This window comes from Vidua chalybeata, chromosome 8, assembly GCF_026979565.1.
Source record: "Vidua chalybeata isolate OUT-0048 chromosome 8, bVidCha1 merged haplotype, whole genome shotgun sequence".
Classification (NCBI taxonomy): Eukaryota; Metazoa; Chordata; class Aves; order Passeriformes; family Viduidae; genus Vidua; species Vidua chalybeata.
In genome coordinates, this window is record NC_071537.1 from 3,857,795 (window position 1) to 3,929,720 (window position 71,926).

A 71,926-nucleotide genomic window follows, 5' to 3' on the forward strand; every position below is an offset into this window, starting at 1 on the left:
GCACTCTGGCTTGTAAGGGAAGATTCCTGTCTTGAACTCCTCCAATCCTCCCCTTCCTTCACCAAAACCCAGCTTTGACCCCACTTGTTTGACAGAGGGCTTTCCTCTGGGGATGGTGGAGGACTCACAGCAGGTTCCAATCAGTGGGGCCACAGCAATGATGGATTATTTTTATTTCCTTGAAGGAATGGACAGAAATGGAGAATTTTATCACCTCCCACCCTCAATAGATGTGCAGGGAGTGCAGAGGGAGCTCACAACACCCTGGTGGCTGCTGAGAGTCTTCCCAAGTTCACTGGGCAATACTTTGTGTTATTTGCAGGCAGTAATTGACAGTGGCAGTTTAATTAAACAAAACCTGCAAGACAGTTTCTTGCTGAAAGGGCAGGCAACAATAATTTTCCAGAAATGGATCCTTCCAGCTTTCACTGAGGATAAACACCCAGAGCCTTTGCAAATTCTGATAAGTGACTTCAAGCCTGTGTTGTTATCTTTTTTTTTTTTTTTTTTTTTTTAATACTCTGAAGTTGTTGGGAGGAATAAAAAAAGACAGAAATCTTTATTATTCTTCCTAAGGGATTAATTGCATTCTACTTTGCATTGCTTCATCTTATTACCAGTTTTCACTGTACATGCTTTTAATAAATACTTATTGCTATAAAGATAATACATTCTTATCACATTAATGGCTTTGCAGTGGTGTAAATGAAAATGTATATTAATAACATTTACAGTAACCTTGATACAGTAGAGCACCAGTAACTGGGAAATATTTGAGTGTTTTACAGTACAAGAAACCTTTCTTTTCTGTTTTTTTTATGCCAACACTGGAAGGCAAAGTAGGAGAGACAGAAATTTAGATATTTGTGGAAAAGGCTTGGTGATTATTTCCCATTATAGATCACTGCAGTCTGGGTTATTAAAAATATCTTCTCATCCCCAATTCTTCCCTGAGGTATTTCTGCTGCCTACCAGCTCTGCAATGAATGAATGCAGACACCATATGGGCACTTGTCTTCCAGCCTGTGTGTGGGTCTTCTGGGGCTCTGCTCAGATTCCAGCAGATGGGTCAGACTGACATTTCTTCTCTGAACTAGAAGAGAGGAAAAAAATAAAAAAAAAAGCAATGGGTCCACACTGCCATTCTAAGCAGTTCTGCCTCTTCTCATCCAAAAAGCTGAATGAATCAACCACAGGGAATTTTGCTCTCTTTTAAATTGCATACCTTTGCATGAAAGAAAAACTCACCTGCGAGCAAGTCATCAAATATGGTGATTTTTGCAAGCCTGTACATTTCCCAAATGTTCTCCTTTGTTCATATGTAGGCTGAATTTGAGATTGGGAGGACATGGAGCTGAGCACCAAAGCTTTTCTGCATGATTTTTTTTTCACCTGTGTTGGCCTAAAAACTCCAACAGGAGCCACTGATGCCAGTGGTTGTATGCTCTGCAGCAGAGAGAAGAATCAATTCTGAGCACAGAGCTCTGTGTTAGTACAACACAGAGGAAATTCCAGTGTGCTGGGAGTGCAGTCAGAGGGAATGAGCATTGCAAGATTTCCAGTAGTAAGCAGAGATTTCAAACTGTAAAACCAAGGGTTTACGTGAAATTAAGCCTTGAGATTTTCAAGTCTGAAAAATTTGATAACGTCGAAGTTACTGTCTTCACTGGGATGAGCCCTGTCACACTGCTCATTTGCTTTTGTAGTTTGGGGACATTTTTACACACTAAGGCATAAATTTAACAGAACAAACAGCAATGTAAATAACTACAGATGGTAACTGCAGAGCAACCAAGCATTGGCTCCAATGGTGAATTTAACTTTAGGGTTCCCTGCTTTAGCAGATGGCAGATTTCAGGCCTGACTTTGCATTGATTTAACTTTCTTAAGTACAATCTTTTAGTAGGGGGGTGTCAAACTCACCGAGATTTTGCTTTAGCTGAAGTTGCCTCAAACATCAAATGTGTGTTTGGGTATAGAACTCATCTCATCTCAGGTGTTTGTGTTTGGGTTTGCAGTTTGGGGAAGGCAACTGGATTTTACAACAGGATGGAGAGTGTCAGCCAACACCTGGTGACAGAAGTTACAAGACACGAAATGAATTCCTTTAATATGATCACGTAGAATAACGGATTGCCCTGCTTCTAACTGGAGATGGAAATAAGAAAAGGTGGCTGTAGCACTACAGGAACCTGCACTAACTCCTGCAATGACTCCTGAAGAGCCTGATGAACTGTGCAAGAGCCTGACCTTGTTGTCAACATATCCTTCTTTTCCACAACATTATGACAGTGCTCCTATCAATGGCTATAAAAGGAAAGTAGATGCATTTTACAGCAATATGTAGATCCCAGCAGGCACATTCACCTCTCTACACTGGCACCACTAATCTGTCTCTCTCCATCACTCTGATTTACAGCAGTCCTCAAAATGCAGACTAAGACCTCTCAGTAGTGTTTATCTCACTGTCACTTTGTCACTTTTTCTCGCTCCTATGCCTCTGAGCAGGCAGAAGCTGGCAGCCACAGCCTCCAGCACAAAAGTGGGTTGAATAGATAAAAAGTGGCCAAAGGGTGTTGTGGAAACCAGAGGTGTGAAGGAAGGTGGCCAGCTCTCCAAACAGAATGTTTACAGATGGCAATGCAGCCTTGGCGGGTTAATGCAGCATCCACTGCCCACAAATAACACCATAATTTCACCATCCAGAAATACTCCAGGGAAATAAACATTTCTCATCATTGCCAGGAAAGAGGAATCATTAAGGAACAGAATGATGATGAAATGCAGAAAGTCTTGCTTCTTGAGCACAACACATTAGTTTCTGGGACATGAGGCTCATTTGTAATGGGGATCTAATTCATATAATCAACATCAAGGCTAAACACTGAAGAGAAGATTTTCTGAAATAAAGATTGATTTCTGTGCCAGTCTTTCCATGCTAAACACAGTCCTAAATTGCATCTCTGTGTCCAGGAGCGGGTGTTTAGAAGCCTAAATATCCATTTGTGCATACCAACGGGCAGCTTGCCTGTGCAACCCGAAGAAAAGCAAGAGAGGGCTGGGTTTTCCAAATCTCAACTCCCTGGTGGTGCTTCTTGGCTCTGACTGAGGGCAGAACTGGCTCGGTGTGCCTCTCTGTCCTCAGTGTTCCTGGGCAGGATCCACAAGGCATTGAAGTGCTCCATGGCACCGCTCCGAGCCCTTTGGATCGGGTCGAGGTTCCTGCTCCGTCTCATCTGCTGTTGCAGCAATGCTTGACATTAATATTTCCCTCTTCACCACAAGTTCTCAAAGCCCTTTTCAAGCCTTATTAAGGTTCACATCACACTCAGGGATGATGCAGAGCTCCTAATGACAAGGAAAAACGAGGACAAGAGAAGTGACTTGCTCAATATCACACGATTGCAACCCAGACACCGCAAAGGGAAGATTTGAGTCTCAGTAGTTTGCTCTGAGCCCTAATGAATACTAATGACTGGCCATATTGATAATTCATAGTGCTTCCACTGGGTTCAAAGTGCTGTTGAAATGCTCATTTTTCCAGTGATCACTGGGGCTCTGCATGGTGTTCATCCCACAGCCCACTCCACTTTGCAGATGTGGAAAACCACTGAGTTAATCAGGTATTGCTCCACCAGTGGGAAGCTGAGCGTGGAAGTGGTTGCAGGATGAGCCATGAAAGAGGATGTTCACAGTGTCTGGCTTCTGGCATGTCACCCAGTGCCTGATGGAGGGGTGCTGGAGCTGAGAACTTGGTCTCCCTGACTGCCAGAAGAGAAGCAAGCTCCATTAGAAGCCCATTCAAAGCATCTGAATTAGAAGCTGTTTCTCTCTGCTGAGCCTCTGGAGAGATGAACATTAAAGGTCTCAAGCTAGACATGTGAATACTCTCCCTTAAGTGCTTATTATTATTCCCATTTTGCAGGTGGGTGAACTGGAAAGGACAGGACTGTGCTAAATTAAGCGAGCTGCCCGCGCTGGTTGGGCTCCCTCTCTGCTCCCTCATAAAACTCCTGGAAATGTCTATGGAGAGAAAAGAATGTAAAGCTGCATAAATCTCCAGGGGAATATGTTTAGGTTGTAAAAATACAGAGACAGCATGGAAATACCTCCAAGTGCTCTGGGAATATATGGTGAGTCATGAGCACTGTATATTAAATGGTCAACGCTTCTCCAGCAGAAGCAATTCCTCATGCGAGACCACAGGAGTCACAGGAGCTGGCTTTGCCCCAGACTGCCTGATTCAGCAAGATAGCAGCAGTGTGCAGAAACCCTGCTCTTATGTTTCAGCTTTTAGGCACTGGGAAAAAGGAGAAACTGAGAGGTTTTTGGTGGATTTGAGCGTGGCAGTGTTTTAACTGTACGAGTAGGAAGTTACCAGAAAAATAAAATGCAGTGAGAAGAGATAATCACAAAACCACAGAATGTTTTGAGTTGGAAGGGATCTTAAAGCTCATCTCATCCAACCCCCAACACCTTCCACTAGACCAAATTGCTCAATATAATCATTGTATGAAGTGCATCCCTCCCATGCTATTTCTTCTGTCTCTCATTTTTCTGGCATTCTTCCTAAAGCCAGAATTCAGTTTGCAGTCGTGGCAGTCATTAAAAATTATCATCTAAGAAAGTGTTTATCAGCTGTATCATTGCAGGTGCACTGGAAGAATGATTGCAAATTAAAATGGCTTTGTAACAAGGCCTGAGCTAGCAAGAAAGGAAAAAAAAAAGGCAGAAAAAAGGTATATTAATTTTTCTGAAATTAGAAGATAGAATAACACTCGCAGGAAACATTTATCATTATGTCAGCAAGGAGGTTATGTGATAGATCTTTTTAATAATGGTTTTCATAACTTTGAAGGTAAAGACAGTAGGTCTATCTTGGTACTTTTCATAGAACATCTAACAAGTTAAATTACTTTATTTGTGTATGTAAAATGAAGGCTAATACAGCAAAAGCAGGCTTGTAAATTAATCTATTTGCAGTTGTACAGGGGCAGGGCCCATCTTTTGCTCCTGAGGGAAAAGTCAGGATGGCACAGGCTATGTCTATACGAGTAGACCCCACAAACTGAGCATTAACAAATCAGACTTGGTACTTGAAATATTTATAAATTATGGCTAAAAGAAGCATTTTTTTTCCTCCACCACTATGAGATGTTTGTCCAGAATGTAAATAATTTTTACGGAAAGATTTGTGTGTGCACGCACAGGACTTGTATGTAAATGTGCTTCATGCCACAAGCTGTTTTATTAATTCCTGAGCCACTGTTGAATGCTGGGGCTTGCAAGGAACTTCATGAATGAAGAGCAACAGATGGGAAAGGGGAAAGACTGGAGTATGTAGGGAAAAGAGCCTATAAAATGCAGTTAATTTTTTTTTTTTTTTTTCTGAAGGTAGACAGAAAGGTAAAAATCACTGAAGAAAACAAGGCACACATATAACCCAAGCACTCATTAGAACACATCCCTGATCAAATTTTAAACGCTTCATTTTGAATTCAGAGGTTGGAGGAGGAGTAATAAATGACATGAAAGTGAAAACTCAGGGCGTTGGAGTGTGCATGTAAAGGCCCAATGACCTTAAATTCCCTTCCAGTGGCTCAGGGACCAAATGTGAGAACACAAAATACATCTGGAGAGCCACAGTTTGTGTATGGGACAGAAAAGGAAAATGTTCTGTAAGAACTAAACAGCCCCAGGAGTAACAGCCTTCCCTCCTTATCCAATGTGAAACCACGGGGCAGTTCAGATGGGAAAAGAGGAACCAGGAGCAGAGATCCTCTTGACTCCAGTGTGTGCCTTGAATCAAACCCAGACATGGTGGGGACACAGAAGCCACCTGATCATTTTAGCAGATCTGAGAAGTCTTAGAGCATCTTTCATCATTTAATCTGCTGCTCAGCTATCTCAAGCTCTTCATTATTCAAAGCTCAAAAGCAGTGCAGATTTCTAAGGGCTTTTTTTTTTTTTTAAATGTTTTATTAAAGCAAACCATTTAAACAGAGCTTGAAGCAACCTGATGTCAAGCTCTGGGCTGCTGCCCCTCTCAGTTTTGCCACTGCTGGGATGAGCCCTTGGGTGCTGTCACCTCTCTGGGAGCTCCAGGAGGAGCGGCGTGGAGCTGTCACACGTGAGCTGTTCCTGGTGCCAACCTGAACCCATTCCCAGCTGTCTTCTGGATCATAACTCCTCCTTCATATCCCTTCAGAGGCTCACAGAGCTGTGCATGCAGCAGGTTTCAAAGCTTTGCCTGCCCTGGGAATCACAAACACGTGCTTCCAGAAGCAGCAGGTATTCACAGGCTCCAAGGCTTCTCGCTGCACGTGGTGCCACGAAAGAATTATAGTAATTCTGAGCACTGAACCTTTTCAATTATATTTTAATTGATTCCAGGCTACCTCACAACTCCAGCATATTGTTAAATCAGTGGTGGATGAAAGTAGCAGGAGGTAGCATCTTCTGCATTGCTGCAGGGAGAGCATATCTAAAACAAGGCAGTAAATCCTGGGTGCCTCATTGCCAGAGAGATGCAGACAAATTGGGAGAAATTCATAAGAAGAGTAATAAAAATGATTAAAGGTCGGAAGAGGCTGAGTTATGAGTGAAGATTAAAGGAACTTAATATGCATCACTTGGCTAAATGATGACTAAGAGGGGAATGATACCCTTCAACAAGTACTTGGAGGGCAAAAAGATCACCAATAAAAGGGAACTTGAGGGTGCTAAAGGACACACAGCTCAGGATGAAAAGATGGCATCAGGCAAAAGACAACTAAAAACTAAAAATCATTAAAATCTAACAGACCATTTGTGGGAAACCAGATTTTGCCACATTTACCTAATCAAGTTTCAGTTTTAATTTTTGCCTGTTCCAGGGACAAAGGCATTGACTTCAATTAAAGGCTGAGCATGAATTCCCAGAGGCATTCCAATGATGTGCATGCCAAGAGGAATAATTCCCAGCCCAAGTTGGGAAAACAGCAAAAAAAAAGGCTGATATACCCTTTACTCAGAGCTGAAGCATGAACAAGATATGAAATTAGTGATGTGAGTGTGCCTGTTGCCAGGATACCAGGGGCAAAATGAGAGTAATAATGCATTTCTTTAAAATATACACATTCCATTAATTCCAGTGAGAATTACACCAATATTTTAATGGGAGAGCAGACAACTAAGAATAGCAAAATCTCCCTGCAATTTTCTCACAGCGCCAACTCACAGCCTTGGAGTTGGGAGAAGAGCTGAAACAATCTCTGGGGGTGCTGGTGGGCTGTGGCTGCACATCCTAAGCCCAGCCTGCATCCATCGGGATGGGAAATCCGCCTGGAATTAGGCTGAGCTGCGGCTCTGCTCAGCGCTGAGCCCTCGAGCTGTTAAATACAACATCCGTAGCACCTGGTGGCTTTCCAGGCTCACTGCACGGAAACTCCCGGCTGGATTTACAGGGTTGGTTTTTTTTTTTTTAACCCAGGAAGTTGTTTGCTTCCAGCTCCACCACACCTCTGCCTTCCTTGAGAAAGGGGAGTCCTGCAGGTGTCCCCCCGGGAAGGTGGCAGGTCCCTTTGCTCCCGGCAGCTCGTGGCACAAAGGGGTTGGAGTTGTTTTGGGGAAGTTTTGGTCTTTTCCTGTCACTGCCCGCGTTCCTTCCTGGTGGAATTAGGATTTGACGTAAGGATATTACTTTGTGCTGGCACCCTGCAGCAGCATCCCTTGAGAAGGGCTTTGGGAAGCACTGCCTGGGGATGGAGGTCATGGGAAAAGGGCTCCCCAAAAGCAGCTGGAGTGGGAAGCAAAATCCTCTTCAGTCCTTGCGGGCAATGAACTCCTTCCTCTGCTTTATGAGTTTGGGAGAGAGGAAGCACAAAGCAGAAACATCTGCATTTCTAAGCCCTCTCTGTGAGAATAACCCAGAGATGCTGATGCTGGAAGAGGCACATGGAGGAAAAGCAGCCCTTTTCCCAGGATTAGCATCCCATCACAGATTGTGAGGACACAATCTGATTTATTTATCCCAGAGTTAAATCTGGCTATAAATGCACAGCTCTGCTACTGGCAAACACAGCCACTGGACCTGTCCACCAGATTTCTGCCCCAAAGCACAGCCAGCAGCAAGGAGAAAGTACACACACGGTTTAAAAGTCACCTTTTAAATTCACAGGTTTTCACCACTAATTGCGGGCCTGCTTTTCAGGACTGCTAAAGGACTCGCCCATCTTTTTCACCACATAAGCCTGCTCAGAGCTAAGAAATATGTTCAAACTTGTTTTAAAAGTGGGATGATTCTTCATATGTTGCAGAGTAAGCATGGCAACCAGCAGAAATCAGATTTACAGAGGTGGAGGTCAGGACCTTTCTTTTTATGAAAACCAATCCAGTCAGAGATAGCTCTACTATAATTTCTATATTGAAACTTCTTCATTTCCCTCCTCTTTGAACTCTGAATCATGAGAATTAAAGGTCAGTCTCAGCTTTTAGATTTTTAGGCTGTTTATTCTGATTTTCCTTCCTCTGGCAATCATTACAAGAGCATGTAGTGACAGGACAAGGGATAATGGATTCAAACTGACAAAGGGCAGGGTTAGATGGGATATTAGAAAAAAAAAAATTCTTCCCTGTGTGGGTGGTGAGGCCTTGACACAGGGTGCCCAGAGAAACTGTGGCTGTCTCATCCCTGGAAGTGTTTAAGGATGGGTTGGATGGGGCTTGGAGCTGCCTGGGACAGTGGAAAGTGTCTTGCCCATGGCAGGGGCTGGGGCTGGATGAGCTTTAAAGTCCCTCCAGCCCAAACCATTCTTTGACTCTGTGATTTTTCCTGGTAACACTGTTCCTGGAGAGGGATTTATGATGCCATTAAAGTTAGTGTTTTCCTCCCCATCTCTCCAGGTGACACTGAAGACAGTCTGTAAGTGTGTGTGAGATGGGCAGACCCAGCCTTTATGGAGTGCCTGGAAGTTTGAGCTGCCACGTGTGGAAAACACCACCAAGATTTCTACTCCAGCTGCTGCTTGGTGAGGAATAATGTAAACAGAGACTTCCCCAGGGAATGAAGATCTTGTTTTCATGACAGCTTCTTTGATTTTTTTGTTATTTAAAAATACAGAAAAAGGAAGGGAGTGTAATTACACAGAAATCTGGCTAAGGATAATTGCTATTCAGAGCATCCCACGAGGCCAAAAAAGGCCTTGGAGGGCAGCATTTTTAACTCAGAACAGAAATGCTGAATATGTGTGAGTATTTTATAAATCACAGGTGTCACCTCGTCAGGCTCTTTATTCTTGGTGTTTTTTTCCCCTAGAAACCAGGTGAGATTCAGATGTGACCTGAACAGAGATCCATACGTGGTGCTGTAGGAAATGGGTGCATGTGTGACTTTTAAAAGCTTTTAGAATTTTTTATATGGTCTTACAGGTGTGCAATCACCTGCTTGAAGTCGTTAATTTGTTTGGCTCCCAGTCAGAGCTGTGTAATTTATAAACTCCTGCTTTGCATTTTACTATTAAGGTACATATGGTTTCACTGCAAAACAGATTCCCACAGAGCTGTGTGAGTTTTAGGTGCTTCTGAAAGTTAAAACCAAAGATGGGCTTGATCACAAAAGGAAGTACTAAAATAGAGAATTCACTGTTCTTTCATGTTCAGCTCGGCTTCATCACTTCAGACTCTTAGAAATATTATTGCTGACCATTAAACATGTGGATTCAAGCTTAACAGTGTAAGGAGGGAAATATGAAGAGTTTTTCTTTTGATAATATTGGCTTTGCAAGTGTTGCATTAAACCTTTGAGGGAAATGTCATGTCATCTCAGAAGGGATGTGTGTGTGTGTGTGTCACAGATTTAATAACCAGACTATACATTTAACCATATATTTATCATCATAGAACCATGGAACAGTCTAGGGTGGGAGAGACCTTAAAGACCTCTTGTTGCAATGCTCCTGCCATGGGCAGGGACATCTTCCATCATCCCAGGGTGCAACCTGGCCTTGGACACTCCCAGGGATCACGGGGCAGCCACAGCATCTCTGGGCACCCTGTGCCAGGGTCTCCCGACCCTCACAGGGAGGAATTCCTTCTTAAAATTTAATCTCAGCTTGCCCTCTGACAGTTTAACAGTTTGTAGGTATATTCACTTTACACATGAACAAACAAACAAATAAATAAATGTATAGGTAGGATCTCTTATTTGAGAACAAACTTTGCATTCAGCTGAGTAGAAGATTTTGGATCCTTAGCCACGTTTGTGCTGCTGCCATTCCAAGCCCGGAGCAGGGCAGAGGATGCTGCTGCAGCCAGCCAGGTGTGCAGCAGGGCAGGTCTGACTCTCCAGCCTCGGCAGCACCCGAGCCGTGCCGTGAGTCTCCTCGGGCTGACCTTTGCCTACACACCCGGATTCGGGATTCGGGACAGCCCGAATTCCCCTCGGACGGCTCAAGAGGGGCCCATCCCCTTCTCGGTTCTCTCGATCCATCCCCCGGTGCTGCCGCGGGCGGTTCTTGGGGCCCGGGATGCCCGGGGGATGCCCGGGGGATGCCCCGCATCCCACCCCGGGGGGTTCCGCGGCGCATCCCCCGCTCTGCTCGCACCCCATCCCCGCACCCCCATCGCCGGGGGGACCCCCACGCCCCGGGGAGCCGCGGGGCAGAGCCGAGCGGCTGCACTCCGCCTCCCGGGCTGCGCAGCGCGGCCGGGGAGCGGCGGGGCTGCTCCCTCCCCCTTCTTCCTCCTCCTCCTCCTCCTCCTCCTCTCCTCCTCCTCGTCCTCCGCCCCCCTCCCCCAGGGCAGAGCCGGCGGAGGCGGCGGGCGCGGGGCAGAGCAGAGCCGAGGCGGCGGAGGTAGGAGCGCGGGGATGGGATGGGATGGGATGGAATTCAATGGAATGGAATGGAATGGAATGGGATGGGACGGGATGGGACGGAATGGGTGCTGCGGGAAGGGGGGGGGTCCCCAGGCCGCGGCTCCCCAAGTTTGGAGGCAGCGGGACTTCGCGGGAAGTTGGGCAGCGGCAGCCGCGGGGGCAGCGCCGGGCACGGCTCGGCTCGGGGGACGCGGGGCTCCGGCCAGGGGACACAGGACTGTCCCCGCTCCCGGCGGGCTGCGGCACCCCGGGCGCTCCCGGGGCATCCCCCGCAGCCGCGGCAGGAGCGGGGGAAGGCGGCCCGGAGCGGGTCCGTGCTCCGCGGGACCCCGCGGGGACAGGGGTGGCGCGGACGCTGTCACTGCCCGCAGCCGCGGATGGCGCTGGGCTCGGGGCTCGGGGAGAGCAGACACTTGTACAGGGCTTTCCTGAGACAGCCGTGCAATCCCGGCAGCGCATCCCACCTAGGACCGAGCCGGGCGGGGATGCTGCCGTTCGCTGGGAATATTTTTGGGTGAAGAGGGGGATTTCTTAAACGCAAGCTGTTGGCTGTTAAAAATAGCCTCATAGCTGCTGAGAACGCCGGCAAGGTTCAGTGACGGGTTATTATGGTCAGAGTCATGTTAAGCAACAATTCACCAGCTGAACTTTGGCGGTCTCATAGATGGGCTTCTCTTTTTCTTCTTCTTCCTTTTTTTTTTTTTTTTTTTTTTTTTAAATTTTCCTCAGCTGCTTCATTGTAATACTACAGCCGTACTCTGCAGGGATCTGGCTGTCTTAGGCACAGACAGATTTGTAGGTTAATAGGATATGTGAGAGTATTGCTTGGAGGGTGCATCCAAACACCTACCGAACTCTCAGATTTGGAATTTTTTTTAAAAAATTATTTTATTTATTATCTCATTCTATGACCTGAAGTCCCCTTCACACTGACTTCCTTGCATATGACATCAAAATGGTTTCACTTCTTGAATTGTTAGCCGGACCAAAACCCCATCATCATCATCATCATCATCATCTCCTGTAGAACAAACACATTCTTTTGTGATTTGAGACTTAAAAGAAGGAGCAGAGTGGCCAGCTGGGCACATCACAGATTAAATCTCAAAGTTTGCTGCAACTGTTCATGAAAAATAAATATATTTAAGGTTTAACTGCAAATCATATGTGCTTGTTTGGATAAACAAACACCTGATTGAACAGCTCTGCACTTGATACTGACTGGGGACTGCTTGATCTTTGGCAGAGAGGGAAATTTCCACCAATAAAACATCCCCAAATGGACGTGAACCATACATATATATTTATATCTGTGCTATTATAGACATAGATATGTTTTTTTATGTACAGTCACTCACAAACAGTAAATCTCACCTAAAAGCAGCAAACACTAAAGGGGTAGCTGCCTTGAAGCCTCTTTTTGCCAGTGATTAAAATGTTGTCACACGTCTGCCCCGAGAGCTTCCCTGCTGCTGCTGCTGGTGCCATTTCACTCTTGGGCATTGAGTCAAAGGATTCATCTGGCTCTTCACGTGCCAAAAGAAAGAAAATCAATTTGAATGCAGAAAGAAGGAAACTACTTGTATGAAGATTTAGTAGTGAAACTACCTTCTTTCTTTCTTTCTTTTTTTTTTTTTTTTTCCTTTAATAGCACTTAGATCCTGTGTCTGTGCGTTGCAGCCACGGTGCAGTTCTGAAATCAATAGCAAAATAGTTTTATGGTTCAGATTTTGCCATAGGAGGACTCATCTCAAATTCAGAGTGTTTTATTTGGTGGTTTGTAACAGGAACATGATCAAACAGTGGAGATTTACATTGCAAAACACTTAATTCCACTAATGCAATGGAAGGCAGTAATGGATTTTTATCTTAATTGCTAAACTAAAAGCAGGTATCTGGAAATCACATAAATGAGAAGGGTGAAGCAGACTCTCATCTTTGAATTATTTCATGTGGTTGAAGGGGAAGGATGAAGGTGTGTAATCCAGCAGCAGCATGAACAAGGATAGGACTATGTAGGCATAATCACAGAGATGCAAATAAGGTACTGGTTATGTTCTATTTTAACATTATTTTAAGCAACCTGTGGCAAGAGTGCTGTGAGAATGGGAAGTTTCAGTGCTCAAAGCTTTTGTTGGCAGCCCAGGTGATCTCAGTGTTTCTGAATGTGGTTTTAAGGATGGGCTGGTACTAAAGCACCTCTCAAAGCATTGGTTTGTATTGAAGATCAAGTGGGATGGCAGCAAACTCTGCCAAGGATTTCTTGTGGAGTTCCTCTGCTGACTAGGGAGGGAATCCTTCCTGTTATAAACTACTTTTCCTACACTGATTTCTTCCTTATATGTCCACAGAGCAAAATCTCACTATTGTAACTCAGGGTTGTGTCACCACTGCGTGCTGGTACAATTTCTCCAGAGGTGAGCTGGCAGCAGAGGGCTGATCTCACCTAAATGACACGTGGATTTAGGAACTTGGAACACCCAAGTTCTCTTCCTGCTTCTCTTCCAGCACAGATGCATCACTTAGGTGAAGAAAAGCCATGACATAAACAGGCACTGATCTCCCCCTCTCCCTCCTAATTGCCCCTACAGTTAATGTATATCCCACAGCCATAAATTCCAATGAAATGTGCTCTTAAATCACTCAGTGCTGCTCTGGGTACTTGCCTGATGCGGAACACTGTTTCAAACATCTCAGAGGGTTTGCAGAAGATGCATCCAGATTTGAACTGGGCTCATTAATTGCTGGTTTTAGAGTCCCATTTTCCCCTTTAACCCACCTGTTTTCCTCCATACCTCCCCCAGGGAGGGGCAGTTCTAAATTCCCACCTTACTCCTTGGCTGGAGTTATGTTGCTCAGCTAGAAGAATCCAAAGTGCTGTGGAAAACCATGGTAGATTTCCAATAAGAGAGCATTTATTCCACCGCTTTCCCCCACAAATTAGCACTTCTTATTTATTTTTGTTTTTTAGTGAAGTGCCCAGTTTTGCTTGCTGACCAAGTGAGGTGTCAGATCTGGAGTCTATTCAGGGGAAGGGATCTGTAACCTCCTGCAAGTTCTTGTTTTGAAGCAGCCTGAATTGCACCCATCTCTCCACTTACACTGCAATTTCACTAAAATCCCAGATCATCTAGAGCTTTGCTGACCTGTTCTCTTAAAAATTTGTGTGGCTGCCTGTGTATGTGACAGAAAATGTGTTGTGTTTGTCCCCACGGCCTGCTGGGTTGTGTTTCCTGGGCTCAAAGACATTATTACAATTCTGTCCTGGTGCCTGGGTTGGGTTTTTACAGGCGAGGGAAGCTCCCGAGGAGGTGGAGAGCCTTGCAATGGGAGCACTGTAATCCTTTGATTACACAGCTGTGCCTGACATGCCACTAAACAGCACTTTAGGGGCAAGCAGTTAATGTAGCTTTTCCATGGAATATTTATTAATTTATGTTACACCTGGTTTCCAGCAGCTGTTGAACATAAGCTTTAGATTTAAGGAGCATCCTCCGAGGGGAGATAGGCTGGTGATGCCTTGCAAGAAGAAAGAGAAGGAAAAATGTTGTCCTGATGGATACTGGTGGCTGATGGCAGGGACAGGCAGTTGTGGGGAGGATGAGAGGCCTGGTGAGGAGGTGGATGAGAACGGGAGTGAGGGACCCTTGGCACACTCTGTCCCACTGCCTCTGTCCCCTCTGGTGGCAGCACACCGGAGGTCACAAGACAGAATCTCAGACTGGTTTGTGTGGGAAGGGAACGTGAAGCTCATCCAGTTCCAACCCTGACACCTTCCACTGTCCCAGGTTGCCCCAAACCCATCAAACCTTGCTTTGGACACTTCCAGGGGCAGCCACAGCTTCTCTGGGCACCCTGTGCCAGGGCCCCACCACCCTCACAGGGAACAATTTCTTCCCAATATCCCATCTAACCCTGGCCTCTGTCACTTTGAAGCCATTCATCTTCTCCTGTCATTCCATCCCTTGTCCAAAATCTCTCTCCAGCTCTCCTGGAGCCTCTTCAGGAGCTCTAAAGTCTCCCTGGAACCTTCTCTTCCCCAGGCTGAACACCCCCACCCTCAGCCTTTCCTGACAGGATTGATGCTCCATCCCTCTGGTCGCTCTGGCCTGGGGCACCTCTCCTGCACCCACCCTCCAGCCCCCTCCTCTTTCCCAGACCCACCTTCCCCCACCTCCCACAACAGCCTGAGCTGCCTGCAATGCTCGTTTCCCAAACCTCAGCACCTGGCTGCTGCTTTCCTGCCATCCTTGCCAAAAAATGAGGTGGCCCACCTCAACTCCAGACACATTTCTGGAGCTCCTGGTGGTGTGACCCTTCCCCTGTTGGTTTGCTGGAAGCAGCCACAGCCCCTGCAGCCTTGGGGATGCCTCCTGTGCCATGGGGTTTCCTTGGAAAGGAACCCAATCCCCTGGAGAACTGGTGGTTTGGAGTGACAAGGGAGCAACCCGGGCTTTTATTTGTTTATACACCAAGCAGCACCAGATATTCTATGTACACTTAAAATTCTAAAACTTACTATGCCATGATTTACTCACCAAATAAGCGCAGCATTTTATAAATGAATGAGGTTTTAGGTCAAATCTGTATCTAAGGTGGGTTGTTCCTCACTGTAAAAGGTGCAGATCTGTACCTAAATAGCAAAATACTCCAACTGACATTTTCCATTTGCTTCACGCCTTCCAGTAGGAAAAAATAAGTTTCACAAGGAGATATTTTTTTCCTGCAGAAGAACCTTGATTTTCAGTGTGGGTGAATGTACCCTGCCATCTAACCATAAAATTAGAAAAACTGATGGGAGTGAAAAAGGCTTTTGTATTATTATATTTTACTTTGGTTTTGCATTTATTGGTGTTTGGCTTAAATACGACAAGTTTAAGTTAGACTTGTAACTTCTCAGGATTGCATGGAATAGAGGGAAGGTCATTTCTTTCAAATAAGTCATTGAGCTACAGGTGAGTTTGAGCTGGGAAGAGCTCTGAGGTCAGACAAGAGTGAAGATAAAATGTAAAGTTCAAAGTCATACAGAGGAAACAAGATAAGACTGCTTTGAAAAATGAAAAACTCTACAAGATACAAAGGCAAAAAAAAAAGATTTATGTGCAGCATGTGTACTTAGGAGCCTCACAGTGTTGAAAGAGTGCTCTGAGGATGGGCAAGACATGGATGTGAGTCTCTAATATTGGATGGTTTGCCCAATTCCAGGTCTTGGAACAGTGTGGAGAAAAAACACTTAATTAAAGTGCTTTAGAACTGGCGCCAAATGAGTAGTGAGATACCAACAAGTAGGAGAGACCTCAGGGAAAAAAAAAAAAGTAGCAGAAATTAGGATTCTGCAGGGTTTTGCCCATAATTTGGAGGAAATGTAAGGGCCCAGTGTCAACCTTGCTGTGCCTAAATTGGGATATAATGGTCTGAGTGCCAGAATTTATTAATCCAAAGAAAAAGGACTCTTTGACTGGGGCAGCCAGGACGTTTGTCTGTGTAAAGCTAGAAATAGGAGGAAGTGGAGAAGGATGGTTTAATAGTTTATTAGGAGAATGTATCACATAATGAGATGGGTTTGCCTGCAGGCCCAGCTCCTCACAGGGGAGCTTCATCTCCTGGAAATTCTTTAGCAGCTCTTAAAACCAACACTTCCTTGCAAGCCAGTCAAATACCTTATCTAATATTCCTCCCCAGCCTCTTTGATTTTGGCTGCTTTTTAGCTGTAATTTGTCTTTTTTTGCTCAGCTCTGTAGATATTAGATAATGTTAAACAGATATTGGTAATGTTAAGTAAGTTGAATGGATAATGAATCTCAAATTTTTAAGTTCATCATTTTGTGTTTCACTGTGTTAGGCTGCTGCTGTGATTGGGCTCCTGCTCTTGTCTTCTACCATTTCTTAAAGCATTTTTAGGGCTGCTGCTGTGCAGCTCATCCTTGGGATTGCTGAAGCCTGAGGACATTTCCTGGGGCTGCTTCTGGAAAGGAGTTTGGGTGCTGCTGCTGCAATGGGAGAGGAGCAGGTTTTGAACGTGTCCACCAGGTGTGGAGCCCGTGCCCAGGTGATTCCAGGGAAGGAATGCTGGCTCACTCTGTAAGATTCACACCTTCAGGATCAGGGATCCTCTGCCTGCTTTGTGTCTCCCTGGAGCTCCGGGCTGGGATAACACCGAGACATCTGGGTTGTAACTGCATCTATTGCAAGCGATAAAAATTCAGATAAAAACGCTGCTGTGCCTTAAAGACTGCCAATAGAATCTGCAGCACGAGATGCAGTGATGGGCTGTTAATTTAAGAAGACAAAAACATGTTCTTGAGCACTCCAGCATGGAGTACTACAGCTTTATGCCCTGAGTGACTCATCGGAGCCGTTCAGAAAGTAAATAATTTAGATGAAAAGTTTCATCAATTATAAAGCTCTGAAAACAGTTTCTCAGCTTCAGGATTAACTTGCCTGAGGATCAGATAAGGATAAATCAGAATGAAGCCACTATTGCACTTGACACTTAGTATTAGAATTACTTTGCAAGGCTATTTATACCATCTTTAAAACAAGAAATGAGATGTGAGAGGTGAGCAGAAGGGAAGAGTGGAATCTGAGCTGATCCTCTCACTGAGGAAAAAGGAAATAAAAATTTGTCTGACATCAGGTGATTTTAAGTAGAGAAGTTTTTAACCCTTCAGAGTAGATTTTTGAGCATTGCTGAATGAAATATTGCAAAATTTCATTGCAAAATGAAAACATACGGCAGAGTAAATCCAATCTAGATTGGTATCCATGGAAATCCCACGTGCATTTCTCTGGCATTAGGCTGGATCAGGAGTAATTCACCTTTTGGGTTTCAGTGATGTGAGGGGGACCAGGACGCTGTGGGAGCGGGAACAGTTTTCCAGTTGTTTTGGAGGAATTCAGAGCCCTGTGCTCACCACGGAGTGTGGCAAGGCTGGAGAATTTGGGTAACCCTCCAGGGCTTGCCAGGGAGCAGCTTCTGCCTGGAGTCAATAACTCTCTCAGATGGTTCCACTCACCTGCTGCTCATTCCTGCTTCAGCTGTAAAAATTGAGCATTCTCCTGGTGTAGCATCAGAGTTAGAATGTTGCAATAACTCATTTTGGTGTAACACAGAGGAATGCATAAAAAGCCTCTGCTGAGTTTTGATAGTGTTTTCCTGTAATGATAACCATTAAGTGAGTGTAGTAATCTCTCCAGTTTTCCTTTTTTTTTTTTTTTTTTTTTTTTTTGTCTTGCTGTGCTGGTACATTGGATAATAAATGTAAAAAGAAAAAAAAAAAAGCCCTAAAAATGTGCTGTGAAAATACTGATAAATATGTAAATACCAACAGTATCTTTTTTGGACTATTACAATTCCTACAAGCTAAAGCTTTCGAAAAGTGCAGAATGAATAGGCACTTTATGACAATTAATATTTATGCATTAAAAACATGCCTGTTACTGAAACAAGAGTAGCCCATCCATCATTACTAAACATTTTACAGTGCACTGCTTTAATACCCTCCTTTCTGTATTTTGAAAAATAGCAAATAATTCCGAGATAGCAAATATCATTAAGTTGCATTTAACAAAAAACTTGGAAGGTTTCAAATGAGATAACATAAACTCTGTGCTCATTCCAAACAGCAATTCTCTGGATGAACTTCTGCCTTCATTAAAGCCACTGAAATGTCTTCCTGCTGACTTCAGCATGCCAGCATTTCAAAAAATAAATTGAAATGGGATCTTAAAAAGTTTTCTTCTTGATGAGTGGCTGGAGCTAAAGCCGTTCAGCTGTGCTTCTCTGTGCATATGCTATTTAGCTCAGCCAGGAGGTCTCGAGGTGAAGATAATGTCTGGTGGGGATGAGGGAATGTGAGCAGGAAATAATATTTCCCTTTGAAATAATCCATCAGTAGCTGTGCTATCCCAGAGGCCCCTTTTTTATGGAGATCCTGCAGATGTGGAGCCCCCTTTCAGTGCTGAGGGGAGCCAACCGTGCAGGTGGACATTCCTCTTAAGGATATTAAACCTTAAAAGTGATGGGAAAGCCCCAAAGTCCAACTCTTTATTTATTGCACTGCTGCAGGGCGCAAGTGCAGCCCTCAGACAGGGCTCTGGGGACATTTTTAGCTTTGTCCTTTTGGCATCAGGGGTTTCTATGCAGCAATTGAATGGGAGGAAGGAATTAATTTGATTTAGCCATGTCAAGCTGAAAATGAAGTTCCTCCTTGCACATCCTTCGAGGAACCCTCAATGGTCTGGATTTAGCTGCCATCCGCTCCATTTTTACTGGTATATTTTTGGACTTCCTCTGCTGATAAATATTTAGAGTCTGTTTATCTTTCATCTCATTTCTGTTACATAGTGCTTACAGATATTTTTTTTCCCCCCATAAATACTTATTACTGCAGAAATTGGTGTTGCAAGCCTTGATATTGCAGTGCCAGCAATTTTGTAATTTTAATTGAGGCTGGCTGACAGTACTTCTATTAATTATCCAGGAGAGGCTTATGACTTTCTAAAAGAGAAGTGTATTTCTGGCTGGAGGAGTTTGAAGGGGAGTTGTAATTGCTTTATGTCTGGAGTGCAGGTTTAGGTGCAGGAGGTTTGGCTGGATTAGATGTGGCCATTGGTGAGGATCAATAAAGCATGAAAAGGGGAAAAGCTGTTTCAAATTTGTAAAAGTTGTAGCCACCAGGATGCCTCTAAACTCAGAAGGAAAAATGCAGCTGTTTCTTTTAGGTTTAATTAAAATCCAATAAAAGACAACTCAGAGACACCTAAGTTGATATTAATTACTTTGAGAATGTGAATAATTGGAGCAGGTGAAGGATTTCCTTCACAAAATTCTGCAAAGCCTTTTCTTACAGCCTGGCTCTATGTGATTTTCACTCATGCTGTCAAGCTAAATCTTAGTGCTCTTTTCCTGTGCCTTCCAAATTCCTTTGTGGAGTTGTGTTTTTCCTGATGTGAATATGACAGTCCCACTTTAATTGGATAACAGCAGTTGTCACCCTGCAAGAGGGATTGTGATGCCCAGGGGCCTCAGAAGTATCTGCATGAAAATAAATAAATAAAACATCTGAAAAGCTTTGCTAAGAAGCAGTAAATTTAAAAATTGATTTGGTTAACAGCATTGAAATGAGGTGCCTTATTCTATTACAGCATAAAACCACCAGATGTCACTTATTTTGTGCACCACTCTTCTGGGGAGAAGCATGTCCTTGGCATGGAAAAGATTAAAACAAAGAAGGACAACTTACTTTAAGTGGCTTTGTTTCTGTTTGTGTTCCTAACTGGCAACTCTCTTCTTTGATAAATATTTTCATCTTAAAATAGATAATAGAAACTCATTTCTCACAGATCAGACAGACTTGCATTTTTTATGAGCCTTAAATGTCAGCAGTGCCATTTTGAGATTCAATCTTTAAGAAAATATTTAATAGGCTTACTCCATTTTCAGAAGGGGGAATGTGCATTTTACATTAGGATAGGAGGAATTTATTTTTATGAACTATCATTAAAGACACCTCAGCCAATAGCTCACACAGATATTCATCTTCAGCCAAGACAAAAGCAGTGGGGGGAGTTTTAAAGTCATACAGAAGGTGGAAGTCCTTGTGGAGAGGGAAAGGAATAATTCTGAATTCAGAGACCAACATCTGCTTCTAGAGTGGAGCAGCTCATCCTCAGAAGCACAGAATGTGAAAAACGTAAAAGCTAAAACCTGAGGCATCATAGGTGGCAGCTTGAGGTTGATGGTTGGACTCAGTGATCTTAAGGGTCTTTTCCAGCCTTAACAATCCATCCTCAGGGTTTAAAGGCTTCAAGGAGAAGCGGAGCAAAGGGGGGTGAGGACGTGCCCCTGAAGAGGAAAAACAACACTTGGTACCCAATGCAAAGCTGGATTTCCTGGCTTGGATGGGCATGGCCAGTGTCAGGCAGCTGGAGGAGGTGACAATTCCTCACCAGTGAAAGCCAGCAATGGCTTGTCCTGGGTGTGTCCTGTTCCACTGTGGGTTTTCCCTCCCATTACCTGAGAGGTGCACACCCTCTTTCTGCACCCTGGTATCATAACCCTCGTGCTCTTTCGTTTTTTGGCCTGTACTCAAAGGCACCGCCATTAAAAAGAGGAAATTTAATTTTCTGGACTTGAAGCAGAAAGGTTGAAAATTGAGTACTTTCCTGGAGGATAAGGATTTGTGATTTCCCCCCCTCCCTCCCCAGTGGTAGTACTGTAGTTTGTTTTTACGTTTTAAATATGTCTCCTCCCTCAGATTTCAGCTTGGGATGGATTTCTACTCACTCTGTGGATCTCATGCAGGTTGGAGGATGTAAATCCACAGCTCTGAGTGAATGATTTGAGAGTTCCTCTCCAAATAATTTTCCATTTCAGTCCTCAGGAGCAGCTGTGCTGAAAGGCTACCTGCCTTCATTTTTCATCTGAGGTGAAAAATGTACTCTAGCATGGCATTCTCTAGCTGGAGGCAGAGTACATGACACATTTCCCCCTCCCTTTTCCCTCTGTGCTTGAGCAAAAATAGAGGTGAGCAAAACACCCCTTAACTAATAGAAACAGTCTTGGCTTCTAAATGTAGCAAATTTGTATTTTAGCACCTCATATGAAACCAATTACATTAATGAGGGCTCCAGTTCTTAACTGGGGGTTGTTTATGACAGGGATGGTTTCATTTCCTACTGCAGGTCTTGCACCATTGCTCCTGAAAGTGCCATCTGCCAGCTTTGGACCCAAAAATGCTCCCTGCCACTATTGTGCAGGGAGATTCTGGCACAGCTCTGGGATGGGGAGCATGACTGCAGCTTGGGAAGCTGGGAAAATTCACTTTCTCTGTCTGTTGAGCTTATGAAAGGCAGAAATTCATTCTGTTTAATATGGTTACTGGGGGAAAGTCAGAGTCCATGCTGTCTGCCTTGGTTTATTTAGAAATTGGATTGCTGGTGGCTTTCTGTCTTGTGAAACACATATCTGAATTTCATTCAAAAGCCCTCAATTCTCAGGTAATGGGATTCTGGATGGTGAGTTAGGAGATCTAGGTCTTTCTTGGACTTGTATTGTGTTAGTCCAAATGAAATTTCAGGTGACACATGTCAGAACTGTCATTTTGTCACCCAGAGGTGGAACAGCACCTTAGAAAAGCACTCTGAGATCTGATGTTGGGAGTTCCACACCCTTCCTGGACCATAACCCAACCCCAAGATACATTTGAGTGCACTCTGGCCTGAGGCTCCTGAGCAGGGCTTGAATGGCTACAGCTGCATTTTCTCATTTAATTAGTTTTCACCTCGGGCAGAAGCATCTCTGTAAAAACACTGATAAAATAATACACGTTGTACTTAATTCTCCATGTTTGGATAAAACATTTTGTCTGTTCCAGATCAGTTTTGTTGGCCCTGTATAAGTAACCTAAAGGAGGAATAGTAAGAATAACATCAAATGCAAGTTTTCATATGCAAAGAAAGAAACCCATATAATTGTAAGGTTTCATTCTGATTTGCTATTCTTCTCAAAGTGTAATTTAAACCACTGAGCCATTCAATAATGAAGAAACTGAGGTGTGTTATCAGCATATGATTTATTTTTTCACTTAATGAGAAGAACTGTGGAATACTTTGAATTTATAGATTATTCTGAACTTCTGCAGTCACTTTGATTATAAATGGTTTGGATGCTGAAGGCATTTTCCAGGATTTAAACATGCAGGAAAAACTTCAAATTAAATCAAATGATCAGTGGTGAGACTTATTTCTCTTCTGCACCTAGGCTGGTGCTCTAGAATGCCTGATTTTCCACACACTGGTGAAGTAACTGCTGTAAAAGGAGCAGAACTTGGTTATTCACATGGAAAAATTGTAGAGTCACAGCGTGGTTTGGGTTGGAAGGGACTTTAAAGCTCATCTCATTCCTGCCCTTCCACTACCCCAGGCTGCTCCAAGCCTCATCCAACCTTTCATTTTTGTCCAGGGGAGCCAGAGGACCCATCCCTGACTGCCTTCCCTTGTGGACTCTGGTGTGGAGCTCTGCAGACCAGGAGCTGCACCAGGAGGTGCACCAGGGGATCACCACACTCCAGCTGCCACCTTCCCCTCGACAGCAGGAGCAGAGATGAGCTCCTGGAGCAATTCTTTGGCCAGAGTCTGAAACTGACTTGTTCTCCTCCAAAATCCTTGGTGGGGTGCTGTGTAAAATGAAGAAGCCCATATCAAATTTAGGACTGCTTCTAATCTTAAAACTAAAAAAAAAAAAAAAAAAAAAAAAAAAAAGAAATCAGTTTTTCAGAGGTTTTCTTGGCAGGGCCACCAAAGGAGTTCATGAGGCAAAAACTCAACCAAAACAACCAATGTGGCTTCAGACTCAGGAGGGCTCTCCCAGCTGGGTGGCAGTGCTGGAGTGGTGATCATGGTTCAGTGGTCAAGGTGATGCCTTGTGCAGGCTGCCCTAGAGCAGAGGCTGGACAGAGCTAAAGAATAAAGCAGGGATTTACTAAAAGGCTTCCATGGATCCACCTTGGGCAGCACCAGAGCCCAGCCAGGGCTGCAGCCAAGAGGAACCAAAATGGTCCAAAATGCACGAGCGCTCCCGGGGGCTCTCACTGGGATCAGCTCTGCTCCATTTGCACCTTGCAGTTCATTGTCCCATTCCAGCTTCAGCCCATGCACTCCCATCCTGCTTGTTTTTCTCTCTCCAGCCCACGCTGTTTGTGCTCTTGGGCTGAGATTTGGATCATTTGTCCTTGGTGCCCAGCTGGAGCAGGAATTGTTTTGTCTCCCTGCTCTGTGCAGAGAGCTCACCATCCCCTGAGATGAAGCTCAGACCCACACACTAAAGCAGCACGGAATCTGAAAAACAGAAAAGCTAAAACCTGAGGCATCAAAGGTGGCAGCTTGAGGTTGATGGTTGGACTCAGTGATCATAAGGGTCTTTTCCAGCCTTAACAATTCTCTGCTCAGGCTGCTGAATTCACACTGGAGCAGTTGCTGTTGAAGCCAGGGCAAGCCAGAGCTGCTGGGGTGTCTTTGGATGTCTCCTGTGGAGGACATAAAGCAGGATGGAGGGGCTGCAGTGTCCAGAACTGCTCCAGCCCAGCTGCTGAGTCACATTCCCAAAGATTTGATGGAATGTGTGGCATTTCTTGGCATTTTGTTGCACGTTGCTGTCTTTAGCTATGGGCGTGGAGTGATCTTTGCAGGAGACAATGATTGATGCAGCTTGTGGTGGCACCTGCTGTGCCTTTTAAACACCGTTCTTGAGGGTGGAAAATGTTAAGGAAGCTATGGGCAGCTTCTACAATGCCTTATTCCCAAAACCATGCAGCTCCTTCTGGTGCCCACTAAAAAGTAACTCAGTAGCATTAGTGATAGGACAGCTGAGGATAGAGCTGCTTTTCACATTTCTCTGGACCTGAGGCACCAACAGAAGTGTTTCCTCTTGCAGCTCAATGCATCAATTGGGTTGAGCTCTTCTGCTGACCAATACAGATATCTTTTTCTCTACCAATATCTGCATATAATATGAATATTTTATTTATCATTGTTTCACTGTGGCCAGGTGTCACTTTTGAGAAATGAGCATTGTATTCCTCGAAGCTTGAGTCCTCACTTGCCTGACAAGGCTTTAGGGGTTTTCCTTAGCATTATTATTTAGGTTATATAGCAGTGCTTAGAAGGAATAAATGGGCTTGGAAGCTATCTCTTCCAGCCTAAGACACCCCAGGAAGCTTTTATGTAAGTGTAGTCCTTGCTGCAGAAATAGTTTAAGGCATTTCTAATTTATTTCACATTAAAAACATCCCCTCCAAATGTATCTGTATGCTCTTGATGCCATCTTAGTCTCCTGCATGTTTGAGAGCTTTGAATGCATTAACAGTCTAAACCAAGTTATTACATTAATCTCATGAAATCAAAGATTCATATCTTTGACTCAAGGTAAACACCATCAGCACCAGAGAAATTTAGCAGATGGAAATGTGTTTCAAATCTTGGGAGACATTTTTGCTGGAGATTTTTTTGTTAGATATGTTAATTCTGCTTAAGTTGGAGTTTGTAAGTTCCTGCAAAGTATTTTGTGGGGTGTATTCTGGAGATGCTTCCAGTTCTTTGCAGTTTTATAATGTTAACAGTTTCAGTCTTTCTGCATTAGAAACTGAGCTTTTTGGGTTATCATTAACAGTCATGCATCTGTTCTTGAAAATCTGGCTGCCAACTTCAGTTGATGGAATTTGTGTCACTTCAGATTCCCTGTGTGATTTGCCTCAGTGAAGGATTTATTTCAAGCAGTGGAACCCGAGCTCAGAGCTCATGTTGGTGCCATTTCAGCTGCAATGTCCTGTAGCGACTCCGTGTCCTCCTCTATTTGTCTGGAACCAAATGCATCAACAAGCACTGCTGTTTAGAAATAAAACCTCATTTTACCTCCCACTGTTCACTTTTGTGCTCTGCTGCCTCCAGGGGCATGGGGGTTTTCCATGGCAGTGAGAACTTTCTGGCTGGAGCAGAGCATTTGGGAGCAGTTGTGCTCCCTTTCTTCCTTAGAACTCTGGGCTGTCTCAGGAGATGCTCTTACCCCACAGAGCAGATCTTGGAGCATCCTGGTCCCAGGCATCCCTGTGCAGCTCTCAAAATGTACTCAGGTAGGATCAGTAAGGATCTGAATGAGGCACTTGTGCTATCTCAGAGTTCCACCAAGGGTGGGCTTTGTCTCCTCAATTTCTCACTTCAAAACCTTAAAAAGTGAATTTTGACCCTTCTGCAGTTGAAGCAGAGGGAGAGTGGAAGGTTAGTTTGGGACAGTTTCCCAATAACAGAAGTTAAGTAATTAACATATCCATTGGAAAAAAAAAAAGTCTCTTGGAGCATTTGCCTTGGGTTTCCTCTGCCCACAAATAAAGACCATCTAGTTTGCTAAGCTAAATGTTGTCTTTATATTGCAGAGAATGTTGCAGAAGAGGCATGGTGTGAGGGAGTGCGTGCCAAATTTCTCTTGGTACATACATCATTATGCAGAGTTGGGGTTTTGGTTTGCTTTTCTAATTTATTTTTCCCCTTGGTTTCTTTTCATGGAGATTGAGTAAAGAACATTCTCAGATTTTTATCTTGTTTGTTTACAATCTGGAGGCCAGCTAAGTGCAGTGTAAGGCATGAAAAGGTATTTGTGGTTGTGTTCTTTCCAAGTGGAAAACAAGCACACTGAAGCCAAACACAGGAGAAACCTGCAGGAATAGAGAGTGGAGTCAATGGAGTCAATGGTTCAGTGGCTGAGGAACAGATTTTCTTGTTATTGTCCTGGTTATTGCAATATTTACTCACTGGGTTCCATAGATAGCATGGATTTTTTTCCCTTTTGTTATGACTGTTGTAAACTGGGGCCTTTGTGCAGTTGCAAGACTCCTGGGCTGGATTTTGCCCTGTTATGAGAACAGCACCAAGAGCTGTGATATTTCTGAGAGGCTGGTGACAGTGCAGCACATCCTCTCTTCTCCACTCATGGAAGTTAAGATATTTGAACTCCTTTGAAGCTTGTGATAGAAGTGTTGTTCTTTAGATGCGATGATGGGAAGATAGGAGAGGACAATCGTGAGAGTTTTATCCATTATCGAATGGCTTTAGCTTCCACACCAAGTGTGTGCTCTGCCAACCACACACACCTCAAAGCCCGGGGTGCAGAGCTGCAGAAATGTCTTCAGAATGATGGGATCTTAAAAAATGTTTAATAAACATGTATTGCACTTTTGTGTAGTTAAAAAGCACAGACTACAGAGGAGTGAGTGATGGAGTCCAAGCCTTTGATGAAACACTTAGGAATCATGGTGGGAGACTTTGGAAGTAAATGTTGCTTGACTTCTGCAGAATAAACACTTTTCTAGGAAGTTCGAAGCAGTATAATGATATTATATCATAAAGGTTTTGTTTAATTAGGTGTAGCCAGCAGTTACCTGCAAGAATTTTATCTGGTGATATTTTAGAGATAACTAATTAGAAATTTCTTGAGAACATTTAGAGCTTTCTTGGGTTTTCCACTTTGGGCTCTGAGTCTGCTGCACTTCGTAATGAATGAAGTGGTTTCTTGGTTAATGGACTGAGGTTTATCTAATGTGTCATTGCTTAAAGAATTAAAGTTGTTGAACATTTAGAAAAGTTACTACTAAGCTTGGAACAGAGTTGGGTTCTTTTAAAGTGCTGAAACAAAGCCCCAGTTGTGATTTGGCATCAATGAATAGTTTGAGTTGAGTAATTTTTGTTTGAATTTACAAGAAACTTTAATGACAGACTCTAATGCTGAGTTTGTCTTTTCAGGATGCAGCTGTGTATGTTTCCTTTCACCCACTCAGCACTAGATGAAAGATGAAATGCCCTATTCATGAAAAAGCACTTACATGGTACTTATGTACAGATGAGATACGTTTTTCCATCCATTTCAATATATGTCTCACAGAGAAGGCACCATATATGAGTCACAACAAAAAGAATTCAGATGACTCTGTTAAGATAGTAAAGTTTATAGAGAAAATTCAGCTTGGGGGTGGAGGAAAATCCCTTCTCAGCCACTAAAAATCAAATGAGCAGCTGCGAGCATTTACGTTGCTCTAGAATTGCCATAACTGTATTGTGTTTAAAGCAAAGTTAAGCCTCACATAGAATGGGTCCCCTTTCAGAAAAACTGCTTATATATGAAGTGTGAAGGTGTATCAGATGAATTCTAGTAGATACCACTTGGTTGCATTATTGCATGCAAAACCATTTTACCACAGCATGAGATAAACAGGCACTGAAGGCATTAAGTGATACAAATTCTGTTTATTCCACACAATGTTATTCATCCCTCAAAAGCAGCCTTAAATTAGCAGCTGATCTCTCACAACCCACAGGATTTAGCAATTTGTGCTGCATACCCCTTGCAAAGTGGCAGAAAGTATTAGAGATCAGATGGTGGATGGAATATGTTCCTTGCTTTAAATCAACCTGAGGTAGCAGCTGCTAAAATCAAGGGAAATCAAATGAGTAAAAGGAACGAGATGGCAATCAGAGTAACTCATAACTGTGAGTTATAACCCACTATTTTGCAGCATGTCAAGGCTGAAAATGCTTGGCAGGACGTTGGAAATATGCTCAGAACGTTTTTCCCCCACGTGCTGGTTCTGGACCAGTAATCAATGCAAGAGACAAAGATCTGGGCTTAAAATAACCCTTCAGCACTGACAGATCCCTTCCTGCAAATCCAACTGTGCTGCACCAGCTCTCCTCCTCTCCCTTGGGTAAGAGTCAGCTGCCACACTGACCGTGAAGGTTTATTTTCTTTTGCACAGTGAAGAGATTCCACTATCCCAGGTTGCTCCAAGCCCCGTCCAACCTGGCCCTGAACACTTCCAGGGATGGGGAATCCACAAGTTTTTCTGGTGTTCAGGTAGAGTGATGGAATCACTGTGCTGTGCTCACCTAACTGGGCTCTGCATCCAGGGAAACCCTCATGTCTCTGTGGAGTAAGCTGCTCCAGAAGAGCTGTTTGAGTAAATCGCAGCAATATCTTTCCAGAGAGTCAATGAAGCAGCTTTGGGAGCCTGACATTAAACAGGATTCACAGGAAGAAACAGGTAACTACAAAACAGCTGGGTCTGAGATGTCAGCTCTGTCAATACCAGACCAATTCTTTGCCTTGGGTGTTTTCTCAAGATAAACACTTATTTATTTCTGATTACAGCCTGACTGCAGGGCGTATGAGAGCTGTATTTAGAGATGATATTTTTTTCCCTCTTGCCAGCCCCCAAACCTCTTCAGTTTGTTTGATAAAAATAACTGCAGTGAAAGAGCTTCATAACAGATTCAGCCTTCGTGCTCTGTGGTTCCCTGTTGCACTCGCACTCAGAACAGGAATTTGGCTGATTTGTGGGATGAGAGTGGGATGTATTCCTTGAAAGAGCAGGCAGGTAAGAATTTCTATTATTGTAAATTATCGTGAGGTCCTGTGTTGGAAATGAAACTTCAGCAGCTGCTTGGTCTTATTAAAAATGCAATGCAAACATTTATGGCAAGACCAGCCTTATCACATTCACTTTCTGCAGCTGAAGTTGTATTTCAGGTGATCCCTGTGCCTTCCCAGAGAGCTCTTAGCCTATTTTTTCCCATATAACAAAAGAAAGTACACAGGGCAAATTTAGACTGAACAATTCTCACGGATGTGAAATCATTGCATGAATTGTTTGACCTTCAGTCTTTATCTAATTTTGGCATTGGTGTCTCTCTGGACATTTAAGTACTGGACTCTGGACATTAAGTACATTAAGAAAAGGTGCACTTTTTCTTAGGAAGTGGTAAAAATTAACTCCCAATGGCATCAGTACTTTATTCTGGCTCTTGGTGAATGGATAATTTTAATGAGGGACTGGCTGGTTTTTGTTAAATAGGTGCAATTTCTGGTTGTGTTCTGAATGTCAGAACTTTCTAATCTGGCTCCAGATTTTTTGGGAAAGGAATCTGTGAGCCCCACAGGATGGATGCATTGGTTTATCCTTGGTTCCATGGAAGGACCCCAGGACCATGTGGGGTCTATTCGGAGGTTGCTCACAGTTACTATGAGGATTGAAAATAAAGATACTAAACTTCAACCATGCAGAATGATTTCTGAAAGTGGATTAAAGTGGCTTTTTTTGTGAGAAGAAATGCACTGGAGTAATTTATGTAAAGACACAGTTTTTTTGTACAGTGTGCAACTCTTTCATATTCAATATAAACCTGTCAGTGATTCTGTAGCAAGGCACTATGTGAGATGAATAGGAACTAAGGGAAGGGAAAAGATGAATTGCTGGAGCTTTTGCACTTCGTAGGCAGCAAGTTTTGATCAGGAGTTGAGAAGCCAGTGTGCACTGCAGGCAAAATTCTGCTCCAAACATCCACAGAAATGTACGAAAACAGCACTCTGCTCCATGTTTGTACAGAGGGAGGATTTAAACACATTGATGGGAGCTCTGCCCTGACACGGGAGCTCTGCCCTGACACAGGAGCTCCAGGCGTGTGCTGCCACAGGTTGGGTGGCTGCTGGTGCTGCTTTTTTTCTTCCAGGGTTTTTAGACCTGTATTTCTGGAGAAATTGCTGACTTTTGGTTCTATTTTACTTTCCTGCCTGCAATTTTTATCCTGCAAGTAGCCCAAAAAGTAAGATTTTTGATTTAGACTGATTTAAATCAGATAGAATAGAAAGAAGGAACACTGAAGTCATTAAATATAATTGGTGGGTAGGTTTATTCCCTGCTGAAAAATGCTTTAATTTAAAAATGGGTAATACTGAATTTTTTATATTTTCACATTCTCGAGGCAGACCAAACAACAACACATCAGAACATGTGGCTGTGGCATTTTAGGAGTGCAAGGAACTGGACCTCGGAAATTTCCAGGAACTTGCACAAGACTTTAGGTGCAATAGTGCATTTCTGGGGAAGGACATGACCCTGCTGTCACTGATCCAGGTCAGGGAGCTCCCTTTCCCAATCCCCACTCTTTTTTCCTTGCTTCCAAGGATCTGTTTATTCAGGCAGTGTTTGTGCCCTAACTGTGTGGTGATTCAAGCTCAGTAACTATTTCCTGAGCATCGCAGCCCAAATAATAGAAGTCATCCTTATGTGATTGAAATGACTAGTTATGCTGATTTTAGGGGACTTTGCTGATTTTTTTTTTTTTTTTTTTTTTTTTTTTTTTTTTTGCAAATGGAGCAAAGAATTTGTTCAATTCTCGCTTTTTCTTGCATTTTATTTGGATGTGTACGGATGCGGAAGGAGCAGATTGTGTTTGGATTAGATTCTGAGAAAGGAACCAGCTGGGTTATGGAAGAAACCATGGTTGTTTTTTAGGTGGGATTGCTGATTCAGTGGTGATTCAGGAGGTTTTCTTTGGCTTTAAAAGGCCATGAAAAGCATTCTTGAAAGAAAATTTTAGACTTGAACGAGTGCTCAGCTGTCGTTCAACAGGTTGATGTGCAACCATGGTCTGTGGCCACCTGCTCTTGCTTTTAGGATGTACCTGTTTTCCAATTGATTGCCTCGGAAATGATTCCATGGGTTTATACAGCATCTTGGGAGTTGCATTTATTGATGATTCTTTCAAAATTAGGGGGTTTAAGTAACTAAAGGAGCTTTACATAACTTCAGTCTGCAGGAGGTTGCTGAGCTTTGTAATGAGGCCTGTGGCTTTTCTAAATCACTGCAATTGCTTTTTGCTTGTTTTTGTTGTTTTGTTTTGGTTTTTTTTTCCCTTTTTTGTTTGCCAGAAGTTTTCAGAGCTCAGTGATTCATGATCCTCTTTTTATTGACATATCATCTTTCTGGCATCTTTCAGATTTCTCTGCGGTAAATAGAAGTGAGTTCAGGCAAAGTTTATTTCCAAAAATGTAAACTTGAGGAGCCAAATATGTCCAATAAGCAGGAAAGAGAAAATCTACAATTATTTCTCTCCTTTCCTTACATAATGTTCTTTCTTTTTTAATTTAGCTTAGATTTTATTCCTTCTACTGGGCTATTTTTTATTGAAATGGTACAACCTGCCCACTCACAGGATGAACTTCCTCCTGCTCTACAAGTACTCCACTACCCTTGTACAAATACTTCAGGTTGTTTGTGTGCTGCCTGTAGTCTGCTTCAATTCTAACCATTTCCAGCAAGCTTGATAGCTAAAAAATATCTGTAATTGTCAGGTTTTTTGTGTCCAGAGGTCATATCCTGCTTGGGGTGAAGAATTGCTGTTGTACATGGACAGTGTTGTACTGAGTGATGGAGGAATGGAAAAGGAATTACATGATTGTGCTGCATTGCTACTAAATGTTGTTGGGTTTTTTCTTTCCATATGAAAATGTAACGAGGATTTCACTCCACCAGCCTCACTTCGCCCTTTCATGTTTCCATTCCTCTTGATGTGAGTCATGGAAAGTTTATCGTGGTAGGACTGTGGGCAGCCTTTCACTTCCAGAGCTGCATCTCTGACTAATGACAGCCTTGTCTTCACAGGAGCTTTCCAGAGGGAAACGTTTCCACAGGGAGGTTCATTTCTGGAGTGTTCAGGAGGGCGTGGGATCAGCTTTGCTCTGAGATTTCAAAAAACATTAGCAGTGCAAACTGAGACTTTGATTTAAACAAACCTTCCTGATTTGGCAGGGAAGGCACTTAGGCAGAAGGAATATTTATCCAGATTAGTGGAAACAATTAGGAGACTATGGACAGAATAACATAGCTGTAAGAATGGCATTAGATAAATTAGGAGCAATGTGATGTTCCTGGCCAGATGATTCAGCAGTATTATCTTTTGCCTAATCTTTTGTTTGGGTTTTTTTTGGATAAAAGTGTTTATCCTTAATTTTATCTGTAGCTTTTTAAGCATCTGTAGGTTTTTAAGTAGGCTTCATCCTATCTAATCTGAGAGCTGGTGGATTATTTTCTCACTTGCCTTACACATCCATAGTTTAGGTTGTGAGCTGCCCATCAGGACTGATTCACCTGAAATTTTCAATTATATTGTGTGAAGGGAGGAAAAAAACTGCTGTAGCTCCACTGACTACATAATATAAATTCAGAGGAGCATTTATACCCCAGGATGAGAAATGTCTTCCTGGTGTACCTGAAATGTGTTTATAAGAGGTTAACAGCCACCTTTTCATGTGGTGGGAGGAGAAGCTGACTGTGATTAGAAGTAACGAGGCTACGGAAAAATGTAATGATTTATCTTTATTTTAAAGAGTTTTGAAAGAAAGGAAAGCACATTAAATATTCAGGAACTGGTGTCCTGGAAAACGGGTCATACACATAGGTATAGATACGTGTAAAATCTGTTCAATCTGTTTTATCTTATTCACAGAGGAGAATTTTAGCTATGTGACTGAGCATATGAAAGTAATTGCTTTTTAAAGTCTGTTGGTCTCTTCTCCCAAGGGACAAGCATTAGGACAAGAGGAAATGGCCTCAAGTTGCAGCAGTGGAGGTTTAGGTCGGATATTAGAGAAAATTTCTTCATCCAAAGTGTTGTTGAGCACTGGAACTGCCCAAGGCAGTGATGAAGTCACCGTCACTGGAGGGATTTAAGAGCTATGTGGATGTGGCACTTGGGGACATGAGGCAGTGGTGGCCTTGGCAGTGCCCAGTTAATGCTTGGCCTTGATGATCTTGGAGAGCTTTTCCAACCTCAGTAATTCCATGATTCCGAGATCCTGTAGCCATTTTGGTTGCAGTCTTCCCTTACAATCTTTAAAGAGAAAGGGGAGGAAATTTTATGAAATATTTATTTAATAGGAATAATACAGAATTTCAGATGTTTTCTATACAGTTAACAAAACCCATGTGGATGATGAAAAATCTCACATGTTTTCTTTCAAGAGGAATGCCTCTTTTCACCCTATGTATGAGATGAGTAGGGCCTGGTGGGTGCTGTATTTTCAGTGCTTTGGTGTGAGGTTTTGTGGTTTGCTTTTGCTGTTTGCTCTCGTGTTTCCTGCCCAGTGGTACCTGCCAGCCTCCTCTCCTGCATCCTGAGCCCCCAACAGCCCCTCCTCTCATGGAATGCAGGAATTGCTCAGGGAAACTGCCATTAAACGGTCTCACCTGTTTGCTATTAAGTTCTGTTTCATATAAATACCTTTGTTAGCTTGAGCCTGCTTGAGTTTGGAGCAAAGTCCCCCCTGGCTTCAGTGGGAATAAATTGAAATCTAGGAGAGCTTTTCCTTTTTTCCCCCCATTCCACTGTGTGTCATCTTGTATATCCATATTTCCTCCTTAGGCTATTCCCAGAGATCCTGGTTTTTATGAGGAGGGCTGCTTTTGGCCAAGGAGCTTGCAAAGGTTGCTGTTGATTTCTGCTCTGTGGTTAGGGCTGGCACGCATTAATGTACAGCAGACAAATGCAGTATAGACGTGATCATAAATAATTCACCCTTCCCTTCAACAAGGGGAAATTACATGCTACATTATTCAATATACAAAGACACTGCTTGTTGTGTAAAGAGAGTAATTTTCTGCCAGTGAGCAGCCAGCAGCTTTGCAGCTAAAATATAAGGAGACACACATGGTTTATTACCAGCTCAAGCCTCATAACCTTCCCTCTGCCTGCAATCCACATCCTTCTGCTCTCAGGAGTAGAATACAAAGAGGTGACGTGTGCTGGTGGCTGTGGTTGTGGCTGCTGGGAGTGTTGGATGGAAGGAACAAAAACAGGGCACTGTGGATGTCTTGATTTCATGGGGTGAAGGAGGGAAGTGAGGGCTGGGGGAAGATCCTGCCCCTCTGCTGGGCATCCTTCATGCCATGCTAAATTCTTAGGGAATGAACTTCTATCAAAAACTGCTTGGGAAAGAGAAGGGGGTGGCACTAGGGAATTAGATCCTTTTATATGTTTGTTACAATTCACTTTTTTATTTCATGAACGTGACAGTGGAAAATAATGTAAAATGGTGTGTTGGCAAGTAGCAGTTACTAAAAAAAAAAAAAAAAGAGATCAATGTCTCTATTCTATTAGCTGAGTGATCTGTCATTGTCCTGTGATAGGTCATCAAACTGATCAGCTAATTAAGCAGCTTGATGCAGTGCTTGTGCATGAGCTGGCAGAGTTATGGTTGCTGGTGGAACTTTAAATTTCCCCTCATGACTGGTGTGATTAATATCTCAGTTTTACTGTAGCCTAAACATGTTTCTATTTCCCCCCCCTTGTATCAGCTTCCTGATAAACCATTTTCTTCACCTGCCAAAGATGTAGTTAACATGGTTTTTCCTTGGCTTTGTCATATTTGTAGCAGATTTTCATGAGAAGTGTCTGCAGCTGGGAAGGGTTCAATAAATTCCAGTCCATTTTTTAACACACAAATGGACATAGAAGATTATGTGGTTTTTCTAAGGTCCTGTGGTCTGCATTAATTAATGTATTTCTGATTGCTCTTTTTAAAAATTTGAGAATTGATGTCAAATGCACAAACCTGGAATTGATCCCATAAGGTTATCTCAGATAAATTGTTCAGTCAGTGCCACTGAGCAGGTTGCAGATCCCTGTTAGAAGAGGACTGGAAGATAAATTGGATTTTTAATTTATTTTAAATAGCCACTGCATAGGGATTGGTCTATGAAAATAAACAGCAAGAAGCTGGAGAGCAGAGATCTGAGAGGGTACTGAGGTGGATGTCAAATAAGAGGAGTTCAGGGTAGATAAAAATCACATAAAAATCAATCTGTAGAACATGATAAATGTAATTGAAGAGATGCTGTGGGGTGGGATTTGGTTACCAGATCTTTTCTAGGTACTGCTTTAACCTGTAGCCTCTTCTTTGTGCTTCTTTTTTCAAAGGGGCTTTTTTCACCTTCCTCTTTTATCTTTTGTGATGAAGGCCCTCATCGCCATTTTTTTTTTTTTTTTTTTTTTTTTTGTGGTTTTTTTTTGTTTGTTTTGCTTTGGTTTTTTTTGGGGGGTGGGGTTTTTTTTGGTTTTTTGGGTTTTTTTTGGGGTTTTTTTTTGGTTTTTTTTTTGGTTTTTTTTTTTGTTTGTTTGTTTGGTTTTTTTTTTTTTTTTTTGTTGTTTTTTTTTTTTGTGCTGTCTCTGTTTTCATGACTTCCTCCACTGGATGTGGATGCTGCCTGAATCTGCCCTGACACTGACTCTTGTCTCTGGCCTCCTTTGTTTCCTCTTTGAAAATGTTTGATCAGGGTCTTATTTCTGCCTGAAATATTTACTTGGGAAGTGGAAACTTCTCTCTTCCTCTCAAGACTTCCCTTTCTTGTCCTTCTTCTCACCACCATTGGTGGTGTTTGGACAACCATCAAGGTCTTTCCAACCTTGGCTCCTTTCCATAGTTCCTCTTTTGATTTTGGATGTTTACTGGGGGGATGTTTTACACTTAAGAAAGCATAAACTTTCTAGGTTTAAAAAGACCCATATGAATCTGATTTAATATCTCTAATTGTTCAAACTTCTGTCAAAGTCATCACAGCTTTGCTCCTTTGGAGAAGTTTTCAAGACTGGTCTCTTTGAGAAGTCTTGCACTGATTTCTTTCCCTTTGGTTTAAATATAGTCAGTAATGATTATGCTGTGATTTCTGTCTGCCTCATCTGGCTTAGAGAATAAACTCATTAAGGAAATGAACTTTTTCAGGGTGGAAGGAAAGTATTTTGCAAATACTTTTGTTCAATATTTATCTAATTATTCTTGAGTCCCTGAGACACAGCCTACTTGCTCTGATTGCAGAAATCCTCCAATATGTGACAGTGTTCAGTGGGAGAAACATCAGAATACAAATAACTTCTACAAAAGCACTTTGTCTCACACAAAAATGCAGCCAGAAGGATGATGATAAATGTGGGATCTGAACTGACTGCCCCATTTGATTAGGACAATTTTGTAGGAATGAACCAGGAGTTATTATCTAGAATTATAGCAGTATTGCTGCATTAAAAATAGGTGTTGATAGAGCTAAAGGCAAAACAGTTAAATTGTGGGACTCATAATAGTAATGATTATACTTCTCTGATTTGGTGAGTAATAAGAGGACCCATCATTTTGTCCAGAAACCTGAGATCCTGTCATTAGCCTTTTCCTTGTGTCTGTTTTTTAATCCCTTCACTTTGCTCAATGTTTTACTGATGGCTTTTAATTTTTTTTTTTTTTTTTTTTTTTTTTTTTTTTTTGTTGGGTTTTTTATCTCCCATGTTTGAAAGGAGACTGTTACTTTATCCCTGCCTCAAACAGGGTCCTACCCCATTCAGGACTGTTCATTTAAGGTCCTCAGGAGCAGATAGAGTGTAATTATTTAAACCTGTGTCACTGGATACTGTCCAGAAATGCTCCCATATTTCAAAAGCAGATTAAGATCTGTTGGGTGGGTTAGTGAGTCGTGTAGAGTTACCTGTAGTAGCAACCAGTCACTGATGTGAGCAGATGGGTGATGGAAAATCAGGGGCAGCTCGCTGTGAACCTGGAGCCAAATGTTCCCTGGGTTTAATATCCTGAGTGCTGTAATTAACAGACTTGGCAAACAGCAGGCATCTTTCAAACAGAAATCTGAAATGACTGGTGGTAGGTTGTGCTTTGCTATGGCTGTGCATGATGTGGATATGATGTCTGGGTGTGTATAAATATCTGGCTTTTTTTCTCTAGGTTGGACAATGCATCTCTTTGGAACCGCCTCTGGGAAGATGAAGCTTCCAGCAGCAGCAGTGCAGTTTGGAGCCTGCTTGTTTTAAGGGAACCTGGAAATTTCTACCCATATTTGCCCATTCCAGCATAAAGCAGAGGAAAATGAGTTACTTTTATTTTTTGCATATTTTCACACTACATAACAATTTTTTTTCCTTCTCATTTTGTTCAATGGGAAAAACTTGAGCCAGTTTTGTAGCTGATCCTTACTTCGCCACATTCCTCTTACTGAGCCAAATTCTTGGGAGCCACATCCAGAGTACATTTATTTTTGTGTGTTGGTGGTAGCTGGGGCTTCTTTTTCTTTCTGTGACACATGTCACTTTTTATTCTGTTTTGAACCTGTCCTTTTGCATTGCTGAGTAGTTGTAGAACCACTCCAGGAACACAATAATTTCAGACTTGCAGAAGATGACTCATATGCTTCAGAAACTTTTTTATGGCTGTGCTTGGCTCATTAATGTAGGAGTTTAACGGTAGTAATATGAGGTATTGCATTAATTGCTGCATACATTTATTACCAAATGACTTGCACAGACAGTGTTTCACATGCCGTGGACCTGATCACAATAACCAGAAGTGTCCTGTGTGCAGAGGAGAAAATAAAATCCCGTTGTACACCGACAGCAAGCAGATGAAGTGGCTCGCGGTTCTGGAAGTGAGGACTGATCACTGTGAGAGCTGGAATGGGTTTTTCTGCCTGAGGAAGGGGAAGCTCTGCAGTTTGATGTTTGGGTTGATCATAATGACTCTGGTGATGGTATCCTACATACTGACTGGAGCCAAGCATGGCCTGCTGCTGATCCCATCTCCCTTCCATTACGGAGCTTTTGCTAGCAATCCCAGCTTAATGGACAATGAAAGCCTTAGTGACATGAAAGACTATTACCAGCCTTCAAAAATGAATATTTCATATGTAAAGGATTATCCAAGCATTAAATTAATTATTGACACCATTACTTCAAAGATAGAGTTTATAACGAGGCAGCGCCCTGATTTAGAAGAGCTGAGAAAGCAAGAGCCACATGTAAGTATAAATTGAGGCGTGTCTTAAGCTGCTTTTTACGTCCTTATTTCAAGGCTTTTGGATCAATCTTTTGCCTAGATATAAAAAAGTGCAACTGCTCGATGTTCATGCAGTGATTTACACCATCTAGAGTCTCCTGATTCGTAGCAGCTGAGAAGTTGATATTGTAGATCACATCCCTCTGAGTCACGGGCAGGATGGATGGGTTCTATAAATGGTCTTGACACCTGAAGCAAAAAATCAGGCAGTCTTCTGATAGCTATACAATGTCACTGAACTTTCACCTTCTCTCATGCAAAATCATTGTGACTTACATTTACCTGTCACCTGAAATGATAAATAAGAAACGAGCCTTTCTAATAACTGCTTGCCAGGGTGTCTTCCTGAAAAATCATTGCAAACCTTGTATTTCAGAGTTAAAAACTGGAAGGTAATTTGATTTGAGTATTGAGCATCTCACTTTAAAAATCAGTTCCTGGGATTACAGAGGAGTTGGGGTGATTATTGAGGCCCTTTCTGGCCTTAAAATAAAAGGATTTCTAAATACTTGTCTCCCAGCCCAGTGGGTTGCACAGGATTTGGTTATGGTGCCATCAGAAGGAATAAATGGGGCCAACTTTGTAGGTAGAAATATCCAGGTAGTGTTTCTGTTCTCTCACCGTGCTAAGTAAGAAAAGTGCTAAGTAAGAAAAGTTGATTGCTTGCTGCCTTGACTGAAACTGTTGTTCTTTATGTTGCAGATGTTTTCGGTAATTCCTAACAAATTCCTTCCAAACAGCAAGAACCCTTGTTGGTACGAAGAGTACCGCGGGAACACAACCACGGATCCCTACGCCACCAACTCCTACGCACTGTACTCCAAGCGCTTTCGGATCATCTTTGATTACCTCAGGAAGGTATTTTGGAACCACTTGTACCACTACAAGGACAAGCACTACCGCCTGCGCTGCCTGCCGCACTTCTACATCATCGGGCAGCCCAAGTGCGGCACCACGGACCTGTACGACCGCCTCCGGCTGCACCCCGACGTTCGCTTCTCGGCCATCAAGGAGCCCCACTGGTGGACCAGGAAACGCTTTGGTGAGTCAAAATGTCCTTTGCTAGGCAAGTTGTCCCCTCTTAAAATTTTGTAAGTATTTGGGATGAATTTGCTTTGTATTGGCTTGCCTAGAAACTGTCGCACTATGACACAAAATAACTCATGCACTCACACTAAGATCAAAAGAGCAAAAGGAAGTAACTTTTGTTTCTGACTTTGCAATATATAGAATTCCAGAAGTGACAGTGGATTGGAGGACGAAATTGCTACCTCTCCAACCAGACCGGTTAAAGCAACAGTCTATTAATTCTCTCTTCCCACAAAGAAGAATGCAAAATAATCATTATTTACATGAATAGTGTGTGAAAACTCCAGTAGAAATATGTAAACACCAGAAGGCATAGAAAACTTTTAAAAGAACTTTAAAACTTTTAAAAGAACAGGGCGACAAGAAACCGCTGGAGTTGATGGTTTTGAGAAATCCAGGTGGTGGATGCTCAACCTGCTGTTGTTCAATGGTGTTTTGGGTTAAGGCTCTTGAGAAAATGCATTTCATTTGGTTTATTTGCCAAATTTCATTTGGTTTATTTGCAGCGGTTTGGAAAATCTAAGGGAAAACAAAAACAGTGCATAAAACCAACCTTATGAATTTATAAAAGCAAGAAGAGAAACTGTTAGGTTGTCATGGGGGAGTTGAAGAGCAGCAGTGATAGTTTTGTACTGCAAAATTCTGTAAAGCCTTTCTTGCATCAATAAATGATAGGTGGCTATTTAAAATTTCAGTCCTTATGGTTCAATAAATACAACTGTGGCAGGAACTTCATTAGTGCCACAGCTCTGGGCAACACTGATCAGTAGAGATGCTCTGCATGAGGAATCTCTCTCACTGAGGGCCCGGCACATATTTTTGATCCTTTTTCTTTTTCTTTCCTTTTTATCATTATTTCCATCTCTGAAGGCAGACTTAACTAGCTGGGGTTGTGGCCAACTGGAGCAAAAGGCATCCACCCCTCGTGATTGCACCTCCTAAGGGTGTCTTGAGGCAGTGGGGCTGAGCACAGAATTTCATCCATCTGAAGTGTTTTTCTCCTTCTTATCTCTCTCTGGATGCTGAAGAAGGTCTGTCTTGTGGTTAGAAATTAGATGAGCTGCAGAAGACCCATTTGAATTTCCTGACTGCTCACCTCTACATGTGGATGAGTTTTGTGCCCTCTGTATTCCACCCAGACACTGGATTTTCCTCTTCTTGGGCCTGGCTGTTAAGTGCTGGCATGCCCTCACTTTGTATGACTTTGGTATCAAAGATCAAGGACTTTTCACTGATTTTACTGTTTCCAACAGGAAGATTCTGTTTATTTTATTGACTTCTTAATTTCTGTTTCTCATTTGCTCTTGCTTTATGGCAACAGACACAGACTTTGGAACAGAAAAAACTGGCACTGGAGTGTAGATGAGGACTTTGATCACTACTTTCTTTTGGTGCTTTTCTAAGCTTCCTTGGAATGGGAAAATACTGAATTTCTGTGGCTAAAGGCAAGAAAGGACACTTTCTGAGGCATTGGGACACTGGCAGTGCTACTTATTTCTCCTACATGTGGTCTTGTTATTTCCATCTTGTTTCCCTTTGCCCTGGATCCCAGAAGAACCTTTGAGCTCCTGCAGACAGGATTTTGTTCCTTGCTTCTTGGTGAGGAGCTCTCAGCCACAGAGATGGGAATTCATAATTTTGCCGTTAAATTTTCAGTTTTCTTCCTTTGGAAATGCCATAAGAAAGTTGCCAAAATAAATACTTTGGACATTTTCTAAATACTTTTTTTGTAAACTAAGATGTAAAGCCATGTGATGAAAATACAGCTTCTTTTTTTTTTGAGATAATTTAATCCTGTTTGAGAAACACTGGAGGCACCAGTGTGAATTGGGGAGTGAAAACAAGTCAAGCAAAGAGAAGCATCGTGGTGCTCCTTGAAGACCCATGAGAAGGGACTTGTTCATCACTTGTTCAGCAGCTGGCTGAAGATAAAACATGGGAATTATGGAATAGTTTGGGTCAGAAGAGACCTTTAAGTCCATTCAGTTCCAGCCCCTGCCATGGGCAAAGACACCCTCCACTATCCCAGGCTGCTCCAAGCCCCATCCAACCTGGCCTTGGGCACTCCCAGGGACCCAGGGACAGCCACAGCTTTTTCTCATGTTTAGATAAAGTCATCGAAAGAAGGGACTGTCAGCAAAATCTGTGGAGGATTTTGTGTTCTATGGTAGTGCTGGCAGAAAAGGCTGAACCCAATTGATACCTTTTAAACTACAATGTTTTACACCTCCACTTACATTAACTTCAACATAAATGTTTGGAATGAATTTTGGAGGAGGTAATGCACCCAGCCTCACTTCAGCAAGACCAGACTCACTAAAGCTCTGAACCTGACCTACCAAACAGGCAGAAGAATGTAAAAAATCAGGCTGGAGTGCATCTAGCTTGAGAACAAGGGTGAATTCCTATCTCTGTGCTGGCATTCACCAGCCCTCCACTTGCAGAGTCTTGTGGTCAGCCACTGGGGACCGAGTGCTGATCCTTGAAGAGAACATTCTTTGCATAATTCAGGTTTTTTTGAAGTTGTTTTGTAAAGCTGGAGAATGAGGAAACATTGCAGAGCTTGTGGTCTCATGGGAGAGGGATCTGTAGGGATGACCTTCTGCTCATCTCAGCTGTCTGCCACTGAGAATGAAAGGTCAAATTTATTCCTGGTGGCTCAGTCCTTTAATTCTGCCTTTAAAGTACATTACCTAATGGTTACTATTTAAAAATTAAGGAAAGAAAAACAGAGAATATGACAAACACACTCACAAGTGAAACTGAGACAGCCAGCAAGTGGCTATGACTCCTATGCTCCTGGCTATTAACTTGGTTTGGTTTCTAACACTTAAATTGGACAAGAAAGTCTCTTTGTTCAATGGCATCCTCTGATTCAGTGGATTTTTATGAGACTGACTAATTTCAGCTGAAGTTAAACAGCCCTCTGGGGAGGCCCCATTTTGCAAATCACTCCTTTCCCCTTCTGCTGGGATGGTTGATGCTCCACAGGACTTTGTCTCAGCTTGACTGTCTCTCTCTCCTGGCTCCTTGCCACTGTTTCTGTTCCCAGGAGTGGGGTGGCAACAAACCAAGGCTGTCTGTAGCACCACGCTTGCACTTTTTTCCCCCCTCAAAACAAGTCAAAATATGCTGTTGAACTTTCTTCTACCCTCATTAAATCCCACTTTCCTAAAGGGGAAAATCAGAGGCAATGGACAAAAGAACTCCCTTGCTGAGCTTTCCTCTCACATAATTGATAATTATTGGCCTTGTGGGAACAAGAAAGGGAGAGCTGAGAAGTTCTGTGTGGGGAGCATGTACAGCAAATGGAGAAGTGGGACTAAATTTGGAAACAGGAGTGGGAAAAGGAGTATAAAAATCACAGGATGCAGCTCAAGATGCAGAGAAACACAGGGGGAAGGTGATACTGAACTCACCCTGGAGTGTAGGGAAGAAGAGGAGAAAAATAAGATACTACTGTGGAGCTTTATTTGCATACCTGTGAAAGGAAAAAACCCATGAATGATTTCCCAGTGTGTGTTGATTTACATATTTGGCATCAGATCCTGTGCTCAATCTCAAAACAGTAAATCTAGTGGGAGTCCAATATTACTGCAATTTACATGGGTGCAAGTGGAAGTAGAATCTTATCTTCTATATTCCTTCCAAAAGCTAAATTTAGAAGACGATAAATCCAAGCTCATTCATGCAGGGACTACAAAACAGAGCACTTAAAATATGTGAATTTATGGTGTAATCATTCAGTATCTCAGATCTCAGCCACTTCATTATTGGCACTTTTGTCTGAGGGTTGCACTTGGTCGGTCTGATCTCGTGCTGATGTTGGCTGGCTCAGGGCCAACCACCTTGGTTTGCACCAGTGGTTAGTCTTGCCCTGTTGTTGTTATAATTGCTGATTTTAATTCTCTCTTTTTGGCTGTTTTTCCAGGAATCATCCGGCTGAGGGATGGATTTCACGACCGCTACCCGGTGGAAGATTACCTGGATCTGTTCGACCTGGCAGCACATCAGATCCAGAGTGTGCTGCAGAGCGATGCAGTGAAGGAGCATGGCAAGAGGAACAACATCATCATTGGTAGGGCAAAACCAGCCCCGAAATTCTCTCTAGCTCCACACTGGCAGTGCTCAGAGCTGAGGTGCCAGAGGGGGATTTCGTGGCTGGTTCTCAGCACAGAGCCCCCGATGTTGCTCTTCTCTGGTGTGCCTGGAAGCTCTTGGCTTTCTTTTCTTTCTTTCTTTGTTAAGAAGCTGTGACTATCTTCAGAAAATTCCTGAGCAAGCGCTGTATATCTGATGAGCATCAGCATTTAATTAATGTGGCTTTTTTTTTCCCAAGAATGAGAATGACCTTGGTGACTCGTTCAAACACAGTTTTCATTTTGTTTTCACAGAATCATTTAGGTTGGTAAAACCCTCTAAGATCATCGCGCCCATCCATTCCCCCAGCACTTCCAAGGTCACCACTAACTCATGTCCCCAAGTGCCACATCCACTTTAAGCACAATTATGAGGGGATTGCCTGCAGTGCTGGGATTGTGGCTTCACTTCCAAATGCTGGAGCAATGTCTGGGATAAATCAGTAACTGTGGTGGTGTGACACACATTGGGTGCTGCAGAAATCCTGGAGCTGGTGGGAGATGTGGGAGCAAAAGCTCCCAGTGGCTCTTAAGCTCCAACAGAAGGAATTGATATAATTAGTTGGAATTAAATTGCCTAATTACCACTAAGAATGGTCTAGCAGTGCTGTTTTATTGTACTTTATGGAAGTCCATGGTGAGCACAGGGCTCTAGGGAGGCATCCCTGGATTGCTTTCCATGGCACACAGTGGTCAATCCACCAGGCTCATCCACTCTTCTATGGCATACTGGTTTTCAGTGCCCATGAGGAACATCACAAACCTCTAAATTCTGCTTTTGCTGTCTGCTAAAACCAGAAAACTGAGGGGATGGAAATTTTACCAGTCTTATTTCCCAGGGAAACCAGACACATTCCATGCAAAAAGTAGTTGTGCAAGTGACAGTTCCTTGTCAAAAAGACTTTTCAAGTAGGCTTGAAGTCACAATTCTACAGAAAATAGAGACAAGATTTTACTGCCTGCCCTCAGAATTACTGGGGGTTTGGTCTCATAACAACCTGAAATTTTAACCTATTGCTGGCTGGGTGAGATAGTGATGATGCCTTGTGTTGGTTAAATCAGAGCCTTGTCTGAGTCACATTTGTTCAATACTTCCCCAGCCTCCATTTAAGTCCATCATTCACTTTATTAAACATTGCAACAGCGAGCAGCACTTGCAAGATGGGGTTCTTAAGAAATGTTGCCATCAAGGACATCTGCAGATTTTCCTGCTACTTATAATAATATCTCCTGTCCTTTGATGGGTGAAGTGCTTATACTAATTAAATTCACTAATCTAATTGGCAACGTACATCTTTGATTACCCACCTCCTGTTGAAGCTTTTTGTAGGGTTCACTTTGTGTTTCTTTTTCCTGTGGTCTCATTTCTTGTTTCATTAAGGTTCTGCTGGGTTTTCTTATTAAGTTTACAGGAAAAGTCTTGAATGATTATACTCATTAAGGCAGTCTTTTATGACCTTGGAAAAAAACAAAGCCATCTAGCCTAAAATGAATCTGTATGAATATCACGTTTTCTCATAATCTTCCTTTTCTTATTTCAGATGACTGTAAAGAAAAATCAAATTAAAACTGTAAATATTTCAGTAGTTCATCATGTTATATTATTTTGAAAAGTTAGGCTCCTTTGGATACTAAACCTAGTAGGTAATAACTACATTTTCCAAAAAAACACCCCAACATCTGTTTAGAGATGAACCCCAGAGGACAGGGCTGATCCAGCCTGAGGCATTCTGAACAGGATTTGTTTATGTGGAATCATTAATAAGATAAATTCAGAGGAATGACTTGTGAAAACACAATATGATGTTAATCCATTAATGACTGAATGAGGAGGTTATGCACCATTCTTTGGACAATTTAATAATTTATAAGACCTTTAAGTCCATAAGAAAAAAATAATTCAGTTGCACCGGTGTAATTAAACATAATTAACTGTTGGTGATTAATTTATCTCATATTTAGGATGGCTTGTTCTCTTGTTCTCTTTGCAGGTATTAAACCTGTATTATAAACCAAAAACAAACACTATCAAGTTGTCAGAAAAAATTTTTGTTTGCCTGTTTCAGGAAATTAAAATTATAAAAGTCAGCAGGGACCAGAATGATTATTTTATATATATATATAACTTTTTTTCCCCTCATTAAATTCGTGACAGTCAGCTTGTGGGAAGATTTGCCCTCTTGACCCCAGGTTTTGCTGAGCTGGAGCAGCACCTTTTAATGCTTTAGCATGATTTGGTTTTGTGCCTGTGATCTTGGGTTGGACTTGACAGTCTTGGAGGTCTTTTCCAACCTTTATGATTATGGGATTTTCCCTGACTTGTGTCCTGCCTGCAGCATTTGGGTGATGGAATTCACAGTTTCTATGGAATGTGGGCTCTGATGTTAGGAGAATCTGCCCATTTACGTGTAAATGCACTGGTTTTTTTGTTTTTTTTTTTTTTTTTTTTTTTTTGTTTTTGTTTTTTGTAGTTCACATTGCAGCAGGGTAGGGAGGTGTTTGCAGGTTTGGCCACACTGATTGGGATAAATCCAATAGAACACCCACAGTGATCACAGAACAGAGCAGAGAGCTGTGAAGGATGATCAGATCTAGTCCAGAGAGGAATAGGAGGCTCGATGAGGTCACAGACTTTAATTACCTTGCCATGATTGAGGCAAACATTTCTGAGGGAGCTGTTTCAGGCTGTGCTTGTCAGGGGGATGGAGCAGGGACTTCCCAAGGTCACCTCCATCCCTGGAGTGCCCTGTCCAGCAAATCCCTGCCTGCAGGTGCTCGTTCCCTTTGCGTTTCCCCACGTCCTGGTGGCTCAGGAGAGGTTTCTGTGGCAGGGCTGTCTCAGCTCCTGGCCTCTGTTTAATCCTTTGTGTTTCTGCCTCACCCAGCGTGGGAGCTGGGCTAATTGAGTTTTAATTGACAAGTGGAAGCCTGCTGGTGATTAGGCAGTGCTTTGGCTAATTAATTTAGAATGGAAGAGTGGAGCTGTTGTGGACACCCAGCTATAGCAAATGGACCTGATCTCCTCCTCCTGAAAAGAGGCAAAATGAACGTGACAGAAGATTAATGTGTTTTCTAACAACTCCCAGACTTTATTAATGAATCACATTATGTTCAGCTGAAGTTTGGAGCCAGTACCTTTCTCATGTTGTGTTTTGTCCATCTTTTTAAATCTTTATTGGGCTTTCCCGGCAGAGGAAGGAAGAAAAAATAGGGAAATAATGTACAAGTCCATAAGCCTACAACATTATTATTTTTTTAATCTCCTTCCTTTTGACTTGAAAAACCTCATTAGCAAGAATTAGCTTTCATTAGACTGTCAGAAAGTGTAAGTCCCCAAAAAGCTTCTGTACATGTTTTATTGAAAAGTACTGTACCACATAAATGCCAGGATTACTTAAAAAGACAGAGAAGGTTGCAAAATTCAAAACAACATCTCAGATCATTTATTTAGCAGCTGAACCATCATATATCTCATTCTGGCAGAGATTTTTACTGAATACATTTCTCCCTGTAGCACTGCATTCCTAGTGAGCTTCTTCAGACACTAAAGATACCAGAATCTGGTATTTTACCAAAGTGTGTTATTTATTCTATAAACCCTTTATCTAGTCATAAATAGTTGACTTGTTCTACATGAATAATTATATAAAAAATAATATTTCAAACCTTAATGACGCATCTCAGCTGCTTTTAAAATATTTCTTATATGCTCACTGATTCTCCTGATTATGTTTACCACACTGTTGATCAGCAGGGGCGATGGTTTCCACATTTTTCTGTGGGAAATTTTTACAATTTGTTAGCAAGCTGCTTCTCTGAGATTGGGAACATTAAGGCCAACCTGTGGCTGCTACAAAGAGCATTGCAAGGCTTCAGCAGGGATCAACTCCTGCCTCCTCAAGGCCAGGCTGGATGGAGTTTGGAGCCACCTGGCTTAGTGGAAGGGGTGGAAACAAGATGACCTTTAAGGTCCCTTCCAGCCCAGATCCTTCTGTGATTCCATGGTTCCTCACTGGAAAAGGTGCTAAAAGCCTGAGCAGTCCATTCCAGCCCAAATTAAATCTCTTTGCTTGTGTTAGCCACCAGCAGGAAGCGGTGTGGTCATGGAGAGCAACATTTCAGGTGGAATTGCATAAAACCTGCCTTAAGCATCCCAGCATTCCCAAAGGCACAGGACAGTGGGATTGCTGCAGCTCTGGGAGCTTTAGCCAGAGCAGTCTGCAAGAACTGAGGTGTGTTGAAATTCATGGAGTCAATTTTGATCTGCCTTATAGCACTTCAAAATTCAGCCAATTTCCACTCCAACATGAAGAATGGAATGAGTTACCAGCAGAGATGCTTTTCATTTCCAGGGGAGGCCAGTGCCTCGACAATGTGGGACAACAATGCCTGGGTTTTCTTCTATGACAACAGTACTGAAGGAGAACCTCCCTTCCTAATCCAGGATTTTATCCATGCCTTCCAACCAAATGCCAAACTTATCATCATGCTGAGGGACCCTGTTGAAAGGTGAGCAAGAGAACTTTTTTGTTATAATAATATTTTAAACTCTCACTCTGTTGGATGCAAGCAAATATTCACGTGGTGTTTGAGAGCTACTTGGTTGTGACAAGAGGAGTTTTATTCCGTGTATTTTGGCACAGGTAACAGTGATAATGTTTTAAGGAGAAGTATGTGAGTGTGAATGCCATGAGTGCCATACCTGGACTCCTGAGCTACTCTGAAAAAAAAGAATTTATAGGTTACCAAATGCAGTCTAATGCCATTACCTGAGCTAATATGCCTTGGTTCTCAGCAGGGCTCTTTAGACTATGAGGGCACTGCATCTCCAGATCTCAGCAGAAGTAGTCCTGGGAAATGTTTCATTTCATTTAAATTGTGAAATCTATGTTTTCATGGGGTTTGCAGTTCAAACTGATTAAATAATAATGATTAAGAAGGATTAAATAGCTCTGGAGTCAGCAAATGATACAATTTTTTAAAACTCTTTCAAGTGCTTGATGAGACAGTCGTGTAAAGTTTCACTGGGCATTTGTAGCTGGCACAGCCAGCAGCTACAGGAGCTCATCCTGCGTCTTCCTGACTTTGTTTGCAGAGGAAGGGCTTGGCTTTTCCCAAGGTATGGGCTGTTTTAAATGGCTGTGGAGAGTCAGGAATGTCGAGCTTTCCACTTGCATTTCACTTTTTTGCATTTCTCTCCAGTCTTCCTCCAGATTTCTGGGACATTTCTTCCCACTGTGTCCTCTGAAGCAGGATAATAATGATGGGGGTGATGGGGAGGGTGGAGGGGATGGAGGCAGAGGCCACAAGGATCAGACTGAGGGGATGTGAACTCCTTCTCACTGTATCTCCATAGGGATAGTCAGAATACTTGTGGCAGGGTCAGTGCTCAAGGGCAAAATGCCAGAAAAACTCAGAGAAGGAAGGAAGGGGATGAAGATGATGGTGAGCACGCAGGTGATGGTTTGGGATGCAGGTGATGGAGGGGATGCAGGCGATGGAGGGGATGCAGGTGATGGAGAGGATGAAGATGATGGTGGGAGATGCAGGTGATGGTGGAAGATGCAGGTGATGGTGGGGATGAAGATGGTGGTGGGGATGCAGATGATGGTGAGCATGCGGGTGATGGTGGGGATGAAGATGATGGTGGGGATGAAGATGATGGTGGGAGATGTAGGTGATGGTGGAAGATGCAGGTGATGGAGGGGATGAAGATGATGGTGGGAGTTGCAGGTGATGGTGGGGATGAAGACGGTGGTGGGGATGCAGATGATGGTGAGCATGCGGGTGATGGTGGGGATGAAGATGATGGTGGGAGATGCAGGTGATGGTTTGGGATGCAGGTGATGGAGGGGATGAAGATGATGGTGGGGATGAAGATGATGGTGAGGACCAGGCTCTGGTGGCTCTGGGAGAACAGCAGACCCGTGCTGGATGTGCAGGCAGCCTGTACCCACTGCCCAGCAGCATCCAGAGCTGGGGTGGTGCTCCCCAAGGAGCTTCCCTGCTGGCAGGACATGGCTGTGCTGAGAGCAGGACTGGGAGATGTTTCCCAGCTCCTGTGTCAGGAAATGCAGCTCTCAACATCAACGGCATCTCCTGACCCCAGGAGTTAACAGATGGTAATTTTATGCAAGAGAGTGGCTGGAGTGGCCTCCTCATGTAAATTGGTGACAAACTCCCTGATTGCTTTTACCATCCTTTCTAATGGAGGTGTAGCTCTTTGCCAGCTTTAGCAGGGGTCACAGAAAAAGTCAGCTTCATCTCCTTGACTGTGTTTATGACAAATTGGTTCATTTTTGTTTGCAATTCCCTGCGTTCCTGATGGCTCATCTGAGCTGCAGGAGCAAAAGCAGAATGGACAGCCCAGGCATCCATTGGTGGTGCCAGGCAGTGGGACAGGTTCCTTGGAGCAGCCAGGAGGGCAGGGGGCTGGGATGGGCTCTGATCTAACCTGCACAAAGTCTGGGCTAGCCCCAGCAGGGAATATTTGAATGACATCTCTTTTTGAGGTGGTTGTTGTCAACTGGTGTCATTATTTCATTGGAATGGACAGAGGTTGAAGGAAAGGACTTCAAGGAGCCAGAACAGCTGAAATCCTACTCAGCAAAGGCAGATGTCCACAGAATTAAAAACAGGTGGGAAAGAAAGAAAAAGAAAAATGGAAAGGAAATCTCAACTGCCCTGCAGAGGGAGAACTCGTCCTCAAGAACGTAGTTTTTCATAAAATGCCAACGAGTCTGAAAAATGATGCATTTCTTTTGATGGATGGTTAGAAATACCAAGCAGTCATATTAAACCTTTTTAATGACACTTCAGCCTGGCCCGTGCTGTACCTGATGCCTGCTGGCTGATTTTTCCCAGGAAGAAACCTTTCATCACTCAGTCCCAACATCCCTGGGACACATCCCTGATATCCACATTTCCTGCAAGCAGGAGATGCTGTTGTGTGTCTAATTTAAGTGAACTCAGCTGGCCTGGTCCTTCAGCTTTTCCTTTTCTTCTTTCTTTTAAAAGAAGATTCTTCAGAGAAGAATCTTCATTTGTTTCACATGGGAATTAAAATTCTATTCTTGCAAAAGACTGACATAAATAATGAGTGCTGAGGGGCTATTCCTGTGCTTAAGTGCTTTGCTGGATTTAGGCCTAAACTTTCCATAAGAGGTGTTTTTAAGTACCCATGGCAATCTAGGGAAGTTAAAGGGTAAATAAACTAAGTGCAATACAAAGGTTATTGCAGTAATAAGTGAAACCTAAATAGATGGGTGTTTTTATTTCTTAAACACCCATGGTTTTTTGAAAGAGGCTGAAAAATATGTAGGATTTCTTGAATTTTATCAAGAGAGGGGTACTATAGAGGCATCAAATCTATTCTGCAAACACACTTGGGGAAGTGACTCCTCAAGTGGTATTGTTGTGGTTCTGGTCATTCTAAGTCTAATTATGAATGGAAGTTAAAATACCATGTTCAAATCTAATATTTGTGATCCAGATGTAATATTTGTGTCATGTCTGGGTATTTCCTTTGTCTCTTTAAAACATATTTATGTGGCAAAAGCCTAATCAAGGTTTCAGGGCTTAATGCTAAAAATGATATTTTCCTTGTCTGTAGGTTCTGGGTTGTTTCACTGCATCACCCCCAAAAGAATTTGCATTTACATTATCTTTTTAAAGTGATTTAAAGTAATTGTAAAACTTGTGCTAAAAGTGTGCAATGAGGGGATAATACTTTGTAGCTTAGAGAAACTCCAGCCTCATCTTAAAAAAAAAAATAGAAAATCAACAGGTGCTGTAAATTGGAAGTTTTTGATCGAAAGTCAGCATAAGATTAGAGGTGAAGCTTCCTGTAAAAGGAATGGGAAATCTGGGCTCTTTCTAACTTGTCACTGTAGCCAACTTGGTAGAAATATAAAAATTACTCTTTCTAACCCACCTGAAGTTTCTAAAATCAGCTTTAAGCTTTAGAGACAAGAACTGTTCCTGTCCATGGAACACCAGGTGTAGAGGGGCAGCAACATCAGCTGAAACCAGTTCTGTTCACAGAGAACATGAATTTAAAATCTCAGTTTTGCCTTCAGGAGAAAACATTGGCTCACATGATTTCTAGGGTCAGGTCTCCAGGGATGCAGACCTTGAAAGTGGGGCTGCTGTTCAAAATCCCTTGGAGAGGGTTTTCCTGTGAGCTAAAACTCATTAAAATGAATGAAAAAATGCCACTGGGTGACAGGCTGTGGGTGGGATGCTGTTACACACATGTCCCCTTTCCCTGGGTTCCTGTAGCTGATTAGAATTGCCAAATCTGTTGTGTAAATAAATGTTCTTCCATTCCCTCAGCCCCTCACTGCCACGTTTTCCTCTCACAGGTTGTACTCTGATTATCTGTACTTCGCCAGCGCCAACAAATCCGCGGAGGATTTCCACGAGAAGGTGGCGGAATCCCTGCAGCTCTTTGAGGGCTGTGTGCTGGATTTCTCCCTGCGAGCCTGTGTCTACAACAACACCCTCAACAACGCCATGCCCGTACGTATTTCCTGGCACTTTTGGCTCCTTGCTGCTTTCACACAGAATTCACAGATTGACCAGGTGGGAAGAGACCTCCGAGATCACCAAGTCCAACCCAGCCCTAACAGCTCAACTCAACCCTGGCACCCAGTGCCACATCCAGGCTTTGTTAAACACACCCAGGGATGGTGACTCCACCACCTCCCTGGGCAGCCATTCCAGAACTTTATCACTCTTTCTGTAAAAAACTTTTTCCTGATATCCAACCTGTATTTCCCTTGGTGCAGCTTGAGGCTGTGTGCTCTGGTTCTGTCAGTTCCTGGAGAAAGAGCCCAAGCCCAGCTGAGCACAGCCACCTTTCAGGAGCTGTGGAGAGTGCTGAGGTCAGCCCTGAGTCTCCTTTTCTCCAGGCTGAGCACCCCCAGCTCCCTCAGTGGTTCCTCACAGGGTTTGTGTTCCCAGCCCCTCTCCAGCCTCGCTGCCTCCTCTGGATGTGCTCAAGCATCCCAAAGTCCTTCCCAAACTGAGGGGCCAGAGCTGGGCACAGCACTCGAGGTGTGCCCTCACCTGTGCCAGGTACAGGGGCAGAATGAGCTCCCTGCTCCTGCTGGCCACACCATTCTTGATCCAGGCCAGGAGCCACTGGCCTTTTGGCCAGCAGGGCACGCTGCTGGCTCATGTTCAGTCGGCTGTTGACCAGTAGCCCCAGGTCCCTTTCTGCCTGGGCACTGCCCAGCTGGACAATCTGGTGGAAAGGTCATTAAGACACCAAAATCCCGTGCAAGGAAGCAGCGAGAAATCAAACCTTTCTCCTTCGTCGTTTGTAAAGTGGAGGGTATAAATATATATGTAGACATGGTGTGGGGGCCCAGCTGTCTCCTCAGCCTGTTCCCTGCTGAATGCCAACAGGGATAACACAGCTTTCCTATTGTGCAAGTGCATGGAGAGCACATTTAGTGAAGATTACAATTTAATGTGCAAGCTTTTTGCAGATGTCTCCAAAAAAGTGGTTCTGGCAAAGATCTTTGCAGTACCAAATTGCTTCAAAATCAGAATAAATTATGTGTTCTTTTGTAAGAAAAGGCTACCAATAACTAGATAAAAACTTTTTTTTTATTTTATTTTTTTTTAATTGTGCATGCCAGAAAATTATACAAGAAAACACAGAAACTGCTGGCAGGGGAATGGATAAGTATTACAGGCTTACGATTCCAAAATTCACAATTTTAGCATAGAACTGACTTCAGATTGTGCTCGAGGGCAGAGAATAATATGGAAGAGATAGACTTGGAGTATCTCATCTGGCCAGATTGCTGTTCAATCCTCTCTTATTTGCTCAGGCTGTAAAGGATTTGGAGGGAATAGTTCCCTCCTTTGCCTCTGGGGCGAAGTTATTGCCTCTTCCACTGGACAAAATAACAGCACAAGAGTGCATTCCATGGGCTGGAGCCCTGCAGCAGCACAGCAAACAGGACACTGCTCTCACCTACCAGGTAGGCTGGAGCTGCTCATCCCTGACTGCAGCCCCCAGGACTTCCTCACACACCAATTGCTGCTGGGCAGCATCACAGAATTTTCCAGCCATCTGCTTGCACAAATGTATTCCTTCCAGTGTGGCAGAGAAAGGCAGAGAGAGAACCAGAAGGAAAGACTTTCCTCTTATGCTCATCCTCAGGGTGCAGAACCCATCTCCATTTGTTGTCTTCGGCAGCCCTCTTGAAGAAGATGCTTTTGGAAATGAGCAGAGGAGGCCTCTTTCCTTCCATAGAGCCACAAGCAGGTGTTTGTAATAAAACCCACATGCCAACTGTGCTCCTCAGTGGCCTTTTTTAGCTCCTTCTTCAGCCAAGTTGCTAAATCTGTTTTGTTTGTGGTTTGCTGAGCATTGAAGAAGTGAGGATTGCTGTCCCTGGTGAGCTCATTAGGTTGCTAATTCTGTGACTATGCCAGGAAGAGAAGGGGTTTGCTATTTGTTAATGTGTTTCTGAAACCAGAGAGGTGTCCTAGGCATCCTGGCTGCTGATGGATGCTAAGGGGGCAAGAAAGGGGTATTTGGCACCTGGAATCAGTGAAAAGAACATTACCCAGAGAAAGGCACAGTGACCAGGGTGGTCCCAGTTGTGCCCTGCCAGCACCTGAAGGCGTGTACAAGGAAGATGGAGAATCTGTTTACAAGAGCCTGGAGTAAGAAAAGAAACATTAAACCACAAGTTTGCCCCAGTGTTGAGTGCAACAAGGCACTGACTGAGGGCTGGGCTGCTGCCCTGCCAGAATTATCCCATCTTAGCCTGGTGTCTTCATCAAAAAAAGAGGTTCCAGATTCTGGTGTAGCACATCTATAAAGAAATCTGATAAATATGGAGACTTATGGTATAAGCAGCCAAAGACACACATCAGAATCACACAGGATAATAATAATTCAGCAATACTTCAAAATAAGGCTTTTTTTAGGGGAATTTAGGTATTGTTGTAGGTCGTGGGGCAGTGTCAGAAGTGAAAGGGGCTGTTGTCTGACTTCATGGGCTCTGTGGTAACGCAAGCTGAAGATGTTAAGTCTCTTTTATGAAAGATGCTTAAGACTTGGGATTCATGTTCCTCTCCCATGAGCCTGAAGGGATTTAGAAAAATATTTATAAGCACAGTTGGAGGCTGGACTTTTTAAGAACACCAAGGCTATTCTTTTTATGTTTCAACTTGTTATGTAAAATTGAGGAGGGAAGAAAAACAGAGATAAGGGCAGGAGAGGCTGAAAATCTGCCTTTCCCCCTCTCTGGTCTGACTCTCTGGGTACTCAGACAAGGCACCATGAATGCTGCTGCAGCTGAGATCTCAACCTAATTATTGCAATCAGAGGATGCAGCAGAATGCACCCAAATCTAACACCTGACAGTGAGGCAGAATATTTGTCCTGCTCATGACAGCATGACCTGGTGCAGCTGAAAATCATGGAATCATTCAGGCTGGAAAAGACCTGTACAGTCACTGAGTCCAAGGTTTAACGCAGCACTGCCAAGCCCACCCCTAAACTATTTCCCCAAGGTGAAATCAAACTGAAATAAGCAGCCTTAGGGTCTGGAGAAGGGGCAGGACTGAGCATCTTCCCTTGAATCACTGTTCATCTGGGGGCTGAGAGCCCTCAATGTCTCCAAGCTCAGAGAGCTTGGGTGTGAGGTGGCTGAGCATCCTTCCACAGATCTTTGTGTCTGTGCAACACACACCTGTGGCTGGTGCAGCAAGTGCAGCTTGGTAAAATGACATCTCTCGCCAGCAGAAAAGCTGTTTGCAAAGATTTCTTTAAGCTGTTCAGAAAACGAGAGGAAGATTTAAAAATATTCACATGCTTTCTTTTTGTTGTTCCTTAAAAGCACATTTTGGGATTTTTAGCCCAGATGACAGAGATAAGTGTTGCTTTTTTACAGCTAGAAGTGTTGTAAGGTGAACTAATTTGGGTTTTTTTTGTACTTACAGGTGAGGTTACAGGTAGGGCTCTATGTTGTGTATCTCCTGGACTGGCTGACAGTTTTTAACAAAGATCAGATCCTTGTTCTTCGCCTGGAGGACCATGCATCAAACATGAGGTACACCATGCACATGGTGTTCCAGTTCCTGGATCTGGGTAGGTGCTTGCTGGCTGGTTTAAGTGCACAAAATCATTATTATCCTTCTTCTTTTAGGTTGGTTTTGCTTTATTAAGAGAGAAGCAAAGGAATTTGGCTTGAAGGATGCATTAACCTCATTGCCTGGAGTCAAGCAAAATTAAATTCTCAAATGCCTGGTGTTAGAAGATCTTAGTAAGAGTATATAAAGAAAAAAAAATCCACACCACTCAGAATGCAGGGATTTATCTTTTACACAGAAGCCAATCCTGCTTCTGAAGGCACTCAAGGACTTGTTTGCCATGGGCTTACGGAGGTGCAAAGTTATCCCCCACAATTTTAACAAACTGAAGTGCTACCAGCCCAGAACCTAAGGCTGAGCATGATGAAAGGTTGTGTTTGTAGCCGAGGAGAAGGGGGAAATTGTGTTTTTGCTGTGTTGATTGAGACATCTGTTGCTAATCCTCAGAAGAAACGCCGGCAGACAAAATGTTGCCCAATGTTGATTTGACAGTAGCAAGAGAATGAAAATGTGGCTGAAAAATCGTCTGTCTGGTCCAAGGATTGGTCTAGATGATGAGAAAGCTTGGATGTAGCAGGCTGAACAGATGAAAAGCTTGGCACCTGCTTCCTGAACGTGGTTTGTGCTGGAAAACTCCCTAGGTTTTTATCTTGCTGATGCACATTTATTCCCAAAGTGAGGTGTCACTACACCTGTGTCCACTCTGATCCCACTGCCAGCCTCCAAAACAAACCAACCAGGGCTTTGCTGAGTGAAGCTTGTGGAGTTTCTGTCGGGTATTAGTCAACTCACACCACGAAATGAAATAGCAACATAAAATACCTGCAGCTCCAGAACGGAGCTTCAACCATTGGGTTTTTTTGAAAACAGGTATTTTCCTCCAAGTGTGATTTATGCTGCTTTTTATAGAGATCATTAATTAATGGGAGAGGAACATGTATTATTTCCATATTTTCCCATAGTGATTCATTTTAGTGATCTAAACCTGTATTCAATATTCTGAAACCTTTTGGCTGCTAACAAAAATGGCATTTTTCTCCCCATGGCAAACCTTCTGATTTAGTCATTAGATTTCTTTAAGATGGGCATTTTTGGGGAAATATTTGAAGATAATATTCTCTTTTTCCACAGGACCTCTGAGTGAGAAACAAGAAGCTCTGATTACTAAGAGTCCTGCATCAAACACCCGAAGACCTGAAGACAGAAGCCTGGGCCCGATGCTGCCAACCACCAAGGCAATTTTAAGAGATTTCTATAGGCCTTTTAATACAAAACTGGCACAAGTTCTTTTTGATGATGCTTTTTTATGGAAGAGGACATAACGTGTAAATTTCTTGCCACGACTACAGTGCTCAGAGGAGTTTTTATTTTTTTAAATTCTATTTTTGTGTGTGGATATTTTACATTTTTTTTCCCATTCCAAAGAGCAGCTGATGGGTGAGCTGAGAGTCTCACCTTCAGCCAGCACACATCTCAACAGCTCTACCACATTTTCCTTGGGAGAATGGAAAGCATCTTGCTTTAATCAGTTTATTGCAACTTCTTTCACCCCAGCAAAGGAGTGGACAGGCATTAGGACAATGATGTCTTACACTCTTCCACAGGGAAGAGTTGAAGTGTAACCTTCTCTGAGATGCTGCAACACAGAGTCAGCATCAGTTTCCTACAATTACACTTATAATCTCTCATTTTCAATATATGTTATTCACTCTTTTTTTTTTCAAGCAATCAATGTCATTTAGTCATTAAAATTTTTAATTGAATTCAACCTAAAATTCTGTTTCTTTTTGTCAGCCTGTTTAAAGATGGTCTTCACTAGCACTGTGTTTCCTTAATTGTGACAGAAAGATGAAGTGCATTCACATAAATTTCCAAGTCTCATTTATGTCTTCAAGAGAAATGGGCTTTCCTAGCCACAGTTCTTGGAAAAGAAAATTTTATAATCCATGTGAGAATGGATGGCTGAAACCTAAACAGGCCAATTTGGTGTTTAGCATAACAAATTCATTGACTTGCATATTTTGTTCACATAAGTATGAATATGTATAATTTATTCATATCACTCACACATTTTCCCAGGAAACCACTTTTATTTAAAAGTCCATTCCTGGCCATGAAGAGCTTTTATGGATATTTCTGCTAAATTCTGCAAGATTACTCTTCTCCATTGTGAAGGAATACACATTTTAAAAGCCATATGAAATTTTGCTATTAAAATCAAAAATGAGAAGGATTCTCAGTACCTTACAGAAAGGATGTGCTACCTGAGGAATTAGATTATGTGTTTCCCTCTTAAGGAAAAATGTCTGTATTTAGTTAAAGAAGTTGAGATACACAGACTTGAGGAAAAAAACCCAACATTTTGGAAGTTATGGAGAAACTTGGGACTACCTGAAAGTTTTTATTTGACAGAAAAGATCAGTTTTTTCTATGGATGCGCAGCAATTCAATCTTTAATTTCAAACACACCTGGTTAGGTCACTGTCAGCTACAGTCTGCAGCCTTCTGCAGTTGGTCCCACCTAAGTAAGAGATTTTTAAAGAAACAAATATAAATGCTACCTGTTGATCATTTCCTCTCATGGGCTAAACTATTTTCTCCTGAATGTGGTTGAGGGGGTCAAAGGAAGCTCCTGTGCAGCTGACAGCTATCAGAACCCCAGAGAATCCTCTCTGATTGGCTTCATGTGTCCTTTTGACCACAATGCAGTTTTATTCACAGACAAGTACATTTACAAATATTACAGGTAACTTCTCCCTGTCCCCATCCATGGGAACATATTATTCATTTCATGTGTTTCTAAACTGAGAATTAATGTTGAAAACTTGGTGCACCCTGCACATTTCACACGGGAATATGATTGCTGACATGTGAGATGTTTTGCAACAGAAGAGTGTTCCTAGCTTCTTTGCCAACTGGTAATGTGCTGTTTAAAAAAGGATTCAATCTGGGATTTGAAAAGCCTAAAATAAGTAATTACTGAAGTATTCTAGACAACCAAAACAGATTAGTTCTAGTTCAGAAATGCTCACAGACCAAAAATGGTTGGAGAGCTGAGAGTGGACTACTTTAGCAGTACAAATAAAAAGTATCATGGGACTGTGAAACAGAAAACCAGAATGAATTTGCCACCATTTGCAGATGTAAAAAGTTTAACCAACAACTTATTTACACCAAAGAGTTCACCCAGCTGTGCTTTGATTTGGAATCAACACTCTGTGGTCAGGATAACTCTATACAGATGTTTCCTAACCTGGCCTGCCACAGTCAAAGATTTCCATTTAGTTGTCAGCTACAGCCATGATCTAATGATATTATTTTACCAGCCCTAGAAGCTAATTAATACATCTGTCCTTTTCATTAACTTGAGCACTGAACAGCTCACACACTGTGGTTTGTGCCTGTGGTCCTTCTGAAAGTGAAGTCTTCATTGAGGCAGCTTTTATGTCGCCATCTCCTTAATGAGCTCCAAAATATGATCTGATTTTAACACACTGCAGCCTTATGCTGTTGGGTTGTGGCATGACTAAGAATCAAACAGCAGCAAATACTGGTCAAGAAGTCGTTTTGGAGGTAAGGATCTCACTCTCTAGCTCAGGCTGTAAAAATAAAATTGGTCTGGTGACTCAGAACGAAATAAACCAGCGTTTCCTCGAGCGATGTGGCAGTGCTGGGTGTCAGAGCCCCTCTTCTCCAGCCACAGCCAGCCAGTGGCTCCACAGCAAATTTCTACACAGGACAAGGCTCACCCAAGTTCTTCCAGTTCCCTTTACCTTTCTGCTGACAATCCTAGCTGTGAAAAAATTCAATTTTATTGTTATCATTCACTGTAGCACTGAGGTAACCCACATCCCCAAAAGAGCAATTTGCCAAGAAGTTGGAATTAATATCAAGACAATATGTTTTCATTTTTGGTGTCTTGTGCCAAAGCACAGCAGTGGCTCCTTGCAGAGACCTCTTTGTCTCATGCTGTGCTTTTGCTCTTATCTCTGCTGAACAAAACTAATCAGACAAAGATGCAGCTTTCCTGAGTGCAAAGGCACTGAGGAAAGGGTTGTTTCCAAATGTTCTCGCTGCTACTGCAGAGGAATGTGAAATGTGTTTTCTGTAAGACCTTGAGTGTTTGGGCCAAGCACCTTGGCTGTCTGGAAGAAGTACAATAAAAACAAAGGATCTCCTGCAAAGGAAAACAGGCACTGCTTGATGTGGAAAAGGATGTGCTTGTGTTATCTGTTGAGTCCAGGCCACAGGCCCTGGGCTTCAGCTTGGAAAACTGAGCAGAAATGGTGAGTTCTGAATGTATCTTTCTGCCAAGAAACAAATCCATTTTTCCAACTAGGCAAACATTCTTTTGTTAAAGACAAGGCCCAACAGTGGCATAAAAAGTCATTCCTGCTTGATCCCCCTCACACAGGTGAGGGGGACATTCCATAGGACCAGAGGACACAGCCTCAATTTGCATCCGGGGAGGTTTAGGTTGGATTTTAGGAAACATTTCTTCACTGAAAGGATTGTCAAGCCTGGAACAGGCTGTGCAGGGCAGTGAAATCACCACCTCTAGAGGGATTTAAAGGACCTGTGGAGCTTGGGGACATGGGTTAGTGGTGGCCTTGGCAGTGCTGGGGGACGGTCTGAGGGAAATCTTTTCCAACTGTAGCAATTCCATGAGCAGCTTGTTTCCAGCAGGAATTCTTGTCTTGCAGTACCATCTCGTGGCCAACCCCAGCGCTGCTTTGTGCCATGAACGTGGGTTTTTCCTACTCTGGAAAAAGAAGAGGCAGGTGCAAAAGGAAAAAAAAAATTTCTACTTCTTTTCAGATGCTCACAGGAACACAATTTCCAGAGCAGCTCAGGAGCTGGTGAGCGTGTGGAGAAGTGCTGGAGTGGCACAGCCTCAGCACCGTGGAATCACAGAATTGTTTATGTTGGGAAAGACCTCTGAGATCAAGAGCCCAGCACTGCCAAGGCCACCACTGCCCCATGTCCCCGAGGGCCACATCCACATGGCTTTTAAATCCCTCCAGGGATGGGGACTGCACCACTGCCCCTGGGTGGACAGCCCTTTCCGTGTAGAATTTTCCCCTAAAATCCAATTTAACCTCCCCTGTTACAAGCTGTCCTGTCCCTTGTTACTTGGGAGAAGAGACTGACCCCACCTCATCCAGGGGAAGATGTCACCAGCAGTGAGGCTGGGAGCTGCTCACCTCTGCTGGGTTCATCCCTGTCCTGCTGGGGACAGATGCTCTTGAGTCACAGCCCCTGTGAAAACTCTGCACTGCCTCAATCAATAGAAAGACCCTCAAAATTATTGCCAGCATGGCAGGGGCCTAATGGGCCGCCAGGCTGGAAGCTGCCATTAAATTTAGAGGCTTGCTGTGTATGTATTAAGGCACAATTAGCAGAAAATAAGGTCTGAAAGAGACAAAAATAGTAATCACTGCATCGCAGCTCAGGGGAAAGTCACTTTCCTTCACCCTCATAATTTCTGAACTTCCCTTTGCTGGGTGAAAAACTTCCCCTTCCAGCAGGAGTTGGTGTGACGGTGCCCTGGGCTGGCAGGGGTGTGGAAGATCTACTGAAAAAATGCTAAAAATACAACTCAAGTGGTTTAAAATTGCAGTTTAGTCTCTGAAGGAGCAGCTGCTGTGTGACACTGAACAGCAGGGCAGCTGCACAGGACACCTTCCGTGAAAATGGTGCAGATTTCCAGTTCTTTCCACGGTCTGGGAATGCCCCCCATGCTTAGAAAATTATTTCATCCTCTATTAATGAACAGGAATGAGGAAAGGGAAAGGCTCTGCTGCTACTCAGAACACTGCAGTAGATAGACTCAGAGCAGCTCCCAAAACTTCATTTAATTTAAGCTACAGAGGCCTAAGCCATAGATGACTTGCAAATAACTTAGAATTTAGCTTTTAAAGAAGCTAAAACCAGTACATCCTGATTATTGAACACATTGGGTGTCTCAGAGACCAAAGATTTGGAGCTGCTGCTGCACTGTCTGGTTGGTTAATTAGGTCAACAAACATCATTTCCTCCTCTACATTGCTGAAATTGTTGAAATCAGAGATAGAAAGCAATGAAAACTTCTGTCTATCAATACAAACTGGGCACTCCTACAGGGCAAGGAGGCAAAGGCTGTGGCAAAACAGCTACAGAAAGGAATGGAAAAATGGGAAAAAATAAGAAAGAAGTCCTGCAGCTGTGTCTAGTGAAGTCCTGGAATGCTGAGAACAAATTTGATGACAAAAATTGCATGGAAAAAAGTAAAGCCAAGCAAGGCAGCCAAAAAAAAAAAAAAAAAACCCAGAAGAAATAAGACAGAGAAATAAGCAGAAAGGGATGTGTGGCTGTAAGATGAAAAGGTGGAACTTTTTTTTACCATCTGAAAAGACTTAGGAAAGGAAAATAATCATATCACCTGGGAAAGTGTGTTGGCTTGACTGGAAAGGCATCAGCTGAGCCCACTGCAGTCTTTGCTTTTGTTGTTTATTGCACTGAGAGGTTTAAATTCAGCATCAGGGATGGGATCCATGGAAATGTGGGTTCCTCACTTCTTCTGCCTGGCTTGTACAAGACTCAAATGCTCCATTTAAGCTTGGGAAGGAGCAAACACTGAAAGGGAATAGAACAATTATTGAAGGGAAGGTCAGAAAAAAGAACAAGAGGTGCTTGACTGGATTAAGAGTCTGAAGGAGAGGCTAAAAGCTGCATTTCTGGCTAAAAAGAGGAAAGCATTGGCATTAGAGATGTCTCAGGTATCATCTGTCCCTGAGAGCAGGCTTTAGATGAGAGGACCCATAAAAGAGCAGGATGTATAACAGGTGGCAAAAATACAACCTGCCTTTCATTTTGGGCTCTGTCTGGGGGAAAATTCATTGGTTTTAGGTTCTGGGGTGTGCTGCTGCTGACAGAGGCAGCACTTTGCCACACCAGCCCTCCAGGTGCAGCTCTGAGGGGTCACCAGGCAATTTTTTATTTTCCAGTGGTGTAAAAGCAGCAAGAAATAAGCATGACTGGGCCAGCAGCACACCACGAGAGGGCAGGGCATAGCTGGAAATTCAGCTGCAGCTGGAAATCCAGTGCCACAGCCAGAGCCAGCTCCTTGTCCTGCATCACAGCTGCAGCAAAGGACAGCTGGAAGGTGGAAAAAGGGTGAAAACATGTCTGATAGTGTGTGTCTGGTGGGCAAAATACCAGAAATTTCACCAGAATTGCAGCAAGTGGTGGAGAGAAATTGGTTCTCATGTTATGGAACATAAACACACACATAACACAATATAACTCATAACTTATGCAAAACATAAGTGGGAGAGTTAGACAAAAGGGCTGAAACACTCTCAGCAGTGTAATTTACACACAGTATAGAACCATGGGATTGTTTATGTTGGAAAAAACCTTTTAGGTCATTAAGACCATCCTCACTGATGCTCCTCACAAAGAGCCACTGGCATCATAATCCCACTTCTTTCTCCTGCATGAGCCAAGCAGAACTGGGAGAACTGAAACTCTGATCCACGCTGCTGAATGCAAATCCCTTCTCAAACCTCAGTGCCATTTTGAAGGTGCCAAATAAAAATCCCAATTCCTTGCTGTGAGTGGCAAACATAAGCCCAGCTCCTCTGAGTTTATAATTCCAGTGGGATATTCCTGTATCAGGTTATGACAGGAAAAGGACACATGAACAATTCATCCCCCACTGGGACAGTGGCACACTCAGCAGCCAGCTCAGTATTCATTGAATCATTAACAGCATTTCCTGAATGCTCTGGTGCCTCACAGTGATATTACCAAACCAAGCACTGCTGGAGCATTTTTTGCTTCAGTAGTACTCTTCATCCATGCAAAAAAAGTTTCTTGGACTGAAAAAAAAAAATTGAAATAGCACCTACCAAACTGGCAAATGTGAGTCAGTCCTTGGCAGGGCTGTGTCATACAGCCCAGGGTGAATCCTGGAACATTTGTTCCCAGTCCAAAGCCAAATGAGCAGGAGGCCTGGCCTATTCCAATGGTTAATATGTGCCTTAATCCTACAACTGGATTAAAAAACATTTCCCTTCAGCAGGTGGTGCTGCAGAGCAGTCCTATCACTCTAACCATGCCCGAGCTTTTGTACTGCTGCATTTGAGAAGAACTGAATTTATACATTTTCATTAGGCTGCTCTCAATAGTTTCCCTTTCTTCTGTACGTGCTACAGAAGTGAATATTACCTAATGAACACCCCAGTAGGTACCTCTTGCTCTGGAATTACAGGCTGGGGGGCAAAGGCAGCACAGCAGGACCTTTGAAACAGAACAATTCAGCAAGAAATCAAACCCCTGAGCTTCTGAAGCCAGGAGGTTCAAAGCACTTGGACTAGCAGAAGTGAATGGTTGTGAGCATGATAAAACCTCGGGAGGCAGGAGCTGTAGGTGTCCAGCACTGCAGGAGGCAGGGTTTGCTGAAGATAACAGCTGCCAGAGCCAGCAAATTGGGAATTTTAACACTTATGTTGAAGAATTGATGTGCTGGAGAACTGAAGAACTCAGGGCAGAGAGGGGTGAAAGGCTCCAGGTGCAGACCTGGTGAAGGTGAGCTGATTCATTTTAGAGAAACTGAGGCACGTGCCAGAGTGATTTGGTCTTTCAGCTGCAGAGAGAACCACCTAACAAGAGATGTTTGCTCACTGTTCACTGCTTCCTTGGCAGGTATCTCAGACATTTTAAACTGCAAATCTTTAACATTTGAAGGACCTTTACCTGTGGGTGTTCAAAAATCTGTTACTGCTCCAAGGACTACTTTTTTTAAGATCCACACACATTCTTAATTTTTCATGTTTTCTGTATTTTCTTTACTTCCAGGAATGCTGCATCAAGGATTTTCCCACAGACAACAACACACCCAGCTCATGGTTGTAGTCACCAAACCTGAAGGAAAGGATGATGATATTGCAGCTGTGCCCTGCTTCCTTGGGATTCAGAAGGCCTTAAGGACCTTGTCATCCCCACAGCCTCCTCAAACCTCAAGGAAGCCCCTAACAACAGCCCTGGGTTTACCTTGCCTTCCCCTCAAGGCTGGCAAACCTCAGGAGGCAAACCAGCCATGCTGGCTTGGCTTTACATCTAAACTGGTATTCTCCTGGGAGTAAAATAGCACCAAAAATTCCTTGTCTTATGAGATAACCTGGGAAAAAAAAATAAAAAGGTAACTTAGGCATTCCAACCTACCCACATGTGGCTCCAGATGAGAAGACTGAAGGACAGTGGAAAGAATTTGGTCAGGTTTGCATCTAGGCATGGGGAGAAATTCCTCTGCTGCAAGGAACCATCCCAGTGTTTGCTTTCTGGTTGCTTTAAAAGGACAAGACAAAAAGGGATATGTGGAATGTACTGACTAGAATAAGGAGCTTGAACAATATCCTGAGATTGTTTTGGTACATGGAGCTGTTCACAAAGCTTTGTGAGGGTAGCCAAAAACTGCTTGTCACTAAGTCCAAGAACCAAGAAAATATTGAAATTTTTTTCTTATAAAAATATTTCATATACTTTGAAACATGCACATTGTTATTTAGCCCCATCCAGGCTTGGGTTTCCTAACATATTTATCCTGCTTTTCTCCAGAGCAAGCAATTCCCACACACATGCTGCAGATTTTCTGCTTTGCCATTGAACCCATTTCCCAGAAGAAGCTGGGCTGGTTCCTGGTTGTCCTTGAAGCATTTCCACACCAGCCCAGGTTTAATGAGCAGATGCAACACAAAGAGCTCAGGTTTACAGGTCAGGGAGATGCAAACACTTGCGTAATGCCAGAATTTTTTCATGGAATCACAAAATCACAAAGTGGAAGGGACCTCAAATACCACCAAGTTCCAAAGCCCCACCATGGGACACTGCCCATGTAACACATGGATTTTAAACCCCATCAGGAAGAATATTGAAGCATAAATAATTTTTTCCCTGAACTACAATTTCTCAAAGTTACTCCACGTTAAGGATAAGGAAAATGCACACACTGACATGCAAAGCCCTGAGAATATTACTCAAGAAAAGCATCTCTGGGTGAGTCACAATAGGAAATGCGGATGCCCAAAATGTACATGCAGTGCTGTTCACTGCAGTTTAGAAATCATTTTACGTGCTTAAAGTCAATTTGAATATGACTGTAAAGAGCAGCAGCACCAATTCCCACCATCTACAACTTTGTTTTTGTATTTTATTGAATGTATTTGGGAAAAGATTTGCCTTCCCTTGCTCCAGTGTGAAAATGAAATGAAACTCACCCTTGCACAGCAGAGCAGAAGCCTGGGTGTCACAAGTCTCATGCTGGACAGGAGATGGTGCCACCACATTCTTATCAGCAGGGACATCCCTCCCTCCTGCAGACACACCCAGGTGTGCACTGCAGGGAAAGTGGGACAGCTGGAGAGGGTGGGACAATGCCAAAGCCACCCGTGGAGAGAACAGCACAGGTTCTCCAACAACACAGGCCTCCTCTGGGTGCTTCTTTTGGTGAAAAGACACTTCCTTTCTCCTCCACAAATCCTGCTTTGCAGGAGCAGCCAGTCCCAGCTGTTTTCTCCAGTGTTTGTTCCACCCAGGGCAGGTCACAGCTCAGCAGGTCCTGGGCAAACAGATATGCATCCAACACACCTGCTGGGAACCAGCTGGAGGCTGGGAAGGAGCTTGGCGGCTGCTGGAGGAGCATTCCTCACACCAGGAATTTGTTCTGACCAGCAAATCCAAGCTCCAAGCGTGGGCTGCTGTCTTGGCTGTGTGAGTCAAAAGGCTGGAGTGGCCTAGTTTTAGTAAAAGAGGCACTTTGGGGTGAAATGTTCAATCTTCTCATCCCTGGAAGAAAATGTCTCATCAAAATTTTATACAGCCTTGGGATCTTGGTGTTTCATCAACAACGCCTTTCCAGATGCATAAATAAGAAAAGATTGGAATATCACAAATTGCTGGTCCAGAGGAAAAATGAAAAGTAGATTAAAAAAGAAAAAAAAATCAAGCATTTACTCAAAATTTATGGATATTTATGTACACATTTGGGAGTTTTATCCAACATAATACTGTTACTCTTGCAGGAAATAAAAGTAACTGGGAATTTCCTGCATCACTTCTCCTTTCTCCCTGGGGTACTTCACAACAGGAACTGTGAGCTGAGCTCCTGAATGTTTTTCTGGGATAAGTGGTGCAGGGTGTGGGGGGATAGGTCACCTCAGATGGGGTTTTAGGGACCCTTCTAAACTGAGCATCCATTTCTATGGCAACCTTTCATTTCATGGGATGGGAGCTGATGACCCAAGTGGTCTTTTCTAGCTTCTTATTTAATAAAATTAGTGAAAGAAATGTTTGCTGTTCTGGGGCTCTTTTTAATTGCCAGGATGAAGATCTCATATAATAAAAAGAAGATTTTAATTGGTCATAATAATGTAAAAGAAGGTTTGATCTTTTTGTACTCATCATCCACCTCCCTAATGAAAATAACAGGTTTATTCTTTACAAGAACAAGAGGAAAAAATTACTGTTTGTAGTGAGGTTTTTTCAGTGTATCTATACAGAAAGTCCAGTAATACAATGTCCCACCCCTGGAACTGTCCAAGGCCAGGTTGGATGGGTCCTGAGCACCTGATCTAGTGGGTGGTTTGCCTGCCCATGGCAGGGGGTTGGAACAACATGAGCTTTGATGTCCCTCACAACCCAAACTATTCTGTGATCCCATAAAGAAAGTAATTTTCCAAAATTACAAACTGTGTTTCCAGCTTTTAAGAAAAGAGAAAAAGAGATTTGGGCTGCAAAAATTCTGTAGAGCCCCTCAAACACTGCATTTATTCCTATGCATTATTTTCCATCCCTCCCAAATATCCTTGAAATTATTCAGATTCCTCCATTTCTCATGGCCCTGCAGTGCTGCTTGTTGGGCTAACACAGACTGGTAGAGAGGAATTATCAACTGCAGGGTTGTTACCCCACCCCAGAGGACAAGAATAACCCAGGCTGCTGTTAATAGAGGCCTTGGGGTGGATTAGAGTGAAATGACACTGAACAATCAGTGTTTGTAAATATACACATGGAGAGTTTTTAATAGAAAAATTGGGTTGTGCAGGAAAAACAGGTACGGAGCTGCTTGGGTGGTTGTTATCCATAGGAATATGACAATATAAAAGCATAAGAACATCACTTGAGAAAATGTAGAAGAAGGAAGGGATGGGAACAGAAAGATCTCACCACCTGTAAGCCTTGTGACAAGAATTGTTGCAATTTTGATGAGCGTTGGCCAAAGCCACAGTCGCGGTCTGGATCCAAGGGGTGGTGGGAGAAATCCCAAAGAAGCAGGGGGCAGAAAGCCCCAGGACCATCTATTGGGTTTATATCACTCAAGTTAAATGGGAACACCCAGGTACCTCCCCTGGGGCAGGGAGATTCAACTGGATGATGGAATTGTTGTTGTGGATCAGACACTCCAGCAGCCTTGGACACCTTCTAAGGTGACACAGCTGACACCACATCAGTGCAGCTGAGTCAGCTGTGGCCCATCAGCAGAGGACAACACCTTCAGGCCATGTGTGGACTTAGCACAGCTGAGTTCACTGATGAGGACAAAGAATCAGTTCCTGCCTGCCAGGGGTCTCCTCTTTCCTTTTCTTGTTCATCACCAGCTCTAGTCTGACATGGGCTGTGCCCTGTATCAGTCTACAGAGGATGGGATTCAGCCAAAGCATCCCTGGGACGTTCATTCTGAACAGGTACTGACAAATGTCAGTTTTACTGAGCACTCCTGCACAAGGTTCTTTGTTCTTGGACCAATGGTGTGTCTACAAGGCAAAAGATCTCTAAAAACCATTTGGTCACATAAGAAATTCTATAGTTTCAGATCATTCCGGTTTAATTAAATTTAAAAAATACTGTATAAAACATGTGAACTGCTGCTAATGCCATGTGTTGAAAAATGCAAAGTCCAAACCCATGAAATATGAGATTAATTAAAATAAAACAGTGCTTTTTCCAAAACTTGCATTTCCCTGTTTCCTACTTCATGTTCATGTTTGCCTTCCCAGCCACGTAGGCTAGAAATGAACCTCTTTTCAAAAGAAAGTTGAGACTCTTGCACATTAAATAAGTTCAGCTGACGGAGCCCTAAAGAAAATATTCATTACCAGGTGAGTTGTAATAAAATCTCCCATGGCTGGCACAGGCTGTTTTCTGGGCTGGCTCCTGGGAGTGCTGGGTGCTTCCCCTGGTGCCTGGCTGATCTCCAGCCCTCTGCAAACACTGGAAGCCGAGGCAGTGAACAAACTCCAAGGATTGGCCTCATTATTGCCTCATTATTTACCCCATTATTGCTGCAGGTGATTCGGTTACTCAGGTAGAGCTCCTCAAAGCCAAGCATTTGCATTCATCTGTTTTCACAAGATTCTGCTCACACTTTGACCCTAAACCAACACATTTCTGTGCTTTCACCATGACAAACACCATTTAAATAAAAAATGCCTTTTCTGTTCTAACACCTGAGACTCAGGAAATACCAAATCTATGCTGAGCTAAAGGAGGAGGAAGTGCCAACACAGGAAAATAGAGCAGGCCTTGAATCAATTAGCACCACATGGTTTTATTTAATGCATTTATTATGGTTTCTACTCAAAAGCCAGCCCTTGCCCAGTTACATAAAGCTGTCATTTTCTGGATGGCAGGACTGGAACCATCTTTATAAAATCTGATATTTTGGTTCATTATTCCAAGAAAAGTTACTCTTTACTTTTGCTAAGCTCAAGGAAGCAGAACGAGGCTGACACAGATAGTTTGGAAGAAAACAGGCACGAATTTTGTAAAGCAGTGATTGTATGGGTGAAGTGAAATGTACAGAGAGACGCTGTCACAATTCCAGGTGCCATCGTGTTGAGTTGGACACCATTCATGGAGAAAATGGGACAAATACACAAATCAAGTGACTTTGCAGCTCCTCAGGGAGCTGTACTAGCCAGGGGGCTTCAATCCATTAAACCCCAAACTTTATTTTTCATCACTGCTCCTTCCCAGTCCCTCAAGGCAACATCTTGGAGGGTGGTGGAGCTGGTGAAGGACATGCTGAGAGTCTGGGAGGGAAATCCTGAGTTATCTACCAATTACAGTCTTCTTAATTCAGGGGAAAATCTTGTTACATAGTAATTTTCTACAGATTTTTTTTTTTTTTAAGTGATATATAAAGCCAGTGAACATCAGCCTTTGACAATTTTATCCAAATTTTGTAATTTTTAAATATGCTTTTGATCCACTCTGAAAGTGGAATCATGTAAATCCTGAATTATCTATGTTGGCATTGAGGAGCTGACACCAATGTACAGCCACAGATTTGTGCCAGCTGGAGATCCAGCCTTGGGGATATTCCCATATCCTAAGAATATAATAGAGCTCATTGTCTGCCCTTCTCTTCTTATTTTCTCCAACTCTTCCTTATTTTTCCCACCTCCTGTTGCCCCTTTTCCTCCCCTTTTAACACCAATTCCCATAATCAGTTATATCATACTTATTTTGGGGTTTGTACTGTAGATATAATCTCAGCATATACATTTCCATATATTTTCTATACAAAATGCCATACACTTCTCCAAACTTTGGCTTGTGTGGAGAATAAAAGGAATAAAGTCAGAAAATGGTTAGAAATGGTCAGATGGTTAGGTTTAAAAATTAAAGGAAGTGTTCACATGTTTTTAAAAAAGAAAATATCAAAATTTGAACACATCCTCCTGAAATCTCCTATCTCCTTGCTCTGCTTCATGGTTGAACTGTCAAAACCCTCTACAAAATAATCTGTGGATCTACTCTCTTTGCAGAGCTGACATTTAACAGCTGGAAACAAGCACAGAAACAGCAGTTTGTGTTGCTGTTGAATATAGGACCAGTTTCACTGATTTCCAAGGTGTTACCCGAGCAATATGTGACTTTTTGATATAATATTTTATAAGAAAAAAAAGAAAATTCAGATTAAAATCTGAACTGAAATCTCTATTCTAATGAAAAACACTTTCAAGGCCTGATCCCACTCTGCCTCATGCCTGACAGTGCTACAGACTGAGACTTTATAACTGAGAAATTGTTTATTTAAATCACCACAAAATCACAAATAACAGCAACTGAAGTACGTGAAGTTTCCAACTGTTCAGGACCAGAACTACAACCACAGCCTGAGTTTTGAGTCCATGGTTTCACTCCAAGTTAGTTAAATAGAACATGACTTAGTTAAACAGAACAGTGGGGATTTGAGGATATTTTCTTTGGGAATTCCTGCAGTAGTTACTGCAGAATAGCACATAACATAATCACAGCCTTCCAAGTGTTAATTGCTCTAAAAACCAGGATAAGGATTATACTCCTGACACGCAGCCAACTTGGAAATTATCCTCTTATTAAAGCTCTAACCTGAGAAGAAAAAAATTGTGATTCAGGACTCATGAGAACATTAAAAAATACAGTAGGATCTTTTCTACTTTTTGTTCCCTCTTTCCATCAGGGATAACAATAATAGCAATAACAACAACACATTTTTAAAACTGAATATGTTTCCTTGGTTGCATCATAATGATTTTGCTTAGATTGCCTGGACTCAACATGGCACTTATAATGAGCTTTTTTAATAGTGTTTAAGGTTAATAATATTTCTTTTTTCCCAGTCAGAAAATTGGACTAATTTTACTTCTTTTTGATGAAAATCCAGATGAAATCAATGGCACATATGTCACTGACTGCAGCACTGTAAAACCCAGGATGCTGCGTCACACCATGGGCTTGTTCTCCACAGAGAGCAGCATCTTCTGCTGGGCACCTCAGAGACTGCAGGGGTCAAAGTGGGGAAGGGTTTGGTTCCTTTTTTTAGGAGAACCAACCAGGAGCAGGATTCAAACCTGTACAGATTGAGGGATGCCACTGAAACCTCTCTGCTGGGCTGAACTTCATTGTTTGTCTTTACTTCACTTAAAGAACATATCTGGATGTGCTTTTTGTTACTGGGATAACCTCTGGAAAGCCTACACTTACTGCAAGCAACAAACCATATTTTATTAATGTACCATGGGTTATTACCAAGAAATGGTAGCAAATTCAGAAAAATCTGTTCTTATTTAAATAAAATAAATGAGCTGGGTTTGAGGTTTGCAAAAGCTTTTAAATAATATTTCTGTCTCAGAATGTGCATTTTTTCCATGCTGATAGATATGAAGAATAACCTTATGGAAGTTGCTGGAGAAAAATGAACGCAGGGGGAGAACTAAGGAAAGTAATCTGAAGCAGAAACCACAGCCTCGTGGTAAGGGAGAAAAGGAAGTGTCTGTTGTTTCTTGTAAGTGAAATTTATCTGTTATACTGGCATTTTGAGGCTGTACTTGGAGGTCCTTTGAGAGTAAATATTATTACACAAAGAAAAAGAAATTGTAGGGTCCTGACAACACAAGTTGTCAGCAATTTGATTCATTGCCTCAAGTAATTCTTGCATGTAAACAGAAGCCCCCCAAACCCACTCCCACACACTGCTGAAAATGTTCT

The 71,926-nt window shown here is 42.8% G+C and overlaps 1 protein-coding gene across 1 annotated transcript; it reads left to right on the forward strand.

Moving 5' to 3' along the window:
- The first annotated feature begins 10,751 nt into the window (after positions 1 to 10,751).
- Positions 10,752 to 57,179, forward strand: CHST15 (carbohydrate sulfotransferase 15). Its single transcript, XM_053949573.1, has 8 exons — positions 10,752 to 10,832; positions 36,960 to 38,025; positions 38,766 to 39,105; positions 43,084 to 43,230; positions 47,644 to 47,800; positions 51,655 to 51,811; positions 55,262 to 55,409; positions 56,543 to 57,179. Exons 2-8 carry the CDS (start codon positions 37,483 to 37,485, stop codon positions 56,731 to 56,733), a joined length of 1,683 nt encoding a protein of 560 aa, XP_053805548.1. The 5' UTR covers positions 10,752 to 10,832; positions 36,960 to 37,482; the 3' UTR covers positions 56,734 to 57,179.
- Positions 57,180 to 71,926: the final 14,747 nt, after the last annotated feature.

Bases quoted from the DNA above. Each gene is read 5' to 3' on its own strand.
- CHST15 (XM_053949573.1), top strand. From the start codon at position 37,483: ATGAGGTATTGCATTAATTGCTGCATACATTTATTACCAAATGACTTG. The intron at 38,026-38,765 runs GTAAGTATAAAT...TTTATGTTGCAG, and splicing joins TGAGAAAGCAAGAGCCACAT to ATGTTTTCGGTAATTCCTAA. The intron at 43,231-47,643 runs GTAGGGCAAAAC...TTTCATTTCCAG, and splicing joins GAGGAACAACATCATCATTG to GGGAGGCCAGTGCCTCGACA.